This window comes from Mustela erminea, chromosome 6, assembly GCF_009829155.1.
Source record: "Mustela erminea isolate mMusErm1 chromosome 6, mMusErm1.Pri, whole genome shotgun sequence".
Taxonomy (NCBI): Eukaryota; Metazoa; Chordata; class Mammalia; order Carnivora; family Mustelidae; genus Mustela; species Mustela erminea.
Window position 1 is genome coordinate 89981730 of NC_045619.1, and position 72089 is coordinate 90053818.

General features: G+C 37.4%; 3 protein-coding genes and 3 pseudogenes across 3 annotated transcripts; 3 read left to right on the forward strand and 3 right to left on the reverse strand.

The window, feature by feature from the left end:
• The first annotated feature begins 710 nt into the window (after positions 1 to 710).
• LOC116592551 (olfactory receptor 9K2-like) lies at positions 711 to 1652 on the forward strand. Its single transcript, XM_032345714.1, has one exon. The coding sequence runs from the start codon at positions 711 to 713 to the stop codon at positions 1650 to 1652; it is 942 nt and encodes a 313-aa protein (XP_032201605.1).
• A 12766-nt stretch (positions 1653 to 14418) lies between these two features.
• On the reverse strand, positions 14419 to 14831 carry LOC116592442 (annotated as a pseudogene).
• Positions 14832 to 44615: 29784 nt separating this feature from the next.
• LOC116592445 (olfactory receptor 9K2) lies at positions 44616 to 45596 on the forward strand. Its single transcript, XM_032345644.1, has one exon. The coding sequence runs from the start codon at positions 44655 to 44657 to the stop codon at positions 45594 to 45596; it is 942 nt and encodes a 313-aa protein (XP_032201535.1). The 5' UTR covers positions 44616 to 44654.
• An 8155-nt stretch (positions 45597 to 53751) lies between these two features.
• On the reverse strand, positions 53752 to 54729 carry LOC116592444 (olfactory receptor 9K2-like). The gene has a single exon (XM_032345643.1). It carries the CDS (start codon positions 54712 to 54714, stop codon positions 53752 to 53754), a length of 963 nt encoding a protein of 320 aa, XP_032201534.1. The 5' UTR covers positions 54715 to 54729.
• Positions 54730 to 62419: 7690 nt separating this feature from the next.
• LOC116592443 lies at positions 62420 to 63338 on the forward strand (annotated as a pseudogene).
• Positions 63339 to 70747: 7409 nt separating this feature from the next.
• On the reverse strand, positions 70748 to 70926 carry LOC116594527 (annotated as a pseudogene).
• Positions 70927 to 72089: the final 1163 nt, after the last annotated feature.

The following is a 72089-nucleotide window of genomic DNA, read 5'->3' on the forward strand; positions in this document are numbered from 1 at the left end:
CAGAGAAAAACAATATCAACAAACTTTACAGGATACAAATTCTAAAGGCATTGATCACATTTTATTTGCATTTAAATAAAATTAGACTTTTTCTGGAAGTTAAAGTTTGCTTTTATTTTTAAAGATATCAAATAAGACCGTTAACGCCTTAGTAACTTACTTGCTGTTGTAAGAGCTCTTTTTGGTAGAAAGTTCATATTATTTTGAAAAGAACTTTTATCTTTCTTTTGCTAGATTATTATTTTTACTGTTTTGAAGCAAAGTATTATTACAAAAATGAATATAAAATGATAAATGAAATTTAAGGAAGTGTCTTTTTCTTAGTATGAAGAATTAGACGTTAGTACTTTGAAATCACAAATGACATCTTGCAAACCATCTGTGTGACAAGATAGAAAGACATAAGGACGTATCAGACTTTGTTGTGTTGAAATTCGCAGTAAACTTGAATACAAAATATTTCACCTTGAGTTTAAATTCTAATTAGAACTTTAACAGTTGTGTTGCCTTAACCAGTTTTGTTACCCTAGGCACATCAAATATCTCTCATCTTGAATTTTCTCATGTGTGTAAACTTAATGGGACTTAACTTGAAAGTATTCTGTCAACTATAAGTTTTTTTTTAAATGTAAAGTATTATATGTGATGGTAGAGAAATAATGGAAACTTCATCTGTTGACTTTCTATTGTACTTCTAGCAGAAATTTGCCATGGGTGACAAGGGCGGAGACAACCATTCAGAAGTGACTGACTTCATTCTTGTAGGCATCAGGGTCCGTCCAGAGCTCCACAGTCTCCTCTTTCTACTATTCCTGATTGTTTATGGGATGGTTCTTTTGGGGAACCTTAGCATGATTGGCATCATTGTGACTGATCCCCGGCTGAACACACCAATGTATTTCTTCCTAGGCAATCTTTCCATCATTGACCTCTCCTACTCCACTGTGATTGTACCCAAAGCCATGGTCAACATCCTGTCTCAGAAAAAGACCATATCTTTTGCAGGTTGTGTGGCTCAGCTATTTCTTTATGCACTCTTCATGGTCACAGAGGCTTTTGTCCTGGCAGCCATGGCGTATGATCGCTTCATTGCCATCTGCAACCCACTCCTCTACACTGTCCGGATGTCAAGAAGCCTCTGTATGCAGTTGGTGGCTGGTTCCTATCTCTGTGGCTGGGTCAGTTCCATCCTTCAAATCAGTGTAACCTTCTCAATGTCTTTCTGTGCTTCCCGAGTCATTGATCACTTCTACTGTGATTCCAACCCAATTGAGAAGATCTCCTGTTCCAATATCTTTATGAATAAGATGGTGTCATTTAGTCTGGCTGTGCTCATTATTTTGCCCACAATAGTTGTTATTGTGGTATCTTACATGTATATTGTGTCTGCAGTCTTAAAAATCCGCTCCAGTGAAGGGAGGAAGAAAGCCTTCTCCACTTGCAGCTCCCACCTGGGGGTTGTAAGTTTGCTCTATGGGACTGTCTCCTTTGTCTACCTCACACCTCCAAGTAACCCTGAACTTCGTAAAGTGGCTTCTGTATGTTATATTTTGTTCACACCTATGCTGAACCCTTTAATCTACTCTCTAAGAAATAAGGATGTTAAAGATGCCATGAAAAAAGTCCTATGGAAGAAAAAAGTTGTGATTTAAATCTTCTTCCACCTGTTCTACTGTTTCTTGTACCAACTGATTTTGTCTCCTTGATCTTCTAGACTGAGGCATTTTAAAGCTCAGGTTTACTTAAAACATAAAAAAACCCACCCCCTCAAGGAAAAATGCATCTCAACTGTTTTATTCCACAGCATTAATAACATCCTGTAAAGAAAGCTCCAAATAACATATTCACTTTTTCTCAAGGCAATATTAAATCTGAAAATTCTGGACACCATGGAAATCTACTGTATTTCTATAAAGGGTTATTTATTTTTCACTCTGTAGGCAGTAATATGTTATGCAAATGGGGAAGTATAGAATTTTATAGTTTTGCTTCCCTGTGTAAGTAAAATAGAAATGCAGAAATGATTAACTTAGAAACTGATATAATAATTAACTTAGAATATAATGATATAATGATTAACTTAGAAACTGTGTGACCCAGTGCTTTATATGCAAATGGTAGTTAGTATAAATGTTAGTGTTATGCTTTGGTTTCCATGTCAGGCAAAAGATAAGAGAGCATGTGGATATAATGAGGAGGAAAGGGAAAGGTAGAATAACCAGTGATCTTTGTTGAATTAAAGTGGCCAAAGAAGAAACATGTGAAAATTGCATTATTTTATAAATTAAGACATTTTATTTGATTTTCTTTGAATGACACAGTCATCTCTACTTTGCTATTATACAATGAAAACATTTTAGGATGTTTATGATATTTTACAACTCATGCTTTCTATGTTTTGGATAATATGCAGTTAGTGAAAGCATCATATTGAAATGAAATTAGCTTGAGACTCTCAGTTAAAAATATCATAAGGCCTTACAATAACTTTAATGAGTGTGTGCATGCATGTGTTATGTTTTTTGTATGTATGAGTGTGTTTATTAACTTGGTTAAGGAGTAATAAAATTGTTATTAGTGCTAAGCATCAAATGTCAATTGAGAGAAGAGTGGTTAATGCAGCAGCAACCCACAGATTTGACAGGTATCAAGGGAAGCCGAGTTCTAGAGAAAATCATAACAGGTCACTATTTTTACAAGCACTCTAAGTAATAATTCAGGGAAACTGAAATGCTGAATTTCTGATATTTCAGAATATAACTATATTTCAAATAACTGAAGCCAGTTAATACTTAAGTCCAAACAAAATCAAACGTGGAAAAAAGCTAAACCTAAGAAATAAGATATAGTGACCAGTTTTGTCCATGTACTTGGCATTGTGAAAGCCTAAAACATGGGTATCTGATTAGGCCCTTTTTTTTTTTTTTCAATTTTTGTTTAGATAGCAAAGCTTTCTTTGATGAATACACAAGCATTCATGTTGTGGGCTAACGTTCATTAGGGTTAGAGATTTGATTAATAATTATATAAGAAAGAGATCTGCAAAATTATTTTAAAATATGAAGGTTATATTTATCCCCTCCTCCCTAAACCTGTGGATCTACCATTATTTTTGGTACTCCGAGGCAACCATTTAATTGATATTTCAGAAAAACATTATTTGAGAGCAAAATAGGAATCCAAATCAGCTTGGGAAAGTGATCATTGTCCTCGATTATTATTATTCTGGAAAATACCCTTTTTAGGTTTAGGTTTTATATATTTCCATTGGATTCCCATTACTGTTAGAGTATCACTCTGTTGTAGATCTAACAAGTGCAGGTTACTAAGAACTGTTGGGAAAAGGCAATAGAATATTGGATAAAAATACAGCCTAGATTCCTTTGCTTTAGTTTTTGTCTGGTTGATTCATATTTCCTGCTTTGTAACCTTAACAGATAAAAGTATTCCAGTGTATAACCTCACAAGTGGCATCACTGAAACCACTTTAAATGTTTGAAGGAATCTGGGAAAGTTGAAAACCAAGGCAGAATACTTCCAAAGGTGCTCAGTAAGGTCTTTATGATTTTCTTTCCATTGCCATAAACACTTTCTTTGGTAATTTTTTTTCTGGGCCTCCTACGAAAAGTAGTGCCTAATTTATATAATGTATATCTTTCTTGTTACTTGTGCCATCAAGATGCCATTGGAACATCCCAATGTCTTACCAACCTTCTGTTGACTTTCGTTGACAAAGTCTTTTTTTTAAAAAAATGATGCATGGATTGCTTATGAAACACTGCAACATCCAAGAGACTTTGAAGATTACATTCTGCACCATAGACATCACAAGTTGTTATTTAGGGGTGACTTTAAAATTGTACACAAAAATCCACATAGAAAAATCTTTTAATACTGATACCAACTTGAGAGGCTGAAGAGTGAACTCAGTTTCTCAAACACTATTAACTTATTTGTTGTGTTGTACTGCAGGATTCATCTTTCTTGATTACAAGTTTTTGGATATGCATGTATATTAATTGCCCTATTACATCATGTATTGCATTTTGTCTTTAAATTTTATGTATTATTGATGGTTACCTAATATTTCGTGTAATGATGGAGAACTTTGGTGAAGGCATTTATAATAATATTTTCTATTGCCAGGATGTTAACATTCTCTGGCTCTGATAGTTGTAAATGGTAATTAAGCACTGATTTGAAATTCACTAACATAGGTTAGAATGATTACATTAAGCACTGTGGACAAGCGCCCAGAACTTGCTTCAATGTCTTTTCCTTAAGATAATTTCAACTTCTTATTATGAGATTTCACCTTTTTATGGTGATTGGAGAAGCTGAACTGATTAGATATTGTAAAATATGGTAATGTTGAGTTGACATTGGATTGTTTGTTATACTTACTCTCGTATGTTGATTATCAGATGTCATTTTGTCCAGTCCCCTGAAAGCAATGTTGGTCATAAAATCAATAAAAATTTTGAATGTGTGTAAGCTATTATTCTAGAGGTCTAAGTGAGGACAAAGCTACTTACTTGTGAAGCCTAGTGAGGGAGAGGAAGAGGGAAGAGATGGGATAAGAAAAAAACAATGTATGGGGTGCCTGGGTGGTTCAGTGGGTTAAAGCCTCTGCCTTTGGCTTGGGTCATGATCTCAGGATCCTGGGCTCGAGCCCTACATTGGGCTATCTGCTCAGTGGGGAGCCTGCTTCCCTTCCTCTCTCTCTGCCTGCCTCTCTGCCTACTTGTGATCTCTGTCAAATAAATAAATAAAATCATTAAAAAAAGAAAAAAACAATGTATCCTCGAAGTGAACATATGAAAAATGGAATTAGTTTCAAAGTAATTTCTTAATTATTTCAATTTTGTGAAAAAACAAAAAATGAAAACAAGAACTTTAACCAAAGACTGATTTTCCTATTTGTTCATTTTTATGAAATATGGCTTCTAGGTTTTGAAATAGTTTCTTTTACCCTTACCAACATTTAAAAATCATCTATTTATTTACATTGTTTGGCACTAGGACAACTGGCATCAGTTTCTTCAACTGAATATCTTGTACTTAGGTTGCTTTTGTGGCAACTTACATAAATTTACTTTGGATGACTTAGGCAAAACCTAAATAATTAGACATGTAAATTTTGTTTGGTTCTGTCTGCACATCCACAATTGTAAGGCTGGAAAGGGTGAGTTGTTTAGTCAGCATTACAGGAAATTAGAAAGTGCGAAATTGGCAAAAATATTTTTTTAAAGATTTTATTTATTTATTTGACAGAGAGAGATCACAAATAGACAGAGAGGCAGGCAGAGAGAGAGAGAGGGAAGGAGGCTCCCCGCTGAGCAGAGAGCCCAATGTGGGGCTCAATCCCAGGACCCTGAGATCATGACCCGAGCCGAAGGCAGCGGCTTAACCCACTGAGCCACCCAGGCGCCCCTGGCAAAGAATTTCTAAATAGGATCTAAATATGTTTAATCCCATGCTATTGGAAATATTTACTACACAAAGTTCAGTGGTGGAGGGAGCAGCATTTAACTTTAATGTCTCACATCAACATACTTAGAGAGAAGTATCAAGATGTTTTGGAAGCTAAGGGTTGTTGCTCTTGTCACTGAGGAAGGGAAGATTGTCTGATACCTCAGGGGCATCTAACCCAGGTGTATGAGACCAGAACATCAATGGTTAATCCTTCTCAGCATCACTGTCTCCTAAAGAGATTGAATTTAAGTTTTCTCAGTGTTATTTGTGTCCCAACTTCTTTTTTTTTAATTTTTTATTTTTATAAGCATATAATATATTTTTATCCCCAGGGGTACAGGTCTGTGAATCGCCAGGTTTACACACTTCACAGCACTCACCAAAACACATACCCTCCCCAATGTCCATAACCTCACCCCCCCCTTCTCCCAAGCCCCCTCCCCCCAGCAACCCTGTCCCAACTTCTTTAAAGACATCCATTATTAATTTGTGGGTTGTACTTATCAATCCAGCAAACTGTTAGACTATTTGCATGAATCAGCGCATTAATTTAAAAATCTCTGGTAAGTACAAATTCTACCCAGTATCTATTTCACCACTAAAAGAGCCCTCAAAATTCATTCATTTCAACATACTTTGCATTTTGCCAGGATGTATCCAAAAAACAGTCAAATTTTAAAGCCAGTCTTTTACAAATTCTGCCTCTGCTTTGGAGTACTATTCCTCTCTCAGTGTGCTGGGTTCTGATTCTGGTAACTGCACTCATGAAAATTAGGAATAGGATGGATGTAAAGGGAATTAGTTTCTTCTTTCAAGAAATGTCCTCAAGAGTCCTAGCATCTTAGAGCAGGTAGAAAAGAGCTCCATCAGGAAAATGAGTGGGTTTGTTTCCTATGCAAATGTGGTTGGGGTAGGGTGTCAAAAATATCAGGATATTCAAATTGTTGCAAATAATCTACATACCCAGATGTCCAGAGTTTACTCGTGTAAGAGATGTCAGAGGTATGAATTGAGATATTTTGTAATCAGCAAAACCAAAAAATCATACTCTGGGGTTTAAGTTTTCTGCTATTTTAATCTTTGCAGCTCAAAATATGAGATTATCTTAACGGTGACAGAAATTTCCTATATAAGGGTGTGAATTTATTTATTTATTTATTATTTATTTATTTTTAAATTATATTTATTTATTTATGAGGGAGAGAATGAGAGAGAGAGAGAGAGAGCACAAGAGGGAGAAAGTCAGAGGCAGACACAGACTGCCTGCCGAGCAGGGCACCTGATGCGGGACTCCGTCTCTGCACTCCGGGATCATGATCCAAGCCAAAGACAGCCTCTCAACCAGCTGAGCCACCCAGGTGCCCTAATGGTGTGAATTTAAAAATCTAAACTTAATTTTTATGTTATCAGAAGTACTTACGCATTTAAAAAAAAAAAAAAAGAAGTACTTACGCTATGTTGTAGTCTTTTGATCAATCTTGCCATACTTTTATCTCATGACGCTGACTATAAGGTTTATCACATTCTTGCTTTCATGGGCACATGATTCCATTTAACCATTTAATTAATGTCATAAGTTAAAGGACAGTTTTGCCACAAATGGTGTGAATGTCTAGGTTCTATTCCCAATATAAAATGGAGTTTCTTTTTCTTATAGTTTTGGCTAATTTTACCTGATTCAGTTACAACCATGTACTCTGAAATCAATTTTGGCTATTTGTTTAGAGTTTTGGGTACAAGTCATAAAAACTAAATAACCTAGATAGAAAGTTATTTATTAGAAAGGTAAGAGTATTGGTGACATACAGAATTGATATGCAGAAGAAGAAGATTTAAAATAGGGTAAGACTAAACACACTGCAGAGAATGAAGCAGGACATAGAGGTGTGGTATTGCAGGGACCCTTTGGAAGAGAATGTCACAAGTTAGAAATCATGTTATTATCTTAGTCACTCTGCTGACTTCAAATTCTGGTGAGGAAGACTTCTCTTGGCCTTCATTTGTTATGGGCCCATCCATTCACTAAAGGAAGATGGGATGCCTAGATTGAGTGCAGTAGACTATCAAACTGGAAACTGTTAATGCCTCAAAAATAAATCAGGCATTGTTGAGAAAGAGGAAATGGAAACCAGATAGGAAAAAAATCAATATGTAGCCATGATACAATTTTAATTCTCAATTCTTGGAGGACATTCTAACTGGGTGATGCTTAAATAATAATAATTTTGTCAGAAAATTATTATTATTGGGTTGCCTAGCATTTAAACACCTTGCTCTATTTGGGAAGCTGCCCATGTACATTTATTGGTGGGGATGTACCCTCATTCCTTTTATGGAAGTCTGAAGATTGAAAAGCTTATCTCTCTGTTCCTGGAAGCTAGATCATAGGCATATGACCAGGAGCTAGATAATTTGATGCTTTTGCCTGGGGCTTTTGAATTTGAAAGAATAATGGTAAGAAAACTTAATAGTTTTAAATGAACACTATTGGTAATGATGATAGGATCTAATGAATGAAAATCTTTTCCCTTTTTCTTGTGGTACTATTTCACTGTCCTGTATTATTGATGGTGACACAAGTGTGGTTGCCAATACTGAGCAGCATGCTCAAAATTAGTTTCTACTCATTTTCTGAGTCAGGTTTTTTGCCTTTCTGCAAATTTTGTGAGTTTCCCCTTATTAATTTTTTTAACAGCTTTATTGAGGTCTAATTGATATAGAAACTGCATATATTTAATATATGCAATTTATTTTTTAATTAAAAAAAGATTTTATTTATTTATTTGACAGAGAGAGAGATCACGAGTAGCCATAGAGGCAGGCAGAGAGAGAGGGGGATGCAGGCTCCCTGCTGAGCAGAGAGCCAGATGTGGGGCTTGATCCCAGGACCCTGGGATCATGACCTGAGCCGAAGGCAGAGGTTTTTAACACACTGAGCCACCCAGGCACCCCTAATATATACAATTTAATGAATTTGGAAATATGCATACACTAGTGAAGCCATTGCTGTCATCAAGGTTGCAAACACACCCATTACCTCCAACAGTTTGCTCCTGCCCCATTGTTTTCTTGATTTTTTTTTTAAAGATTTAAAAAAATTTATTTGACAGAGATATAGAGAGCACAATTACAGAGGCAGGCAGAAGGATAGGGAGAAGCAGGGTCTCTGTTTGAGCAGGGAGTCCCACACAGGACTCAATCCCAAGACCCTGGGATCATGACTTGAGTGGAAGGTAGCTGCTTAAACAGACTGAACCACCCAGGTGCCCCTCTTTGGTTTGGTTTTGCTTTACTTGTTTGGTTGTTGTCGTTTTAAGATTTTATATATTTATTTGAGACAGAGAGAAAGAGCAGAATAAAAGGGCAGGCGAGGGGAAGAGGGAGAAGCAGATTCCTCACTGAGCAGGGAGCCTCGCTTGATCCAGGGACCCTAGTTAAGATCTGAGCTGAAGACAGACGCTTAACCAACTGAGCCACCCAGGAGCCTCTTGGTTGTTTGAATGGTGAGAATACTTAAGGATCTACCCTTCAAAAAATCTGGAGTGTACCATATGAGTTGTAAACCATAGGCACTTGCTAAACAAAATAAGAAGAATAAAAGTTTATGATTCCACTTGCTGAGGTATCTAAAATAGTTAAGCTTATAGAAATAGAGTCAAATGGTGGTGGTGGTTAGAGGCTAGGGGAAAAGAAAATGGTGAGTTGTTTCCCAGGTGTCATGCAACAGCTATGCAACATGAGTCAGTTTTAGAGATCTGTACAGCATAGTGCCTATAGTTAACAATTCAGTATTGTGCACTGAAAAATTTGGTAAGAAGCTAGATCTCATGCAGTATATTCTCCCTACTTCTTTAGCCATTCTTTTATTGTTGAATATTCACTTTGTTTATGTTTTTGCTACAATAAACATCTTTCTGCACACATAATTATGTACTGCCTGTATTTTCTGTATGAAATACATTCCCAAAAGCAAAATTGTTAAATCAAAACTTCTATGCATTTCCATTTTGGTAGGTGTTTAGTAGATGTTTCTTAATTGTTTTCTTTAAAAAATATGTATCATATGTCATATTGATGGCATGCGTGCATCTCCTTGTCTTTTATCACCACCAGCACTGGGTGCTAACAATCTTAATTTTGTCAATCAGATGGGCGAAGAATGCATTGTCCACAGTACTGTTGCACTAGGACACTTCCAACATTTTTGCTCTTATTGTTCTAATATTTGAATGTGTAACTTAGACATAAGACATAAATATATTGTTTTATAAATTCAGTTGGAAAATATTTGCCATTTGACTATACTAGTTAGGCAATTAAATTTATTATAGCACTGATTTTTGGATATATTTCTTTGACCAGATTTTTTAATCCCTGTTTCTGTGTGTCTTCCTTTTTCTTTTTCTTTTGAATTGGTTATTTTTAACAGATTATTAGTATTAGTATTATTAGATTATTATTATTACTATTATTAGATTATTAGTATTAGTATTATTCCTAGAAATTTCCACAGGCTCATTTAACCTAACAAGGGGCAATTACTAAATGTTTATCATTTTCCTAAACAATACAAGACATTAGACCTCTTTAATGCTGTCATTTTTTACTCCGTTGCTTTCATTTAATTTTAGTCTTATTTTTGAAATTTATATAACATTACATAATACTATTTATTTACATTTATCTATTTAACCATTTCTTTATTCACCATTCTTTTTTTATTTTTATTTTTTTAAAAGATTTTATTTACTTATTTGAGAGTGAGAGAGAATGAGAATGAGAGATAGAGCATGAGAGGAGAGACATCAGCTGGAGAAGCAGACTCCATGCCGAGCAGGGAACCCCATGTGGGACTTGATCCTGAACTCTAAGATCATGACCTGAGCCAAAGGCAGTCGCTTAACCAACTGAGCCATCCAGGCATCCTATCATTCTTTTTTTAAATTAATGTATTATTTGCTTCAGTGGTACAGATCAGTGAATCATCAGTCTTACGCAATTCACAGCACTCAACATAGCACACATCCTCCCCAATGTCCATAACCGAGTCACCCTATCCCTACCCCCACCTCCCAGCAACCCTCAATTTGTTTCCTGGGATTAAGGTCTCTTATGGTTTGTCTCCCTCCCCAGTCCCCACCTTGTTTCATTTTTTTCCTCCCTACTCCCCAACACCCCCGCCCTGCCTCTCAAATTCCTGGTATCAGAGAGATCATATGATAATTGTCTTTTTCTGATTGACTTATTTCGCTTAGCAAAATACCCTCTAGTTCCATCCACGTCTTTGCAAATGGAAAGATTTCATTTTTTGGATGGCTGCATCGTATTCTATCATGTATATATACCACATCTTCTTTATCCATTCATCTGTTGATGGACATCTAGGTTCTTTCCATAGTTTGGCTATTGTGGACTTTGTTGCTAGAAAGATTTGGGTGCATGTGCCCCCTTGAATCACTACATTTGTATCTTTAGGGTCAACACCCAGTAGTGAGATTGCTGGGTTGTGGGGTAGCTCTATCTTCAACTTTTTGAGGAAACTCCATGCTGTTTTCCAGATTGGCTGCACCAGTTGCAATCCCAACAACAGCGTAGGAGGGTTCCCCTTTCTCGGCATCCTCGCCAGCATCTGTCATTTCCTGACTTGTTAATTTTAGCCATTCTGACTGGTGTGAGGTGGTACATCATTGTGGTTTTATTTGTATTTCCCCAATGCCGAGTGATAAAGAACACTTTTTGTGTGTGTGTGTGTCTGAGGCCATCTGGATGTCTCCTTTGCAAAAATGTCTGTTCATGTCTTCTGTCCATTTCTTGATTGGATTATTTGTTCTTTGGGTGTTGAGTTTGACAAGTTCTTTATAGATTTTGGATACTAGCCCTTTACCTGATATGTCATTTGCAAATATCTTCTTCCATTGTGTCAACTGTCTTTTGGTTTTGTTGACCGTTTGTGGTGCAAAAGATTTTGATCTTAAAGAAGTCCAAATGGTTCATTTTTGCCCTTGTTTCCCTTGTCTTTGGTGATGTTTTTAGGAAGAAGTTGCTGTGGCTGAGGTTGAAGAGATTGTTGCTTGTGTTCTGCTCAAGGATTTTGATGGATTCCTTTCTCATATTGAGGTCCTTCATCTATTTTGGGTCTATTTTTGTGTGTAGTGTAAGGTAATGGTCCAATTTCATTCTTCATGTGGCTGTCCAATTTTTCCAACACCATTTGCTGAAGAGACTGTCTTTTTTCCACTGGACATTATTTTCTGCTTTGTTTAAGTTTAGTTGACCATAAAGTTGGGGGTCTATTTCTGGGCTCTCTATTCTGTTCCATTGATCTGTGTGTCTGTTTTTGTGCCAGTACCATACTGTCTTGATGATGACAGCTTTATAATAGAGCTTGAAGTCTGGCATCGCGATGCCACCAACTTTGGTTTTCTTTTTCAACCTATATCTGGCTATTCAGCGTCTTTTCTAGTTCTACATAAATTTTAGGATTATTTGTTCCATTTATTTGAAAAACAAAAGATGGTATTTTGATAGGGATTGTATTAAATGTGTAGATTGCTTTAGGTAGCATGACTTTTTCACAATATTTTTTCTTCTAATTCATGAACATGAGATGTTTTTCCATTTCTTTGTGTCTTCCTCCATTTCTTTCATTAGTACTTTATAGTTTTGTTAGTGCAGATTCTTTGCCTCTTTGGTTAGGTTTATTCTAGGTATCTCATGGTTTTGGGTGCAACTGTAAATGGTTGTAAATGGGATCAACTCCATAATTTCTCTTTCTTCTGTCTTACTGTTGCTGTATAGAAATGCAACTGATTTCTGTGCATTGATTTTATATCCTGACACTTTACTGAATTCCTATATGAGTTCTAGCAGTTTTGGAGTGCAGTATTTTGGGTTTTCCACAGAAAGTATCATATCATCTGCAAAGAGTGATAGTTTGATTTCTTCCTTGCTGATTCGGATGCCTTTTATTTCTTTTTGTTGTCTGCTTGCTGAGGCTAGGTCTTCTAGTACTATGTTGAGTAGCAGTGGAGATAGTGGACAGCCTTGCTGTGTTTCTGACCTTAGGGGAAAAGCTCTCAGTTTTTCTCCATTAAGAATGATATTTGCTGTGGGTTTTTCATAGATGGCTTTGATGATATTGAGGTATATACCCTCTATGCCTAAACTTTGAATAGTTTTGATCAAGAAAGGATGCTGTACTTTGCCAAATGGTTTTCTAGCATCTATTGAGAGTATTATATGGTTCTTGTTCTTTCTTTTATTAATGTATTGTATCACATTGATTCATTTGTGAATGTTGAGCCAACCTTGCAGCCCTTGAATAAATCCCACTTGATAGTGGTGAGTAATCCTTTTAATGTACTGCTGGATCTTATTGGCTAGTATTTTGGTGAGAATTTTTGCATTCATGTTCATCAAGGATCTTGGTCTATAATTCTTGTTTTTGATTGGGTCTTTTCCTGGTTTTGGAATCTCCGTAATGCTGTCCTAATAAAATGAGTTTGAAAGTTTTCCTTCTATTTCTATTTTTTGGAACAGTTTAGGTGAATATGTATTAATTTTTCTTTGAATGTTTGGTAGAATTCCACTGGGAAGCCATCTGGCCCTGGGCTCTTGATTGTTGGGAGATTTTTGATGACTGCTTCAATCCCCTTACTGGTTATGAATCTGTTCTCTCCAGGTTTCCTATTTCCTTGTGGTTCAGTTTTGATAGTTTCTATGTCTCTAGGAATGCATCCATTTCTTCCTGACTGTCAAATTTGCTGGTGTGGAGTTGCTATAATATGTTCTTATAATTCTATTTCTATGGTGTTGGTTGTGATCTCTCCTCTTTCATTCATGATTTTATTTATTTCGGTCCTTTCTCATTTCTTTTTGATAAATCTGGTCAGGGGTTTGTTACTCTTACTAATTCTTTCAAAGGACCAGCTCCCACTTTCATTGATTGGTTCTAGTGTTCTTTTGGTTTCTATTTCATTGACTTCTGTTCTGATCTTTATTATTTCTCTTCTTCTGCTGGGTTTAGGTTTTCTTTGCTGTTCTGTCTCCAGCTGCTTTAGGTGTAGAGTTAGGTTGTATACTTGAGGCCTTTCTTGTTTCTTGAGTAAGGCTTGTATTGCTATATACTTTTCTCTCAGGACTGCCTACACTGTGTCCCAAAGATTTTGAACAGTTGTGTTTTCATTTGCATTTGTTTCCATAAAGTTTTAAAGTTCTTCTTTAATTTCCTGGCTCACCCATTCATTCTTTAGTAAGCTCTTTAGCCTCCATGTATTTGTTCTTTCCATCTTTCCTCTTGTGATTGACTTCTAGGTTAGGAGAATTTTGGTCTGAAAATATGCATGGAATGATCCTAGTCTTTTGGTACCAATTGAGACCTGATTTGTGACTCAAGACATGATGTATTCTGGGGAATGTTCCATGTGCACTAGAGAAGAATGTGTATTCTGTTGCTTTGAGATGGAATGTTCTGAATATATCTATGATGTCCATCTGGTGCAATGTGTCATTTAAAGCCTTTATTCCCTTGTCAATCTTTTGCTTAGATGATCTGTCTATTTCAGTGAGTGGGGGTGGTAAAGTTTCCTACTATTATTGTATTATTTTGATATTTTCTTCGATTTTGTTCTTAATTGGTTTATATAATTGGCTACTCCCATGTTCGAGGGATAGATACTTAAAATTTTTAGATCTTCTTGTAGGACAGACCCTTTAATTATGATATCATGTCCTTTCTTATCTCTTACCATAGTTTTTGGCTTAAAAATCTAATTGATCTGATATAAGGCTTGCCACCCCAGCTTTCTTTGGATGTCCATTAGCATGGTTAATTTTTCTTCACCCCCTCAGTTTAAATCTGGAGGTGTCTTTGGGTCTAAAGTGAGTTTTTTTGCAGACAGCATATCAAATCTATTCTGATATCCTGTGTCTATTTTTTTATTGTTTGCAGTTTTATACCTTTATTTGACAATCAGCAATTAGTTTTCATCTATGTTAACTGTCGGTAGATTTTTGAAAGTGGTGACTGGTACATAGGTGACCAGTGTGTAGAGCTTGTTTGGAGAATCTTCATCTTCATTATGGTTTCTGGACAACCACACATGGATGTGGAATGGAATGTTCCTTATTCCTTTGACCCAGACAGCTTTGTTGAGCCCTCATGTCAGTTTCACATTTGGAGTTCCCATCTCCTTCATGGAAAATTTCTGGATCTCTTTGAGTGACTGAGGGGCATGTTTCTTGAAAACCACTCCATGGATGCACTTATGAATGTTGATTGTGTATTCTCTGGTCACTACATCATCGACGGCAGAACAGCCCTTCTTACCCTTCTTACCCTTTTTCACAGGAGCCATTCTGCTGGGACTGGGTTGGAAAAGAAGAGTGCAAGGTATTGTGAGAGAGGGAAAGCTATCTTGTGTCTTTTGATGGGGACATTAACCCCATTTACATTCAGGGTAACTATTGAAAGAAGTGATTTTAGTGAAATTGTACTGCCTGTAATTTCACTGCTACTGTATATTTTCTCTGTTCCTTTCTGGTCTGTTACTTTCAGGCTCTGTCTTCGCTTAGAGGACCCCTTTCAATATTTCCTGTAGGGCTGGTTTGGTGTTTGCAAATTCTTCTAGTTTTTGTTTGTCCTGGAAACCTTTTTTCTCTTCTATTTACAATGATAGCCTAGCTGGATATAGTATTCTTGGCTGAATATTTTTCTCATTTACTGCTCTGAATATATCGTACCAGTCCTATCTGGCTTGCCAGGTCTCTCTGAATAGGTCTGCTGCCAATTTGATATTTCTACCATTGTATGCTACAGAACTCTTGTCCCGAGCTCCTTTCAGAATTTTCTCTTTGTCACTGAGACTTGTAAGTTTTACTATTAGATGATGGGGTGTTGACCTATTTTTATTGATTTTGAGGGGTGTTCTCTGCATCTCCTGGATTTTGATGCTTGTTCCCTTTGCCAAATTAGGGAAATTATCTGCTGTAATTTGTTCCAATATACCTTCTGCTACTCTCTCTCTCTTCTTCTTCCGGGATCTGAATTATTCTAGTATTGTTTCATCTTATTGTATCACTTATCTCTCGAATTCTCCTCTCATGGTCCAGTAGTTGTTTATCTCTCTTCTTCTCAGCTTCTTTATTCTCCATCATTTGGTTTTCTCTATCATAATTCTCTCTTCTGCCTCATTTATCCTAGCGGTACAAGCCTGCATTTTTTATTGCATCTCATTAATAGCTTTTTGTTTTCAAATTGGTTAGATTTTAGTTCTTTTAAGTCTCCAGAAAGGGATTTTATTTCTCCCAAGAGGGATTCTCTAGTATCTTCTATGCTTTTTTTTTGATCCCTGCTAGAACTTGATATTTGTCATTCTAAACTCTATTTCTGACATCTTACTAATGTCCGTATTTGATTAGGTCCCTAGGCTGTTGGTACTGCCTCTTGCTCTTTTTTTGAGGTGAGTATATCTACCTTGTCATTTTATCCAGATAAGAATAGATGGATGAGAGAACAAAACACTAAAAGTGTAAAAAAATACAATAAAATAAAAAGTTAGCAATGACCCCAGAAAATAAACACTAACTAAATTGGAAGAGACCTGAAACTGGGGAGAGAAAAAAGGAGAAAAAGAAACAAAAACAGACTATGTATATATATATATGATTGGTGAATAGAATAGAGCCATACACTTGATCCATGTGTATTTTGGTCTGTGAGAAAAAACTACCTACAAAAATTTTATAGAAAGAAAAACATATATATATATATATACACAAAAATAAGGGTAAACACGATTAAGGGATGGAATATGAATGTGAAGATAAAATTTAAAAAGATTCTAAAAAAGGAATTGATAAGAAGTTGGTTGAAAAAAGAATAAAGAGCATTTTTTCTCTCGAAAATTTCAGGCTGGAGACTAGAACCAAACCATGCACTAGATTTAAGGTATATTTTGATCTGTTAGAAGAAACCGTTTCCCAAAATTTTAAAGAACGAAAAACCTATATATACAAAAAATATGGTTAAATACTATGAAGGGGTAGAATATGACAATGAAAATTTTAAAAAGTATTTTTAAAAAGAATTGATGAAATAAAATGATTAAAGTGTCAAAATAGGACATTTTTAAAAAATAGAAAAAGTAAAAAATTAAATTAAAAAAAATTAACTTTGAAAGACTAAAGAATCATGGGGGGGAAAGCCATGAATTCTATGCTGTATTCCTGTAGCTCTGAAGTTTTTTAGTTCTCATTTATCAGGGAACTTGGTCTTGGCTGGATGTCCTTGCTAATTTCTTGGGGAAGAGGCCTGTTGCAGTGATTCTCAAATGAATTGCACTGCCCTTGCAAGTAGCCAGGCTAAGTAAACTGGTTGGTTTTGCTCTTGGTAGCTTTTGTTCCATGAAAGCTTTCTGTACAGCTTTGGAGGATGGGAATGAAAATGATGGCTTCCCAAGCTCTGGCCCCACTCCTCAGTGCATCCTCAGAGAAAAGCAGTCAATCACTTCCATCTCCCTGGTCTCTGGACACACTCTGTGCTCACCCAGCCGGTGACAGTGCATTTCTGTTTCATGCATAGCCCCGTTTGGAGTCTCCAAACCCAGCAGATTTCTGTAGCATTCTCCTGCACTGGTCCTCCCAGCAGAGGAACGTGAGTGAGTCTCCCTGGATCTGCTGCTTGTTGGGTCCTTGCCTGAAGAGCAGTGGCCCAACTGTGTCATGGATCATGGTTTAAGGTAATCCTAAGCTGAGAGCCCACTTCTTGGCTCCATCTTTTCAGCTGGCTTCCCTGCTCTGATATCTAGGTGCTCTGCCACACTCAGACACCCCTCAGGGTCATTTTGTGACCCTGAGCGTCCTATGACTACATTGTCCCAGGGAGGACTCCACCCCCCCACCCCCTTATACTCTAAAGTGACGTCCCTCAGTGAAGCAGACTTTTCAAACCTTACCAGGAGCCAACCCCTCCCCTGCCTGTATACCACCTCGGATTCGCTTCTCTGCATGTCCTACCTTACAGAAAGTGGTCGCATTTCTGTTCCTAGAATTGCTGCTCTTTTTCTCTTTGATCTCCTGCTTAGTTTGAGGTCTTAAGGATGGTTTGATAACTACCTCGCTGAGCTCCTGGGACCCAATGATATTTAGGTCTCCCAATCTTCTGCCATCTTGCTTCTCTCTCTTTATTCATCATTCTTGAGCCTTCACATAGGGTTTTTGGGATCACATTCATTTTCCTGAAGTATGCCTTTAATATTTCTGCCATAAAAGTATTTTTTTAAAGATTTCTTTTATTTATTTGACAGAGAGAGAGAGAGATCACAAGTAGGCAGAGAGGCAGGTGGAGAGAGAGAGAGAGAGAGAGAGAGAGAGGGAAGCAGGCTCCCCACTGAACAGAGAGCCCAATGCAGAGCTTGATGCCAGGACCCTGAGATCATGACCTGAGCCCAAGGCAGAGGATTAACCCTCTGAGCCACCCAGGTGCCCCTGCCATAAAATTATTTTTTTGAAATATTATACACACTCATTAAATTTAAATTTGAGTGGAAGGTAAACCTAATCTAAAACTGTTATGCTATATTAATTTGGAAAAGTAATGAGATGATAGAGAGAATCTTGGTAGAGAACATTAATTGGTATATTTTTTTGAGAAAAAATAATAATAAAATGTAATATTTTATTATATTAATAATAGAAAAAATGTGTTTGCTTTTAAACCATGTTACTCTAAGTATAGTCTAGAAACTCCTGGGAGTTCTGAAAGAAGAAGAACTGAAAATCAAAAGTATTTTATATTAAGAACAAGTTATTATGCCCTTTTCACTTTCACTCCTGTACAAATGTATAGTAGGCCTTCCACAGGCAACATAATGTTTGATACTATAACTGGTTGAATGAAGGAGCATATCAGAGAATCCAGCTCTTTTCTATTAAGAAATAATAGAGAAATTTACAAAAATTAAAAAATCTCAATGTTACTGTTCTTCCTATTTTGTTTGGAAATGCCCATTTTTCATAAATGATTATCGTTTTAGTTACAGAGTTTATCTTTGTGTACAGTGTAAGAGAATGGTCGAGTATCATTCTTCTACATATAGCTGTCCAGTTTCCCAGCACCATTTATTGAAGAGATTGTCTTTTTTCCACTGTAAATTTTTTCCTGTTTTTATTTGCCCATAGAGTTGAGGGTCCATATCTGGGCTCTGTACTCTGTTCCACTGGTCTATGTGTCTGTTTTTATGCCAGTACCATGCTGTCTTGGTGATCACAACTTTGTAGTGGAGCTTGAAATCAGGTAAGGTGATACCCCCAGTTTTATTTTTATTTATTTCTTTATTTATTTTTTAAAATTTTTATTTATTTATTTTTAATTTTTTATTTTTTATAAACATATATTTTTATCCCCAGAGGTACAGGTCTGTGAATCGCCAGGTTTACACACTTCACATCACTCACCTAAGCACATACCCTCCCCAGTGTCCATAACCCCAACCCCCTTCTCCCAAACCCCTCCCCCCTGCAACCCTCAGTTTGTTTTGAGAGATTAAGTCACTTATGGATTGTCTCCCTCCCAATCCCATCTTGTTTCATTTATTCTTATCCTACCCACTTAAGTCCCCATGTTGCATCACCACTTCCTCATATCAGGGAGACTATATGATAGTTGTCTTTCTCTGCTTGACTTATTTCGCTAAGCATGATACACTCTAGTTCCATCCACGTTGTCGCAAATGGCAAGATTTCATTTCTTTTGATGGCTACCTAGTATTCCATTGTGTATATATACCACATCTTCTTGATCCATTCATCTGTTGATGGACATCTAGGTTCTTTCCATAGTTGGGCTATTGTGAACATTGCTGCTATAAACATTTGGGTGCACGTGCCCCTTCGGATCACTACGTTTATATCTTTAGGGTAAATACCCAGTAGTGCAATTGCTGGGTCATAGGCAGTTCTATTTTCAACATTTTGAGGAACCTCCTTGCTGTTTTCCAGAGTGGTTGCACCATCTTGCATTCCCACCAACAGTGTAGGACGGTTCCCCTTTCTCCACATCCTCGCCAGCATCTGTCATTCCTGACTTGTTGATTTTAGCATTCTGACTGGTGTGAGGTGATATCTCATTGTGGTTTTGATATGTATTTCCCTGATGCCGAGTGATATGGAGCACTTTTTCATTCTGAACTCTAGATCTGACATATTACCAATGTCTGTATTGATTAGGTCCCAAGACTTTGGTACTGCCTCTTGTTCTTTTCTTTTGTGGTGAATTTTTCCGCTTTGTCATTTTATCAAGATAAGAGTATATGAAGGAGCAAGTAAAATACTAAAAGGGTGGCAACAACTCCACGAAATATGCTTTAACCAAATCAGAATAGATTCCAAATCGTAAGGGGGGTGAAAGGGGATAAAAAGTGGTTCAAAAAGAAAGAAAGAAAAAGAAAAAAAAAAGAAAAGAATTAAAAATAGAAAACGAATAAAGAAAAGTATAAAAAAGAAAAAATATATATATTAGATAAACTAGTTAAAAAACGTAAAAAAAGAAAAGGGTTAAAGTTAAAAAAATTTTAGCAGAAGAAGTGAAAAAAAATGAAAAAGAAACAAATTAAATTAACTGCAAGTCTAAAGAATCACAGGGATAAAGCCATGAGTTCCGTGCTTTGCTTTCTCCTCCGCTGGAATTCTGCTGCTCTCCTTGGTATTGAGACTGCACTCCATGGTAGGTGAACTTGGTCTTGGCTGGATTTCTTGTTGATCTTCTGGGGGAGGGGCCTGTTGTAGTGATTCTCAAGTGTCTTTGCCCCAGGCGGAATTGCACCACCCTTACCAGGGACAGAGCTGAATAATCCGCTCGCGTTTGCTTTCAGGAACTTTTATTCCCTGAGCGCTTTCCGTAGAGTTCTGGGAGAGGGGAATACAAATGGTGGCCTCCTGGTCTCCAGCCTAGAGGAGCCGAGAACCCGGGGCCCCACTCCTCAGTGCGCCCTCAGAGAACAGCGCCCAGTAACTCCCGTCTGCCTCACCTCCGGCCGCGCTCCAAGCTCACCAAGCCTGTGGCCAGTTCAAGGTAACACCGAGCTGTGAGCTTACTGTCGGCTATGTCTCTGTAGCTGGCTTTCCCGTTCCAATACCCACAAGCTCTGTGACACTCAGACACCCCCGATCCTTCTGTGACCCTGCGGGACCTGAGGCCATGCTGACCCAGCGTGGGCTTCGCCCCGGTTTAGCCACTGGAGCGATGTCCCTCAGTGGAACAGACTTTTAAAAGTCCTGATTTTGTGCTCCGTGTTCTGCTGCTTGCCGGGAGCTGGCCCCTCCCCCTGGGGTCTATCTTCCCGTCGTTTTGGATTCACTTCTCCGCCAGTCCAACCTTTCAGAAAGTGGTTGCTTTTCTGTTTCTAGGATTGCTTTCTTCTCTTCAATCTGCCGATGGATTTTCAGGTGTTTGCAATCTTTAGATAAGCTATCTAGCTGATCTCCTGCTAGCTGAAGTAGTCTCAGCCTGCTACTTCTCTTCCATCTTGACTCCTCGACCCCCCCCCCAATTTTATTTTTGTTTTTCAACATTTCCTTAACAATTCAGGGTCTCTTCTGATTCCATACAAATTTTAGGATTATTTGCTCCAGCTCTTTGAAAAATGCCGGTGGAATTTTGATCGGAATGGCATGAAAAGTATGGATTGTTCTAGGCAGTATAGACATTTTAACAATGTTTATTCATCCGATCCAAGAGCATGGAATGGTCTTCCATCCTTTTGTGTCTTCTTCAATTTCTTTCATGAGTGTTCTGAGGTTCCTTGAGTACAGTTCCTTTACCTCTTTGGTTAGGTTTATTCCCAGGTAATTTATGGTTCTTGGTGCTATAGTAAATGGAATCAATTCTCTAATTTCCCTTTCTGTATTTTCATTATTAGTGTATAAGAAAGCCACTGATTTCTGTACATTGACTTTGTATCCTGCCATGTTGCTGAATTGCTGTATGAGTTCTAGTAGTTTGGGGGTGGAGTCTTTTGGGTTTTCCATATGAAGAATCATGTCATCTGTGAAGAGAGAGAGTTTGACTTCTTCATTGCCAATTTGAATACCTTTTATTTCCCTTTGTTGTCTGATTGCTGTTGCTAGGACTTCTAATACTATGTTGAACAAGAGTGGTGAAAGTGGGCATCCTTGTCTTGTTCCTGATCTCAACGGGAAGGCTGCAAGCTTTTTCCCATTGAGGATGATATTTGCTGTGGGTCTTTCATAGAAAGATTTGATGAAGTTCAGGAATGTTCCCTCTATCCCTATACTTTGAAGCGTTTTAATCAAGAACGGATGCTGGATTTTGTCAAATGCTTTTTCTGCATCGATTGAGAGGACCATGTGGTCCTTCTCTCTTCTCATATTAATTTGTTCTATCACATTGATTGATTTGCGAATGTTGAACCATCCTTGTAGCCCAGGGATGAATCCCACCTGGTCATGGTGGATAATCTTTTTAATGTGCTATTGGATCTTGTTTGCTAGGATCTTGTTGAGAATCTTAGCATCCAGATTCATCAGTGATATTGGTCTGAAATTCTCCTTTTTGGTAGGGCCTTTGCCTGGTTTGGGGATCAGGATAATGCTGGCTTCATAGAAAGAGTCTGGAAGTTTTCCTTCTGCTTCAATTTTTGAAACAACTTCAAGAGAATAGGCTTTATTTCTTCTTTGAAAGTTTGGTAGAATTCCCCAGGGAATCCTTCAGGTCCTGGGCTCTTGTTTTTTGGGAGGTTTTTGATCACTGCTTCAATCTCGTTACTAGATATTGGTCCATTCAGGTTGTCAATTTCTTCCCGGTTCAATTTTGGGAGTTTTTAGTTTTTCAGGAATGCATCCATTTCATCTAAGTTGCTTAGCTTATTGGCATGTAACTGTTGATAATAAATTCTTTTTTTATATGCTTATGACATATCATATTATTTTTTAAAAATTTGTTTTTTTATTTATTTTCAGCATAACAGTATTCATTATTTTTGCACCACACCCAGTGCTCCATGCATCTGTGCCCTCTATAATACCCACCACCTGATACTCCGACCTCCCACCCCCTGCCCTCGATTAGAGAATCGATTCCATTTACTATAGCACCAAGAACCATAAGATACCTGGGAATAAACCTAACCAAAGATGTAAAGGAACTGTGGAGCTATTTGTTATGCTCCACAAATAAGTGAAACCATATGATAATTGATTCTCTCTGCTTGACTTATTTCACTTAGCATAATCTCCTCCAGTCCCGTCCGTGTTGCTACAAAAGTTGGGTATTTGTCCTTTCTGATGGAGGCATAATACTCCATAGTGTATATGGACCACATCTTCCTTATCCATTCGTCCGTTGAAGGGCATCTGGTTCTTTCCACAGTTTGGCGACCGTTGCCATTGCTGCTATAAGCATTGGGGGTACAGAGGGCCTTTTTTTCACTACATATGTATCTTTGGGGTAAATACCCAGGAGTGCAATTGCAGGGTCATAGGGAAGCTCTATTTTTTAATTTCTTGAGGAATCTCCACACTGTTCTCCAAAGAGGTTGCACCAACTTGCATTCCCACTAACCGTGGAAGGGGGTTTCCCTTTCTCCACATCCCTTCCAACATATGTTGTTTTCCTGTCTTGCTAATTTTGGCCATTCTAACTGGTGTAAGGTGGTTCAATGTGGTTTTCATTTGAATCTCCCTGATGGCTAGTGATGATGAACATTTTTTCATGTGTCTGATAGCCAATTGTATGTCTTCATTGGTGAAGTGTCTGTTCATATCTTCTGCCCATTTTTTGATATGATTGTCTGTTTTGTGTGTGTTGAGTTTGAAGAGTTCTTTATAGATCCTGGATATCAACCTTTTGTCTGTACTATCATTTGCAAATATCTTCTCCCATTCCGTGGGTTGCCTCTTTGTTTTCTTGACTGTTTCCTTTGCTGTGCAGAAGCTTTTGATTTTGATGAAGTCCCAAAAGTTCATTTTTGCTTTTGTTTCCTTTGCCTTTGGAGACATATCTTGAAAGAAGTTGCTGTGGCTGATATTGAAGAGATTCCTGCCTATATTCTCCTCTAGGATTCTGATGGATTCCTGTCTCACATTGAGGTCCTTTATACATTTTTAGTTTTTCTTTGTGTATGGTGTAAGAGAATAGTCCAGTTTCATTCTTCTACATATAGCTGTACAGTTTTCCCAGTACCATTTATTGAAGAGACTGTCTTTTTTCCACTGTATCTTTTTTCCTGTTTTGTCGAAGATTAATTGACCATAGAGTTGAGGGTCCATATCTGGGTTCTCTACTCTGTTCCACCGGTCTATGTGTTTGTTTTTATGCCAGTACCATGCTGTCTTGGTGATCACAGCTTTGTGTTAAAGCGTGAAATCAGGTAATGTGATGCCCCCCATTTCATTTTTGTTTTTCAACATTTCCTTAGCGATTTGGGGTCTCTTCTGATTCCATACAAATTTTTGGATTATTTTCTCCAGCTCTTTGAAGAATACTGGTGGAATTTTGATTGGAATGGCATGAAAAGCATAGATTGCCATAGGCAGTATAGACATTTTAACAATGTTTTTACTTGTGATCCAAGAGCATGGAATGGTCTTCCATCTTTTTGTGTCTCCTTCAATTTCCTTCATGAGTGTTCTGTAATTCCTTGAGTACAGATCCTTTACCTCTTTGGCTAGGTTTATTCCCAGCTATCTTATGGTTCTTGGTACTATAGTAAATGGATCGATTCTCTAATTTCCCTTTCTGTATTTTCATTATTAGTGTATAAGAAAGCCACTGATTTCTGTACATTGACTTTGTATCCTGCCATGTTGCTGAATTGCTGTATGAGTTCTAGTAGTTTGGGGTGGAGTCTTTTGGGTTTTCCATATAAAGAATCATGTCATCTGTGAATAGAGAGAGTTTGACTTCTTCATTGCCAATTTGAATACCTTTTATTTCTCTTTGTTGTCTGATTGCTGTTGCTAAGACTTCTAATACTATGTTGAACAAGAGTGGTGAAATTGGGCATCCTTGTCATGTTCCTGATCTCAACGGGAAGGCTGCAAGCTTTTTCCCATTGAGGATGATATTTGCTGTGGGTCTTTCATAGAAAGATTTGATGAAGTTCAGGAATGTTCCTTCTATCCCTATACTTTGAAGCGTTTTAATCAAGAACGGATGCTGGATTTTGTCAAATGCTTTTTCTGCATCGATTGAGAGGACCATGCGGTCCTTCTCTCTTCTCATATTAATTTGTTCTATCACATTGATTGATTTGCGAATGTTGAACCATCCTTGTAGCCCAGGGATGAATCCCACCTGGTCATGGTGGATAATCTTTTTTATGTGCTGTTGGATACTGTTTGCTAGGATCTTGTTGAGAATCTTAGCATCCTTATTCATCAGTGATATTGGTCTCCTTTTGGTAGGTCTTTGCCTGGTTTGGGGATCAGGATAATGATGGCTTCATAGAAAGAGTCTGGAAGTTTTCCTTCTGCTTTAATTTTTTGAAACAGCTTCAGGAGAATAGGTGTTACTTCTTCTTTGAAAGTTTGGTAGAATTCTTCAGGGAATCCATCAGGTCTTGGGCTCTTGTTTTTTGGGAGGCTTTTGATCACTGCTTCAATCTCATTACTAGATATTTTCTATTCAGGTTGTGAGTTTCTTCCTGGTTCAGTATTGGGAGTTTATAGTTCTCCAGGAATGCATCCATTTAATTTAGTTTGCTTAGCTTATTGGCATATAACTGTTGATAACTTCTGATGATTGTTTCTACTTCCTTGGTGTTAGTTGTGATCTTTCCCTTTTCATTCATAATTTTATGAATTTGGGCTTTCTTTCTTTTCTTTTGGATTAGAATGCCCAGTGGTTTATCGATCTTATTGATTCTTTCAAAAAACCAGCTTCTAGTTTCATTGATATGTTCTACTGTATCTGTGGTTTCTACATAATTGATTTCAGCTTCATTCTTGATGATTTCCCTTCTTATGTGTGGTGTTGGTTTGATTTGTTGTTGATTCTCTAGTTCTTTAAGGTGTAGAGATATCTGCTGCATTCTGGATTTTTCAATTTTTTTGAGAGAGGCTTGGATGGGTATGTATTTCCCTCTTAGGACCTCCTTTGCTGTATCCCATAGGTTATTGGACCAAAGTGTCTTCATTCTCATTGGTTTCCATGCATTGTTTTAGTTCTTCTTTGATCTCCTGGTTGATCCAAGCATTCTTAAGCAAGGTGGTCTTTAGTTTCCAGGTGTTTGAGTTCCTTCCGATCCTTTCCTTGTGATTGAGCTCCAGTTTTAAAGCATTGTGATCTGAGAATGTGCAGGGAATAATCTCAGTCTTTTAGTATCGGTTTAGTCCTTATTTGTGACTCAGTATTTGTTCTATTCTGTAGAAGGTTCCATGTGCACTTGAGAAGAATGAGTATTCTGTTGTTTTAGGGTGGAATGTTCTGTATATATCTATGAGGTCCATCTGGTCCAATGTGTCATTCAATGCTCTTGTTTCTTTATAGCAGCTATGGCCACGGTCGCCAAACTGTAGAAAGAACCAAGATGCCCTTCAACGGACAAATGGATAAGGAAGATGTGGTCCATATACACTATGGAGTATTATCCCTCCATCAGAAAAAATGAATATCCAACTTCTGTAGCTACATGGTTGGGACTGGAAGAGATTATACTGAGTGAAATAAGTCAAGCAGAGAGAGTCAATTATCATATGGTTTCACTTATTTGTGGAGCATAACAAATAGCCTGGAGGACTAGGGGAGATGGAGAGAAGGGAGTTGAGGGATATTGGAAGGGGAGGTGAACCATGAGAGACTATGGCCTCTGAGAAACAGTCTGAGGATTTTGAAGTGGTGGGGGGTGGGAGGTTGGGAGAACCAGGTGGTGGGTATTAGAGAGGGCATGGATTGCATGGAGCACTGGGTGTGGTGCAAAAACAAATAATACTGTTAACGCTGAAAAGAAATTAAAACACACACACACACACACACAAATGAAACACACAAATAAAAAAAAAAAGAACTTCTCAAACTCAACACACACCAAGCAGATAATCATGTCAAAAAATGTGCAGAAGACATGAACAGACACTGTTCAAATGAAGACATACAAATGGCTATCAGACACATGAAAAAATGTTCATCATCACTAGCCATCAGGGAGATTCAGTTCAAAACCACATTGACATACCACCTTACATTAGTTAGAAAAGCCAAAATTAACAAAACAGTAAACAACGTGTATTGGAGAGGATGTGGAGAAAGGGGAACCCTCTTATACTGTTGGTGAGAATGCAAGTTGGTGCAGTCACTTTGGAAAAGAGTGTGGAGATTACTTAAGAAATTAAAAATAGAGCTACCCTATGACCCTGCAATTGCACTCCTGGGTATTTACCCCAAAGATGCAGATGTAGGAATATTAGATTTTTAAACAATGGACTATATGCAATTACAGCCCAATATATACATGGTCACTTTGGGGGGTCAGTCTTGGAGGACAGTTTATCATAGGAATCTCTCATATTTATTTAATGTAAGAACATCTTTTTTAAAAAGTTTTTATTTATTTCTACAGTCCTTGGAATGCCTTTCTTTCTTTCTTTCTTTCTCTCTTCTTCTTCTTTTTTTTTTTTAATGTAAGAACATCTGATTCAAACAGACTGACCTATACCAAAGGAAAGAAATGTTTGTAAATATTTAATGAATTAGCGTTAGTTCACTATGCTTGGGAGAACAAAGAGCTCTCCCTTCTATACAAGCCACTCTGATTTATTCTCATCTACGTTAAAGTCTGAATTAATTCCTGAAGAACGTGGGATGGAAAACTTGCAATGTTTGTAAGAATGGTCCTTCTCTCCTGGAAGGTGCTATAATAAAAGCTAAAAACAATGAATGGACCAAACAACATATAGCAGCAACCATAGTAAATTATGCAATTATCTACTATTTGCTTCTCGTAGCCATAAGCCTGTTCTCTTTTTTATTTTTATATGTTTCTTTTTCCTTTTTTAAAGATTTCCCATAAAAGTGAATGTGGTATTTGTTTTCTTTGATTTACTTCACTTAACGCCTTCAAGGTGCATTGATGTTTGTTGCAAATGATAGGATTTCTGCATTATTTTATAGAGGAATAGTATTGTATGTGTGTCAACCTATGCATCTGTCACCTATCTATGTATGTATCTGTCATCATCTATCTATCTATACATCTATAGTCTATCGATCATCTATCTATCTCACAAATTCTTTATCCACTCAACTATCAATAGACACTTAGGTTGTTTTCATGTCTTTGCTTATATGAACAATACTGCTATGTATACAGGGGTGTAGATATGTTTTTGAATTAATGTTTTCATTTCTTTTGGATATATTCCCAATGGAGTTTCTGGATCATATGGTAGTTCTATTTTTATTTTTTTGAGGATTCTTTATACTGTTTTCTATAGTGGCTGTAACAATTTACAAAGTTATCAACAGTGCAAAAGGGTTCCCTTTACTTTATATCCATGGTAACATTTGTTAACTCTTTCTCTTCCTGTTACCATGTAACAGGTATGTGGCGATATCTCCTTGTAGTTTCTCCTTGTAGTTTTAATTTGTATTGTCCTAATGACCAGTGATGTTAAGGATCTTTTCATGTACATATTTCCTTTTTGGGGAAATGATTATTCTGGTCCTTTATCCACTTTAAATTGGGTGATTTACTTTTTTGCTAATGAGTTGCATGATTATGTGATATGTTGTGGATGTTAGCCTCTTATCAGATATATAGATTGCAAATGATTTTCCCCATTTTATAGGTTATCCTTTCACTTCACTGATATTTTCTTTTGCTGTATAAAAGCTTTTTAGGTTGATGTAATCCCATCAGTTTATTTTTGATGTTGCTTTGTGCTTTAGATGCCATATCCAAAAGTTATTATAAAGACCTTTGTTTAGAAGTTTATTCTACATGTTTCATGATTTCATGTGTTACATTTAAGTATTTGATCCATTTCAAGTTAATTTTTGTGAGTGGTGTAAGATACAGGACCAATTCCATTGTTTTACATGTAAATATACAATTGTACTAGCACAATTTATTAAAGAAACTGTCTTTCTCCTTTGAGTGTATTTGGCTCTTTGGTCAAATATTAGTTTGACCACATATGCTTGGATTTATTTCTGGGTGTTCAGTTCTGTTCCATTGGCATATTTGTTGTTTTTTATGCCAGCAACATGCTGTTTTGATAACTTTAGCTTCAATAGTATAGCTTGAAATCAGGAACTGTGACACCTCCTGCTTTTCTGCCCCCTTCAGGGTTTCTTTACTCGTGTGGTTCCATGTAAATTATAACTATGTTTTTCTATTTATGTAAAAGATGGCACTGAAACCTTTTTTTTTAAAGATTTTTATTTATTTGACAGAGAGAGATCACAAGTAGGCTGAGAGGCAGGCAGAGAGAGAGGAGGAAGCAGGCTCCCCACTGAGCAGAGAGCCCAATGCGGGGCTTGATCCCAGGACCCTGAGATCATGACCTGAGCCGAAGGCAGAGGCTAAACCCACTGAGCCACCCAGGTGCCCCTGGCACTGAAATCTTTTTTTTTTATTTTTTATAAACATATAATATATTTTTATCCCCAGGTGTACAGGTCTGTGAATCGCTAGGTTTACACAATTCACAGCACTCACTCTAGCACATACCCTCCCCAATGTCCATAACCCCACCACCTTCTCTCAAACCCCCTCCCCCCAGTAGCCCTCAGCTTGTTTTGTGAGATTAAGAGTCTCTTATGGTTTGTCTGCCTCCCAATCCCATCTTGTTTCATTTATTCTTCTCCTATGCCCCATGTTGCATCTCCACTTCCTCATATCAGGGAGATCATATGGCAGTTGTCTTTCTCCGCTTGACTTATTTCATTAAGCATGATACCCTCTAGTTCCAACCACGTCGTCGCAAATGGCAAGATCTCATTTATTTTGATGGCTGCATAGTATTCCATTGTGTATATATACCACATCTTCTTTATCCATTCATCTGTTGATGGACATCTAGGTTCTTTCCATAGTTGGGCTATTGTGGACATTGCTTCTATAAACATTCGGGTTCTCATGCCCCTTCGGATCACGACGTTTGTATCTTTAGGGTAAATACCCAATAGTGCAATTGCTGGGTCATAGGATAGTTCTATTTTCAACATTTTGAGGAACCTCCATGCTGTTTTCCAGAGTGGTTGCACCATCTTGCATTCCGACCAACAGTGTAGGAGCGTTCCCCTTTCTCCGCATCCTCGCCAGCATCTATCATTTCCTGACTCGTTAATTTTAGCTATTCTGACTGGTGTGAGGTAATAGCTCATTGTGGTTTTGATTTGTATTTCCCTGATGCTGAGTGTTGTGGAGCACTTTTTCATGCGTCTGTTGGCCATCTGGATGTCTTCTTCGCAGAAATGTCTGTTCATGTCTTCTGCCCATTTCTTGATTGGATTATTTGTTCTTTGGGTGATGAGTTTGCTAAGTTCTTTATAGATTTTGGACACTGGCCCTTTATCTGATATGTCATTTGCAAATATCTTCTCCCATTCTGTCACTTGTCTTTTGGTTTTGTTAACTGTTTCCTTTGCTGTGCAAAAGCTTTTGATCTTGATAAAATCCCAATAGTTCATTTTTTCCCTTGCTTTTCTTGCCTTTGGAGATGTTCCTAGGAAGATGTTGCTGTGGCTGAGGTCGAAGAGGTTGCTGCCTGTGTTCTCCTCAAGGATTTTGATGGATTCCTTTCTCACATTGAGGTCCTTCCTCCACTTTGAGTCTATTTTTGTGTGTGGTGTAAGGAAATGGTCCAATTTCATTTTTCTGCATGTGGCTGTCCAATTTTCCCAACACCATTTATTGAAGAGGCTGTCTTTTTCCCATTGGACATTCTTTCCTGCTTTGTCAAAGATTAGTTCACCATAGAGTTGAGGGTCTATTTCTGGGCTCTCTATTCTGTTTTATTGATCTATGTGTCTGCTTTTGTGCCTGTACCATGCTGTCTTGATGACGATAGCTTTGTAATAGAGTTTGAAGTCCAGAATTGTGATGCCACCAACTCTGGCTTTCTTTTTCAATATTCCTTTGGCTATTTGAGGTCTTTTCTGGTTCCATATAAATTTTAGGATTATTTGTTCCATTTCTTTGAAAAAAATGGATGGTACTTTGATAGGAATTGCATTAAATGTGTAGATTGCTTTAGGTAGCATACACATTTTCACAATATTTATTCTTCCAATTCAGGAGCATGGAACATTTTTCCATTTCTTTGTGTCATCCCCTATTTCTTTCACGAGTACTTTATAGTTTTCTGAGTATAGATTCTTAGCCTCTTTGGTTAGGTTTATTCTTAGGTGTCTTATGGCTTTGGGTGCAATTGTAAATGGGATTGGCTCCTTAATTTCTCTTTCTTCTGTCTTTTTGTTGGTGTAGAGAATCTGGCACTGAAATCTTGATAGGGATTGCATTGAATATATGGCTTTTGATTGCTGCTGCCCCTCGGAACAATTTGTTACTTAAGCTGTAACCCCTGGAGGATTTTACTAGTTGCCAAGCACATTTAGACATGGCCTTAAAAAATACTGATACTGACAACAGGTCTTTGGGGAGAAGGACGATGTACGACAGTGAATCTGGGCAGCTGGGGATGCCCGGCTCGCTCAGTGTGGAAGGCCGCCCCTTCACAGAAGCTGGGCAGCCGGAAATGCCTGGCCCGCCCATGGGGGGAACGACGCCTGCTTCAGGGAAGCCAAGCACCCGGGAACCCCCCGGTCAGCTCAGGGTGGAAGGAAAACCGCCTGCTTCCCTTTTTCGTTGTCTCTCCTTTCTCTTCCCAGAAGTGCCCTTTGTTAGTTAGATGAGTCCTTTGAATGTGCTTGGTTAACTATAAACCTTACCCTCCGCCTTGCTTGCCTGCAAGACGTGACTAACGTTTGACCTTCATCAATCCTTATGTTGGCTATTGTTTTCTAATAAAAGTGAGACTGTGGAGCTGCTCGTGGCAGCAGTCCTTTTCGACTGTTGTTCCCTGCTCCCAGTCTTTTGCAGCTGACTTGTTTGTGCCTAATTCTTCTCTCGTCACCAACTGGAAGCAGCAAGTGGTGCCCGAACAGGGACCGGGGCCAGACCAGACCCATTCTGATCAGAAATAAAACAGGAGAAGCCGCCCCAACGTGAGTTTTGCATGGCCGTGCCTTTTTCCCGCTGGTGAGTTGTGGGCAATTATCGCAGGATATGGGTAATCTAGAGAGCACAAATGATTATCGCCCTTACGTGTGTTTATTGAGAAGGCTCCTAAAGGCGGGAGGAGCAAAAGTCAGCGAGGGCCAACTTATGGAGCTTTTAAAGGTAATTAAAGAACATTGCTCCTGGTTCCCTATATTAGGGACTTTAGATTTAAAAACATGGGAAAAAGTAGGTCATGAGTTAAAACTTTTGTAAATGAAAGGAAAGCAAATTCCAGTCACTATATGGCCTACTTGGACCCTCATTCGCTCCGTTTTGGAGCCTTTACAAACCCCTGATTTGGAGAGCAATAATAAATGTTCAGGAGAAACTAAAACAGAGGAGCCTGAACATGCCATCCAGGAAGAGAAAGAAACTATTAAGGCCACCAGAAAGGAATATAGAAAGGAGGAAACTCCTCCTCCTCCTCTTCCGGTAACAGTAAAAGGTGCCCATGTCACTGTTGCCGTCGGCTCCACCAACGTGCCTTCTATAAGAGGGCACCATTTAATGAAAAAGATGGAAAGTACATGCTATCGGCTGTTCAGAAAGGCCTCCTTGAAGCACAGTGAGCGGGAGGCCTAGATGCCTTGCATTTTAATTTCCCAGTTATTATTACAGAACATGTCGCTCCAGGACATGATCCTAACAACCCTAATGGTATCTATGAGGCCAAGCATGAGCAATTTCCCTTCAAATTGTTGAAGGAACTAAAACAGGCAGTACAAAACTATGGAGCTAATTCTCCATTTACAACGGGAATTATTCAAGGCATCGCAGAAGGCAATAGAGTTATTCCGACGTATTGGTCATTGCTAGCAAGAACAGTTCTATCTCCAAGTGAGTTCTTGCAGTTCAAAACATGGTGGCAAGATCATGCAGAAATAGCAGCTGCCCATAATAGAGCTCATAACATTCCTGTTTCCATGGGACAGCTCATGGGTCTTGGACCATGGGTCCAGGTTCAAGACCAGGTGTTAATGAATGATCAAGCTGTTGAGCTCTGGCGTTGCTGTTTGAGAGCATGGGAGAGAATAGACTCTCAGGGAGATAAGTGCTCTTCTTTTCAAAAGGTGGTACAGGGTCCAAGGGAACCCTATACTGATTTTATTGCAAGATTACAAGAGGCTGTCAGAAGACAGATAAATAATATTGAGGCTGTGGATACTTTTATGCAACTGTTGGCTTATGAGAATGCTAATTCTGATTGTAAGAAATTGCTAGCACCCTTTAAAGGCAAGGGAACATTGACAGATTATATTAAGCTATGTCAAGGAGTAGGAACAGAGACCTATAGAGCTGATTTGTTAGCTCAAGCAGTGGCTGCTCTGACCACAGGAAAATTTAAAGGACACTGTTTCAACTGTGGGCAAGCAGGACATACTAAAGCTCAATGTAGGCAAAGAGGACAATTCCCTTTACAAAATGTAAGAAATAAAACACCAGGTCTCTGTCCCAGATGTAAAAAGGGAAACCATTGGGCGAGTCAGTGTCATTCTAGAGTTAGCAAGGATGGATACCCCCTTCAGGGAAACTTATTTCGGGGCAAGCCCTCAGCCCCGAAAAACAAGGGGGTCAATTCTCCCAAAACACCCAGCTTTCAGGCAAATGTACCATTTTAAATTTATTACATGCCACGCCTGGTAGTGCTGGATTGGATCTTCCCATTCCCAGAAATTACCTTTTAATGCCTACCAAACTTGCCATTAAAATTCCAATTAACATTTATGGCCCTCTACCAAGACCACTGGGTTACTTTTGGGAAGATCAAGCCTTACTTTAAAAGGAGTACTAGTTCATACTGGTGTTATTGATTTGGATTATACTGGTGAAATTTCAGTGATGTTAACTTCTGTGGCGCCATATCGTTTTCAAAAAGGAGACTGCATTGCTCAGTTGTTGCTTTTACCCTATCTCCGGGGTCAATCTAAAAATAAAGAAATTCTGATGGGTTTGGGAGTACTGGAAAGGCTGGAACATATTTGACTGAGAAAATTTATCAAGATAGACTGATTTGTCATCTTAAAATACAAGGAAAAGAATTTTCAGGTTTAATTGATACTGGAGCTGATGTCTCTCTATCATAAGCTCATTACATTGGCTTAAGAAATGGCCATGCAATTCCCCTCCTGTTACTATTACAGGATTAGGACAGGCTGGCAATGTGTGTCAAAGCGCCAGTATTCTTCTCTGTGAAGGCCCTGAAGGTCAAAAGGGGTATCTACAGCCATATATTGTAGACTTACCCATTAACCTTTGGGGGAGAGACTTACTAAGTCAATGGGAAGCCTCTCTGGTTATACCTTCCCCTAAGGAGGACTCCCAGATTTTTCACTGAGGGCCACTGCTCCTGAACCCATTAAGTTAAATTGGAAGGATGACAAACCGGTTTGGGTGGAGCAGTGGCCCTTACCACAAGAGAAATTACTTATTTTGCAAGCCTTAGTGGAGGAACAGATAGAAAAAGGACATATTGAAGAATCTCTTAGTCCTTGGAATTCACCAGTTTTTGTTATTAGGAAAAAACCAGGGAAATGGAGACTTTTAACAGACCTACGTGCGGTCAGTTCTGTTATTCAACCCATGGGGTCTCTCCAACCTGGATTGCCTTCACCTAATCTAGTCCCACACAAATGGCCAATAGTTATCATAGATTTACAGGATTGCTTTTATACTATACCACTTGCTAAGGAAGACTGTCCTCGTTTTGCTTTTACTATTCCCAGTGTAAATTTAAAAGAACCAGCCAAACGATATCAGTGGAAGGTTCTTCCACAAGGAATGTTGAATGGCCCCACTATATGTCAGGAGTATGTGGCAAAAGTTATACAGCTAGTTAGGGATCAATTTCCAGAAGTTTATCTTATTCATTATATGGATGATATATTATGTGCAGCCTCTGATAACGTGCAATTGCAGGATGCATTTAGAATGCTTCAAATGCAATTTGAGAAATACAAACTAACTATAGCTCCAGAAAAAATACAAGTTACCACACCTTTCTCGTATTTGGGGTTCATTATGGATAGGACCTCAGTTAAACCCCCAAAAGTTCAAATCCGTAGAGATAAAATTAGAACCTTAAATGATTTGCAGAAGTTAATGGGAGACATTAATTGGATAAGACCTAAAATTGGAATTCCCACATATGCCTTACAGCATCTTTTTGCCTCTTTAAAGGGAGATCCTAATTTAAACAGCCCCAGGACCCTATCCAAAGAGGCTTTAAAAGAATTGCAGTTTGTTGAAAACCAGATTCACTCAATGCAAACGGATAGAGTCCAACCTGGAATACTGTTAGATCTTTCTCATTTTTCATACCCCACATACACCCACTGGATTAATTATCCAGGAGAAATTGATCATAGAATGGATATTTCTCCCAAATAATACTGTTAAAACACTCATTACCTATATAGACCATATTGGCAGTATTACTCAATTAGGAAGGAAAAGAACTCGGCAAATACAGGGGTACGATCCACAGGTTATTGTTCTGCCTTTAAATAAGGCACAAATGGAAACTGCATTCCAGAATAATTTAAACTGGCAAATTGCTCTTAGTGGCTTTACTGGAGACATTTCTTCTCATTATCCCCCTTTACCTATTGTCTCCTTTTTAAAACATAACTGCTTTTGTACTTCCCAAAATTACTTCTAAAAATCCTATAACAGATGCCCCTACTTAGTTTTCAGATGGCTCTGTTAAAGGTAAAGCTTGTTATTATGGTCCTACTTCAAAAGTCATACCTACTACTGGTCTCTCAGCGCAAAAATCAGAATTAATGGCGGTTATTGCATTGTTTCAAGATATTTCTTCCACATTTAATCTGCTGATTCGTTATATACCGTGTATGTTTTGCAGCATATTGAGACTGCTACTATTTCTACTTCTGATGTCTCCCTTCATTCATTATTTTATCATTTGCAATCCCTTATTCATCAGCACTCTGCTCCTTTATATGCTACTCATATCTGAAGTCACACCGGCCTTCCAGGGCCATTAGCTAGAGGTAATGAAATAGCTGATTCTCTCATTTGCTCAGCTTTTCAGGAAGCCTCAGATTTTCACTTTTTAACGCATGTTAATCAAAAAGGACTTCGGCATAAATTCCCTATTACTAAGGAGCAAGTAAATTCTATTGTTCACTCCTGCCCCTCTTGTGCTGCTATTAATTTAACTATGCAGCCAGCAGGTATCAACCCACGAGGCATAACAGCCAATGAGATATGGCAGATGGATGTTACTCACATCCCCTCATTTGGGAGACAGTGTTTTGTTCATGTTACTGTGATACTTATTCTTGCTTCATTTGGGCTATGGCTCAAACTGGAGAAACTGCTGCGCACTTATTCGACATCTCCACTCTGCTTTTGCAGTCATGGGAATGCCTAAAGCCATAAAAACTGATAATGCACCTGCTTATGTTTCTTATAAGTTACAGTCCTCCTTTAAACTATGGAATATTAAACATTCCACTGGCATCCCATATAATCCTCAAGGCCAAGGAATTGTCGAATGGGCTAATCAAATATTAAAATTACAGCTTCATAAACATAAGAATATACATGGACCTCCTCAAGAGGTGTTAGCGCAAGTTTTTTCCAATCCAGGAGCATGGAACATTTTTCATATCTTTGTGTCTTCCCCTATTTCTTTCATGAGTACTTTATAGTTTTCTGAGATAGATTCTTAGCCTCTTTGGTTAGATTTATTCCTAGGTATCTTATGGTTTTGGGTGCAATTGTAAATGGGATTGGCTCCTTAATTTCTCTTTCTTCTGTCTTTTTGTTGGTCTAGAGAACCTGGCACTGAAATCTTGATAGGGATTGCATTGAATATATGGCTTTTGATAGTATCAGTACTTTAACAATATTAATTCTTCCAATCCTGCACATGGGATACCTTTTCATTTATTTGTGCTCCCTTTGCTTTCTGACATAAATGTCTTGGGGTTTTTAGTAAACAGATCTTTTGCTTCCTTAGGTAAATTTATTTCTACATAGTGTATGGCTTTTGATGTTGTTGTAAATTATACCAATTTTTTATTTCTTTTTTAGAAAATTCATTGCCAGCACATAAGAAATGCTCCTGATTTTTTCATGCTAATTTTGTATTCTGTAACTTTACTGAATTGTTTAGATCTAAGGGATTTTTGGTTGAGTGTCTTGGATTTTCTAAAGACAAAATCATGGGGCAATTAGGTAGCTCTGTTGGTCTGATCTGAAGGCAGGTCATGATTTTGGGTCCTGAGCCCCACATTAGGATCTCTGCTCAGTGGGGAATCTGCTTCTCCCTCTGTCTCTCTGCCTGCTTGTGCTCTCTCTCTCAAAAATGAATAAAATCTCTAAAAAAAATATAAAATAATACTACCTCCCAGAAGAAAAAACTGTTACATTTTCCTTTCCAATTCTGATTCCTTGTATTTTTTCTTCTAGCTTTATCACTCTAGTGAGTACCATGTAGAATAAGAGTAGTGAATACTGTTATGCTGGAAATAAAAAAAAAAAAAAATAAAAAAAAAAAAAAGAGTAGTGATAGTGGGCACTCTTGTGTTGCTACCAATCTTAAAGGATTATTTTTCCCTTTTTTTTTGAGGATTAATTTTCAACTTTCATCATTGAGGATGATGTGAGCTTCTGATATATGGCCTTTATTTTGTTGGCATATGTTCCTTCTATGCCTAATCTGGCAAAAGTTTTTATCATGAAACTGTGTTGAGTTTTATCAAATGATTTTTCTGTGTCTATTGAGATGACTGTATGATTCTTTTTTCATTTGGTTAGTGTACTATATCATTTTGTTTGAATAGCCTATGATAAACCATGCTTCCATAAATGAAAACAAATCACTTAATCATGATGGATGATCCTTTTAATACGCTTCTAAATTGAATTTGCTAATATTTTATTGAGAAATTTTGCATCCATATTTATTATGGATATAGGCCTATAGTTTTCTAGTAGTGTCCTTTTGTGGTTTTGGTATCAGGATAATGCCATTCTTACAAATAAATTTGGGAGTGTTCCCTATTCCTTGATTTTAAAAATTTTATACATAGATTTATATTATTTAGTTATTGTTTACATTATATAACATAATATATATAAAATAATTGTATTAGTTATTTATTATTTATGTTATATTATTAATAATAAATATATATAAACTATTTATATATATATACACATAGGAATAAGGAGTGTATATGTAATGAAATAAGAAATCAAATTAAAAACATAAAGGGGGAAAGCAATTATTATTTTAAGATATAACTTTAAGATATAACTTTCTTCTCAATAGGAAATTAATGTATGCATTAATTAATTAGAATCTTCCTAAATTTGTTATTAATATTTGAAATGGTTAGCAAATTTGGGTTTATACCTTCTGTTTTTATGTAGTGAATTTTATAACCTTGAGTTATCCCATTCATTATGAAAGAGTGATATTGTGCCATACATTTATGAGTTGTGTCTTTTAATGTATGTAGTACTTTTATGGAAATGAATAAAAACTAACATTGTGTCAATCTTTGTCCATGACCATATTTCTGTTGATCATGTGTCCTATACAACCAGTGAAATATATTTACATTAAATATGTTTACCTATGCATAATTTTAGGAAGATTGAACTTTCTTTTTGACCTGACAATTAACCATATAGTGGACGTGTGAACAAGTCCACTGAAGTAACTGCAAAAAGCTAATGAATCAGAGGGAGCACAGTAATTACCAATAATTATTTACATCATCACTTCTCACTCATTACTACCATGTCATAATGGATTACAACAAAATGGTCTTTAGAGTACAAAATACTCTTTCAAAGTTAGTTTTCCTTCTGAATTTGGGAAATTCAATGGGGAAAAACAGTACCAAAAATATTATCAAAGTTGGCCGGTCATGAAATGGATATTTAGCATAGATGTTTTGAGATAAGATTGGAATCTTAACATATTAGTTTCTGAGAAAAAAATAAATTGTGCCAAGTTTATGGATGGTGCTTCATGTGATATGAGCACTGGCAGGAAATGGACTGCTATAGCAGCATTCTAGTCCAACACATTTATTTCCTAATGACACTTGTAAGGAAAATATTCTTAATGGACATAATCTCAAACTGCACACTTGTTCTCTTTTCTGAAATACAGTCTGGGACACACATTTGCACTGATTAGGGCCAGTGGGCTAGCCGTTTACTTGGGTAACTAGGAACTTGAAAGCAACAAGATTGAAGGATTACTGACATGATGTTCTGTTTGTAGATGGAGATGGAGTTTACCCCGAGTGGTAAAAGGAATTGAGAATATTAACTTCCCACATGAATACTTGGTAATTCCTATCAGATATGGACCAGTTACCAGTAATCTGGTGAAGGCAATGATCCATTATCTTCCATATTCTTTGCTGTCTACTTCATTGCTCATTCTTTGGGTTGTCATCAATAATATAGCCATGGTAGAAAAGGTAGAACTCACAGCATGGATTGCTAAACATGCCTGACCTAGAAATTACCCATGGTAAGTACACAATTTTCTTATGATGGTTATCAAAAATAATTGGAAAGGGGCATCTGGGTGGCTCAGTGAGTTAAGCCTCTGCCTTTGGTTCAGGTCATGATCTCAGGGTCCTGGGACCAAGCCCTGCATTGGGCTCTCTGCTCAGTGTGGAGCCTTCTTCCCCCCCAACCCTCTGCATACTTGGGATCTTAAAAAAAAAAAAAAACGAGAACATCTGGGGATGATCTCATGGTAAATATTCTTACTACAACAAGAAATGTAAATAAATTCTTGGGCTACCAGCCAGCTGTCATGCTTCCATTTTATTACATTGGTTTTTTCATCAAGAAGAAGTATTGATTCACCCAGGCTCTACTCTAGGTGTTATTTTGCCCATTTTGCTCAATTGCTTCTGTTAACATGACTATATTGGGATTTAACAAATGCCTTATTCACTATTATGCCATATTGCAGTAGAGCTTTGGTGTAATACACTCACTTTGCAAGAACAGAAGTAAGGCAATGCACTCATTCCCATGGAATTCAGTGGAATCATCAGGCACCACATAGAAGAGAATCAAGGGAACTAGTGGAATGGTGGAATCACTTACAAAGACTCAGTCATTAGAACAACTGCTATTAGCCCCTTACAAAATTGGGTTATTGTCTCAAGGATATGGTCTATGCTCTTCATTAGCAAACAATGTATGAGGCTATTTCTTTCATAATCAGACTGTTGGCCCAACTACCTTGGGTCAAAATGGGAATGCCAGTGACCAACCTAATACCTGCTAACCCACCCTCTTTCCCCCATTGCTGTTCCTATGTCATTAGACTTTTCTGAATTGTATACTTATTACTCAATGGAAGGATATTTTATGGGGGGACACAGCAATTGATCCTGTCTCCTGGGTATTCATTTCCAACAGGTAAACAAAATGCTTTGTATTCTTTTGGGTAACTGATAGTGATTAGCAGAAGATATTAATAGAAAGGAGAGGGAGAGGTATATAGAAGTAACCCAGGGAATTTTCCAGAATGCCTTGTAACACCATCGTGTCTGCCAGTAAATGCTAATCAAGTATAGCAATTCAACATGGCAAGACCATAAGGGCCCAGATCCTTCATCAGTGGAGTTTGAATGACACCACCAGGTAAGTAGATTCTGGATTCCGAGTTTATTTTTGAGACCAAGGTGCATATGGAAAGAAATGATCAAATGTTACCCTTGACCCGTGCACATGTGAGGACGTAGGAGCTACCATTGCTTTAGTTTAATTTTTATTATATACAAATGGGATTTTTTGGACTGATACTCTACATTTAAAGAAAATTGAAGTTTATACAGTGACTGTTGGGAAATTACTTACTTAATATATGACACCTGGACAAAACTTTCAAACAAATAGAATTATAAGGTGAATTTAACTGTAAATCCAATGAATCAATATTTAACCTCTACTTAAGGAATTAGAAGGCATTTGGTGGGCTTATTTACTCCACATCATCCCCATGCCATTGTACTTCTAATTATCAATTATCAGTGACAAAATAGAGCTAAGGAATAAATATAGAGAGTTTTAAGTGAAAATGAATGAACTTCATGACTAGGAGAAACATTTCTTTAAAAATATATTTCATGATATAGTATTTTCTTTCATAACGATGTGAGTTAGCCTACCACAAGTTTTGCTGTAATGATGTAATGATAAATTGAAATGCTTCCTTTTCAGTGAAGAAATTAGGAATGAAAGATCCTTTTGGTCCCTCCCAAAGGATTCACACAAGAAGAGAAAAAATGAACTGTTGTTATATATTTTGACTCCTACCAAGTTTAAGCTCTTCTTTTTCCTTTCTTTTCTTCCCTTTATTCCCTTTCTTCCTTTCCTTCCTTCCTTTTTCTTTCCTCTTTTTTTTCCCTTTCCTTTTCTTTTCCTCTCCTCTCCTCTCTTCTTTTGTTCTCTCCCCACCCTCCAAATCTAGCGATTCTGTGGTCCTCATGGATCTTGACTCCCGAGCCTGAGTATCTTAGTAATTATGCTTCCTTCTCTCCCAGGGGCACTATGTCTCAGAAGGTAAGAGAAACCCCAGTGCTGTAATTATTTGAAAAAGTTACATCGTTATGGTAAAATCAAAGCCAGTAGAGATAACTGCTGCTGACATTCTGGTGGATGATCAGAGATTCTGCATGGCTCAGGACCTCTACTTACATATCCAAGATAATCTACTTTGCTTCTTTAAAAGTATTCAGCATCCAAGAATGCAGGACAGAGTATCCTGCAGATTGACTCCTCAGGTTCACTTTGTGTAACTGTAGAATATAATTCCTGGAACTGTTTCAGTATTAGCAAAGCATCATTTGGAAAATTCACCTTGTGTCTCTTCCACAAAGGACTATAGCATTTTTCAGGAAATCGACTACCTAAAGAAAGTACAGTTTTTAATTAGAGCAACAAGGGAAATTAGCTCAATTTCTCTATGGGAAGAAATAAAACTGGGATGATAAACATGGGTTTGGAAGTTTTTTTGGAGGGGGGAGGGATTCATTTTACTTGACATAGAGTTATTTAGAACCTGAGACATTGTCATTAATTAACTTTATGTTTATTCTTTCTAGAATTAAGACAATAACAAGAATTAAAGACCAGGATTCTGCTGCTTCCTTTTAAACAACAAAGGTGAGAATAAATCTTAAAACATGTGAGTTTTGACAAGTGATAAGTCATAAACTGACTAACTGACTACTTGTTTATTGGCTCCTCTAGGAAAGACTCTCTTTGCTAGGTATAAACATTTTTGGGCATAAACTTACTAACATTAGAACAAGTTTGATAGGAATACATCTGGATAATTAAAATGATCTACAATCTTACCCTGGGAGAGGTTAGAAGAAAATAAATAGACCTTATTGAAGAAATATTTCATGACAACTTCAGGCTTTCTTTTCATGTTTTAAGTAAGTATTTTATGCCTTTGTTTTTTAATCTTTAGCATTTTCCTTGATTCCTTTCCTCAACTTAGGATGGTTTATCAAAAAAATAACACCGAAAACATATTATTGATTTTTAACTTAATCAGTGCTGATTATTTTGGTATGCATTGTTGACTGAGCACAGAAAAATATGATAAAATTGTAATAGCTAGTATCTGTCAGGTGCTTATTCTGTCAGGAAGGGTTCTATTTACATGTATTATCTAAGTATCCTTAGGAAAATGTTGGGAGTTAGAGTGTTTTCATCCCTGGTTTATGTGAGGACACCATGGTATAGTCACTTGCCAGAAGTTATGGCAATAACTTAATTGCCACGAGTAGATTATATAGAGGATATAAGCAAGTTACATAAGTCACTTATTCCAAGGTCCCAGTTAGTAAATGTGAGAAGCAGCCTTGGACGTTCTTTCCCGCACTTAAACCTAAACCCATGATAACCATCTGAGTATTTCAATGTCTTCAAGGTTTTCTGATTTTGCATTCTCAATTGTCATTCAACATATATCTGTGTAATAGATATTGATTAATTGAAATCTGCCAGACACAGAACATTGTGCGTACATGCATGAGGACAAATTGAAGTTTTGATCTTAAGGGAGAACTTATTAATATTCAATATGAATATTAAAATATGGTGATAATATGGTGATAATAGCTGCTGGCCTTAGGAACATGATATATGCAGATGTGTTTAAACCGAGGTTGAAAGATTGGAGAATTTACTTTGCAGACAAGAAAATTTAATAAGTTCAAAGTATAAATAGAGATAAATCAGGTAATGGAACTGTAATAGATTAAGGCAGTAATCTGCAGTGATTAAGGATGCATGGATTCTGCAGCCTGGGTTTTTGACTACAAATGTCACGTCTGACCCTAACAGGTGGCTCTCAACAACTTTACTTATCTTTATCTTTTTCCATGTGTAAACTAGAGAATAGAATAGTAATCACCTCATATTATTGTTCTATGGATTAAAATAAGTGGTCAAAATGCATTTAGAAGAGTGGCAGTTGTGTAAAAAGTGCTCCATTATTGTTATTATTATTGTTACTTAGGCAGAACCGTGCATAGAGGGCCCTGAGGAGACAGAAGGACTGACCATATTGTTAACACAACCAGTTCAAATCCTTAGTTGAGCTGTCAAGTAAATGAGGTATGATGGCTGTGAAAGTCATATCCCAGGTAAATAAGAATGCAATCAGCAATTCCTCATATATATTTTTGTTTGGTCTTTCTTTCTTTCTTTCTTCTTTTTTTCCCTTCCTTCCTTCCTTTCCTTATTTCTTTCCTTCTTTCAGTATCATTTTCCAAAGTAACTCTTCCATCTAAACTACCTGTAGGTCTTCTTTTAAAAACAAAACAAACAAACAAACAAAAAACCCCCAAAACATGGATTGCATGAAGCACTGGGTGTGGTGAAAAAATAATGAATACTGTCTTTCTGAAAATAAATAAATTGAAAAAATTAAAAAAAAAAGAATCAGAAAAACAAAACAAAACAATAACAACAACAACAAAAAAACAAATAAAGGAGCATGTGATAGCTCTTAACTTGTATAAAGTAATGCCTAATTGTAATGGCAAATGTGTTTCTTTGAGCCAATGTGTGTGATGGCCAAGGTTTGTTATCAGAAGAACCCTCTTCAGTTTTGAAGGGGCAGGGGTTGGGAGGTTGGGGGAGCCAGGTGGTGGGTATTATGGAGGGCACATACTGCATGGAGTACTGGGTGTGGTACATAAACAATAAATTCTGTTACACTGAAAAGAAATAAATTTTTTTAAAAAGAAAAAAAAACAACAAACTCTGAGCTGCAGGCTGAAGAAATGCAGGGAAATGATCATGGTGAAGGGGCTGCGGAGGCCCACCTGGGAAAGAAATACTAGTATTTGAGTTCTAGTAACATTTGTGTTTTTTTTGTGCAGAACCTTGATCTTAGTGAGTAAATAACTTACAACAGAATTCAGAATTTCCATTGCCCACAATAATTGTACCTCTTATGTCATTTTTAAATTCGATCACTTTCTTTATATCTGCTGCTTTGTAATGTAAAGACCCAAAGTTATGTTTTCTAACAGTATTATTCTATTAAATTATTTGTGCATTCTTCCAATTACTCTAATTTCTTCCAGTTCCAACTAAATCATGATTCAGAAACATACACAGAAGTGATACTTGCATATGCATTTGGGTGGAAAGGAATTGCATTAGATATAGAGGAAAGAAATCTAATTCCACCACTTGTATGAAGAGGGACATAAAACTAACCTTTTGATTCACCATCAGTTGCAAAGGTTTAAATTTAATGGACAGTGATCTTTATAAAGTTAAAATGTATGATCACTATAGAAAAGGTTTGTAAGTCCTAAGTCTGTAATGATTATTTCTAGCTAGAACCAAGGGGTTCATTTGTTTATTTTTCCGTGTGTCTCTCAGCAGGTTTCTGCCATGGGTGACAGGGGAACAAGCAATCACTCAGCAGTGACTGACTTCATTCTCATAGGCTTCAGGGTCCGCCCAGAACTCCACATTCTCCTCTTCCTGCTCTTTCTGCTTGTGTATGCCATGATCCTTCTAGGGAATGTGGGGATGATGACCATTATTATGACTGATCCCCGGCTGAACACACCAATGTATTTCTTCCTAGGCAACCTCTCCTTCATTGATCTCTTCTATTCTTCTGTTATTGCACCCAAAGCTATGATCAACTTCTGGTCTGAGAGCAAGTCCATCTCCTTTGCCGGCTGTCTGATCCAGTTCTTTCTCTTTGCCTTGTTCATTGTGACTGAGGGATTTCTCCTGGCAGCCATGGCTTATGACCGCTTCATTGCCATCTGCAACCCACTCCTCTACTCTGTCCAGATGTCAACTCGCCTCTGCATTCAGTTGGTGGCTGGTTCCTATTTTTGTGGCTGCATCAGCTCAGTTCTTCAAACAGGCATGACATTTACTTTACCCTTTTGTGCTTCCCGGGCCATTGACCACTTTTACTGTGATACTCGTCCACTTCAAAGGATATCTTGTTCTGACCTCTTCATCTATAGGATGGTTTCTTTCTCCTTATCTGGTATCATTATCATGCCTACCATCATAGTTATTATTATTTCTTACATGTATATTGTGTCCACAGTTCTGAAGATACGCTCCTCTGAGGGACGTAAGAAAGCCTTCTCCACTTGCAGCTCTCACTTAGGAGTCGTGGGTGTACTGTATGGTGCCGTCTTTTTTATGTATCTCACTCCAGACAGATTTCCTGAGCTGAGTAAAGTGGCCTCCTTATGTTACACTTTAGTCACTCCCATGTTGAATCCTTTGATTTACTCCCTGAGAAACAAAGATGTCAAAGAAGTGCTAAAGAAACTTCTAGAGAAGAGAAATACAATTGTTTGATTTTTATTTATTTTCCACCATTGATTTTGTGGCAGTTTCTGTCATATGCCTCATGGCCATTACTGAAAATCCTTCTCCATAAAAAAATACCAGAACTTTTTCAAGGTGAGTTACCTGGAACACTGTTAACTCTGAATGTCCTGGATATTGGATATATACTGAATATTAGATCATTTTTCAAGATGAACCTCATACTATCTCAAGTATGACTTTGTTTCACAGAATTGATTTCCTTTATTTTAATGGTTTGTTGTTGAACCTGACTTTTATATGTCATTCTGTTGTGTAAACAATGTTTTGCCTGGTGTTTGTCTAAAAATGCTCCTGGCAATATACACAATCACTAGTGATGGACAGTAATGCCCAACTTCTTTCTTCTTCTTTTTCTTCTACTTCTTGTGCTTTTTTTTTTTTTTTAATTTGAAAATGATAGAAGGAGTGAGAGTGAGAGAGAGAGTTTAGGCAGAAGCATAGAGAGAGAATTTCAAACAAACTCCCCACTGAGCACAGAGCATGACATGGGGCTCAACCTCATGACCCATGAGAACGTGACCTGAGTAGAAACCAAGAGTCAGACACTCAATGACTGAGCCACCCAGGTGCCTGAATGCCCAACTTATTTTTTTAAAAAATAATATTTTCACACTTACTACATTTTTTAGCATGTTAAACTCAATTTTCATTTTAAATGAAGTATGGTAAGTGTATTTTATCAAGAGGAAGAAATAATAAGAAACATATGATAAGTAATCTTTGCTATATGCATTAATTTGAAAAATTTTATACTACGGATGTCAGGTATTTTAGGTTGTTCTGAGATACTGCTAATTGCTAAATCTTACTATAAATACCAAAGTGATAGTGCAAACAGATTTGGGCAATCATTCCCTCAGTTTGGATTTTCATTCATTTTTTCCCGTGTTGATTTTTGTGAGAAATATTGAATAAAGATATGGTGCAAGTTGGTCATTAAAATAGTGTGTAATCTAAAATTCACTCATCTATGCCCCTGGATATTCATTTGTTTCATAATTTTATTGACTGTGTAATACATTTTTTAGTGGGTTCTGGATAAATAACCTTATTCTTCAGGGAGCTTACCATTTAGTGTGAAAATCACAACCTCACACAGACAATTCAAATCCATAGATGTTTATGCCAAACAGAAACATACAGATTTCAAAGTGGGGTGCCTGATTGCATGTGCCCACAATTAGGGAAAGTCTTAGGTAGATGGATGATGTATTTAAAGGGAGTAAGATTGGAGTCAGTATACTGTTATATCAATTCATGTTATTGATGTGGGCTTGAAGGGTAACAATGTAAGTGGAAAAAAAAGGCTGATTTGAAAATTTCTATGTTAGATACAGAGAACTGATTAACTGATTAATATGAGGGGACTAGAGGAAGGAGGTGTGTCTCACGATGTCTGAACTGGTATCATGTTTCTGGTGATGGTACCAACAGATAAAAAGTAAAGGAATTCTTAGCAAAGTAGGAATAGAGGGACCTTTCCTTAGCTTGTAAAAGAATATCTACAAAAACCTACAGCTAAAATCACATTTAATGTTAATGAAATAGAAGCTTTCCCACTAAGATAGGAATCAGGGAAGGATGTCCCCTTCACCGCATCTCTTCAGTGGTGGTTTGGAAGTCTTAAGTGATGCAATAGACAAAAAAGTAAATAAAAGTATTATGGGCTGAATTATGTTTTCCCAACTCATATGTTGAAGGCCTAACCCCTAGTATCTCTGTATGTGACTATAGTTGGAGATAGAACCTTCAAAGCAAGGCGCTGCAGTGGATTTTAATACAGTCTGACCAGTGTCTTTATAAGAAGAGATTAGGACACACAGAGAGATACTGGATATGCATGCGCTCTGAGGGACAACCATGTAAAGAGGAAACCAGTGACAGACATCTGTAAGCCAAGGAGAGAATCCTCAGAATATTTAGTTATGGCACATTGATCATGGACCTCTAGTCTTTAGAACTGGGAGAAAAAAACATTGGTGTTTCAGGCCTCCAGTCTCTGGTGTTTTGCTGTGGCAGCTATACCTAATTACTATAAAAGATTAAAGAGAATGAGAAGGAAGAATAACGTCATCTTTGTTCACAGGTGACATTGTTGTCTCTGTAGAAAATCTGAAAGAATTGACAAAAACACCGTCCTGAAACTAATAGGAAGGGTAGGACGGGACTCGAAGAGATGATGCTGAGTGAAATAAGTCAAGCAGAGAGAGTCAATTATCATATGGTTTCACTTATTTGTGGAGCATAACAAATATCATGGAGGACAAGGGTGTTAGGAGAAGGGAGTTGGGGTCAATTGGAAGGGGAGGTGAATCATGAGAGACTATGGACTCTGAAAAACAATCTGAGGGGTTTGAAGGGGCGGGGGGTGGGAGGTTGGGGTACCAGGTGGTGGGTATTATAGAGGGTACGGATTGCATGGAGCACTGGGTGTGGTGAAAAAATAATGAATACTGTTATGCTGAAAATAAATAAATTAATTAAAAAAAAGAAAGGCGGATTGCAGGATACATGGTTAGTATACAAAAGTTAATTGTTTTCCATATACCATCATTGAGCAAGTAGAATTTCAAATGAAATCACAGTGCTGTTTATATTATCACTTACCCCAATAAAATACTTAGGAATGAACTTCACAAAATATGTACCAGATCTCTAGAAGGAAAAGCATAAAATTCTAATGGAAGAACTCAAGGCAGACTTAGATAAATGGAGAACCACTGAAGGTTCATGGAGAGGAAGATTAACATCAACAAGATGTCATTTCTTATATTTTCATTTTCTTATATTTCAATGCAATCTCAATGAGTTATTTTTTGGTTATTTTTGTTTATTGACAAACTTCAGATAATAAAGTAAAGTTTATATGAAAAAACAAAAGACCAGAAAAGCCAACTGTATGGAAGGAGAAGAACAGAATCAGAGGACTGACACTACACAAAGTCAACTATACATGACCATACAGCTACAATAATCAGGACAACTGGTATTGTGGAAGTATAAACTAATAGAAAAACGGAACAAAACTTAATAAACTGTGGATTCAGGATGACAATGGGTGTCATTGTATTCTCATCAATTGTAATAAACATACCAATCTGGTGGGGCATGTTGACACTGGACAAAGGTATGTGTGTGGGGGGGGGGTGGCAAGGGAAATTGGTATATCTCTATACATTATACTTCTATAAAAATTAACGTCTTAATTAAAAAACAGACAAAAGACAGTGTACTACTACATACCTACTAGAATGACCAAAATAAAAACCAGTGACTATTCCAAATGCTGTCAAGGATGTGGAGGGACAGCCACCCTCACTCATTGCTGCTGTGAATGTAAAGTGGTACAGGCTTTTTGGAAGACAGTTTTTCAGGTTCATGCAAAACTAAACATACTCTTACTACATAATCAGCAATTGCGCTCCTTGATGTTTACTCAAACAAGGTGAAAACTCGTGTCCACATAAGAATCTGCACACAAATGGTGAATGAATAATAAACTATGGAACATCCAGACAACAGAATAATATTCAGCACTAAAAAGAAATGAGCTAAATCTTTCAAGCTGTGAAAGGACATGAGGGAACTATAAATGCACATTACTAAGTGAAAGAAGCCAATTCAAAAAGGGTACATACTGCATGATTCCCACTATATAACATTTTCGATTTATTATCTTTAAACTCCAGAATATGTTTTAGAAATAATTTCTGTATTTTTGTCTTTTGCCTGTTTATTTTTATATCTGTATTATTGAAATCTCTTTGTTCTGAGAGGCATTCTGTGTCACCTCAGAGGCATAACCTTAGGCTTGTGTGTACTCTTGGATGTCAGCAGTTTTTTGGGTTAGCTTTGGCTGTGTCCTCCCCTGATCATTTCATTGAGTGATGTTCCTCTGTAGGTTTTCCACCCAGCAGAGAGACTCCACTAATTCTTCTTCTTCTATTGCTTTGAAGACATTGTGGGACACACACACACACACACACACACACACACACACACACACCACACACATTTTTTTGCTATGTTTCATATCTTAACTATCCAATTAATCCAATTTTGGTCCCCTCTGCAAAGATAGTCTTTAATGCCAGTCTTTGAGGTTTTCTGAAAACCTAGCATAGCTTTCTTTGTTGTCTTTTTCCCTCATTGTCTCTGGTAATCTTCTAGTTGGTTTACAGTTAGCTTTTTGCTTTCGTGGAACTACCAGCCCATTCTTAATTGCTTATTACCTAGTGTGTATTGTGTTTGAGAGTCATTTATGCTAAAACTTTGCTATAGTTCATTCCAAATAAAGCCAGTTCACTTGAGGAGAGCTTTGGAGCCCTCTGTTCTTATGGCCTGCCTTTCATTCTAGGTGAAACCTATGTTCAAGCATGCTAGAACTGGAACAGGAGCAGTGGCCTAGTTCTCTTAGAGTGTCACTTTGGCTTTATGAGCAGGTTTCTGGGTGAGGTCAGTAGTCCATGATCTTTTAAGCTTATCTCTCTTGGCAAAAATTCTCTATCTTTTGAACTGGAGCAAGTGGAATTGGAGGCCTGTAATTTTTGGCCTGTTATGCCTGGGGTAGCTTCTACTCTATGAATAGGCCCTGGGTAGAGGAAGATATTTCTAGACATTTTAGCCACTCTTGCCTTGAATAGAGCTTCTAAATGTGGAGCTGGAAGAAATAAGAAATGTTTTCAGCCCACTCCTCTCAAGGTGATATGGTAGCCCTTGAGTGGGATCTAGGTGAAGAGGAGCCTGTCTGCACTTGCCTGTGCACTTTCTATCACCCTAGGCTGAAAACTGGAGGGAGGGAGTGGGAGTGGGCTCTGGCTCAAATACAGACGTGTGCATATTCCTATTGGCTTTATTCACAATATCCCTGATTTCAGAACCTACACTGTATAGCACAGGCATCCACCTTGAATGAAAAGTAAAATGAGAAGAGTAATTTCTTAACAGGAGTGAGAACAGAATATACATGAATGCAATTCCTGTAGCAATACAGAAATTTCTTGAAACCAGGAAAGAAAAGAAAAAAAGTCAACACTGAAAAATTACTTCGCATATCTTCTGTTGTAAGGTCTATTAGCTTCTAGTTTAGCCTGAGGATTCTTTTAGGAGTCAGTTGGAGGACACGATGTATATTGTTCTAGGGAATGATATATTCAGTGATCTTTCTTGGTGTCCCTCTCAGTGATATCCTGGTGTGTTTGTGTGTGTTTGTGTGTGTGAGATATATATAGAGAGATGGAGAGATAGAAAGAGTGAAAGCATGCTACTGTTTGATTTTATGTGTATATGTGCGTCCAGTGTGGTTTTGGTGGGGGGTACAGCATATGGTGCTTGTGGAGGAATGTTGTTCTCCCTTGACAGTCAATACCATTGTTAGGGTCTTTTTTTTCTTTTCTTCTTTTTTTTCTTTTTAAGGATTTTAGCTTTATTTATTTGTCAGAGAGAGAGTGAGAGAGAGAGAGCAAGTGCACAGGCAGGCAGAGGGGCAGGCAGAGGCAGAGGGAGAAGCAGGCTCCCTGCCGAGCAAGGAATCTGATGTGGGACTGGATCCGAGGACACTCGGATCATGACTCGAGCCGAAGGCAGCCGCTTAACTGAATGAGCTACCCAGGTGTCCCAGGGTCTTTTTTTCTCATTTTCATAAAGGATTACTAATATCCAATGAACAAAGATTTAAAGTGCTAGGAGAATCGCTCATTTCAGGTTTATTACACTATAGGACTCAGGTGTTGTCTGAGGTGTCTGCATTTTATTCCCAAGGGAGGATTGGTAAAATATGCCTCTTTCAACCCACACATGTTTGTCCTTCATTTCAGGAAAGAAACAAGACACAACCTTAGCAAGTGAGCATTTTTTTGGAAATCTTCATGAAGTTTTTCTACTTAATGGGCCCCCTGTTTTCCCCAGTAATCTGTGTTTTTAGAAATGTGAAAGAAAGTGATGACATTTTGTTAACGTATAAGAGAGGATTCTTAGAGAAAGACATTAGTAAAGAGATGAATAGATACCACATCTGATGATAAGATACTATTTTGTATTTAATTGGAGGCTCTATTACCTTTTTGGTCATTTTACAAACTTTTCCATTAGTTGTCACCAGAGGGAAAGGTTTAAAGATTGAAATGATAATGTAGTAGGCAGTTTCTCAAGCTCCTATGGAAATGAAAGCAGACACTTGGAGACTTGAGGATGCGTCATGGCAGAGAGTGAAGGGAAAGGGGCAGAGAAAGTTTCTGTTTTCCTCTCTCAGATTTAACATCAATTGTGTAGAAAGCAGGAAGAATGGTCAAATCTGACAGCTCTGAAATAATGTGGATTAAACAATTTTATGTGAAATTTATATAATCTAATCATTCAAGTAACTCTGAGATCTAGATACTGTTATGCACCCCATTTTACAGGAGGAAATAACAACACGGAGATAATATGTAACTTGCGTAAAGTCACATTGGCAAACCCAGAATTTGAAAGCTCTGTCTGGCACCTGAGCCTATTTTCTTAACTCTGAAGTTAACCATGAACTGTTATTACCCTTATGCTTTCTACCTCATTTATTAGGTGACATTGAGTAGGAGATGCTCAAACATTAGAAGTCATTATTTTTCTACCTCATTCTCTTTTTATCAACCATCCTGGTCAATATTCAGGTTACATTACTTGCCATTCTAAAAATAGTCTCTTCTTTACTCTCCCTAATAATTCTGCCCTTGGTAAAGCCATCATAACCTCTTACTTGGACAATCACACACATTACCATCTTCTCCTTGTGAACATTTATCTTCCACAAAGCTACCAGTATGGTTTTTGTAAAATGCCAATTTGAACACAGCACTATCTTCCTAAAAATCTCCAATACCTAACCTCTGTCTACAGAATTAAGATCAGTTGCCTTGGCTTGACATAGAGGTTTGAATGATTTCCATGTTTCCTTTTAAAAAGCTCATCCTTCACTCATTGTCTTGTGCATAACAAACTTCATGAAGTTCACCATATAGTTATTTCTCCCTTTGTATAGAAGCCTATTTATTTCATGTTGCTTAATGTTATTTATTTATTTATTTATTTATTTTAAAAGATTTTTATTTATTTCTTTGACAAAGATCACAACTAGGCAGTGAGGCAGGCAGAGAGAGAGGAAGGGAAGCCGGCTCCCTGCTGAGCAGAGAGCCCAGCTCAGGGCTCAACCCCAGGATTCTGGGACCATGACCGGAGCCAAAGGAAGAGGTCCCAGCCCACTGAGCCACCCAGGTGCGGTCAATGCTATTTGTTTTTTAAAATGTGCTTTGGACAAGTTCCCTGATCATTAGGACCAGTCCCCTTAAGAGGTTGCACTCTTTCTGTGTTTACAAATGTCTTTTGCAGTGGATTTCCATATGGTATTTTAATTCTCTAGTTAGCTATTTCCCTCTTATTTCATGGTGAGCTAAGTACTGAAATTATTTATATGTAGGGAATGTTATAGGGCAAGTAGTACACCAAAATTCAATAATTATCAATGTGATGAATTAATTCTCACTAAGCCATATATAACAAAAATGAATTACATTTATTTTTTGTTCATTTTCATTACAGTTTTCTTGTGAAGAGAGAGGATTTGCAAGAATTGATCTAAGCCAGAGAAAACATTAAAGAAGTGTGTCAATCATTCAGCTTCTGGATAATTGAGCAACTAATGTGTGACCCTTAGGATTTTGTATGCTCTAGAGCATATGTTTCTCTCATCCAGTACTCAAAAATATTTCTTGGATCAATCTTATATTTTGTTCTGTCTTATTATATCAGATTTTGTTATATCACCAATTATATACCTTATATAACATTTGTTCCTAATTCAAGATAAACAATATATCTCAACATCATCCTCTGAGTGCCAGTAGCAAACTTGGAATATATTTTCCCTAAAATCAAATTACGTGGCAATCATGACCTTTACCCAAATGAAGATGAAGTACAGAGAAAGCCATTTCACTCTAAAATCAACAGGAAAAATCCACCCAAATGTGCTCTTCAGCTTTAAGTACATGGGATTCAAAGGAATAAACTTTCTAAAATATTTCAAAATTGTGAGTGCTTTAAGTGCATCAATGCCTTCCAAAATTGTCATAATGTTCAGGCCTTTCAGTTATATCATTGTTAAGATAGAATTAAATAAAAATATTTTTTTCCCCAGAATCTTTCTCAGAGCTTCTTTGACATCTTTGTTTCTCAGGGAGTAAATCAAAGGATTCAACATAGGAGTGACTAAGGTATAACATAAGGAAGCCACTTTACTCAGCTCAGGAAATCTGTCAGGGATGAAATACATAAAAATGATGGCACCATACAGTACACTCACGACTCCTAGGTGAGAGCTGCAAGTAGAGAAGGCTTTCTTACGTCCCTCAGTGGATCTTATCTTTAGAACCGTGGACACAATATACATATAGGACACAATAATGACAATTATGGTAGGCAAAATAATAATGCTGCATAAGAAAAAGGAAACTATCTTATGAAGGTAGAGATCAGAACAAGAAATCCTTTGAAGTGGACGGTAATCACAGTAGAAGTGGTCGATAGCTCGGGAAGCACAAAAGGACAAAGTGAACGTCACACTGGTCAAAAGAATCGAGCTGATGCAGCCACAAAAATAAGAACCAGCTACCAACTGAATGCAGAGATGAGTTGACATCTGGACAGAGTAGAGGAGTGGGTTGCAGATGGCAATGAAGCGGTCATAAGCCATGGCTGCCAGGAGAAATCCCTCAGCAACAATGAACAAGGCAAAGAGGAAGAGCTGGGTCACACAGCCGGCAAAGGAGATGGACTTGCTCTCAGACCAGAAGTTGATCATAGCTTTGGGTGCAATAACAGAAGAATAGAAGAGATCAATGAAGGAGAGGTTGCCTAGGAAGAAATACATTGGTGTGTTCAGCCGGGGATCAGTCATAATAATGGTCATCATCCCCACATTCCCTAGAAGGATCATGGCATACACAAGCAGAAAGAGCAGGAAGAGGAGAATGTGGAGTTCTGGGCGGACCCTGAAGCCTACAAGAATGAAGTCAGTCACTTCTGAGTGATTGCTTGTTCCCCTGTCACCCATGGCAGAAACCTGCTGAGAGGTACAAGGTAAAATGAACAAATGAAATCTGGGCTTTGTTTATAGTGACATAAATATTTTCTTTAATTTAGAATAAATTATTTACATCTTAATTAAATATTGCGTATAAAATAATTTTAATATCATGAAGAATCAGGAATTTGGATTAGCTAATACTAGTTCTATGAGGTGGTTATTCTATGAAGCAGTGAAAGATGTTATTGGGTTACTGTTTTTAAATCATAATTTGGGGGACTCTTGGTGGCTCAGTTGGTTAAATGTGTCTTTGGCTCAGGTCATCATCTCAGGGTCCCAGGAGACCCTCACTGGTCTCTGCTCAGTGGAGATCTTGCCTTTCCCATTCCCTCTGCTCTTCCCTCCAAAAATAAAGAAATAAAATCTTAAAAAAATAAAAATAACAGCAATGTCAACAATAGCCGAACTGTGTAAAGAGTGGAGATGCCCTTCAACAGATGAATGGTTAAACATGTGGTCCATATACATAATGGAATATTCCTCAGCCAGAAGAAAGGATGAATACCTAGCTTTTGCATCAACATGGATGGGACTGGAGAAGATTATGCTAAGTGAAATAAGCAGAGAAAGTGAATTATCATATGGTTTCACTTCTTTGTGGAACATAAGGAATAGCACGAAGGACATTAGGAGAAGGAAGGGAAAAATGAAGGGGGGGAATTAGAAGGGGAGATGAATCATGAGAGACTATTGACTTGGAGAAACAAATTGAAGGTTTTAAAGGGGAAGTGGGTGGGGGAATGGGCTAGTCCAGTGCTGGGTATTAAGGAAGGCATATACTGCATGGAGGACTGGGTGTTACACACAGACAATGAATCTTGGAACACTACATCAAAACCAATGATGTACTGTGTGGTGACAGAAAGTAATAAAAAAAGTTAAAAAATAGAAAAAGTAAAAAAAGAAAAAATAAAATAAAATAAAAAGAAAAAATAAATGAGGGGCACCTGGGTGACTCAGTTGTTAAGCGTCTGCCTTCGGCTCAGGTCATGATCCCAGGGTTCTGGGATCGAGCCCCGCATCGGGCTCCCTGCTCAGCAGGAACTTGCTTCTCCCTTTCCCACTCCCTCTGCTTGTGTTCCCTCTCTCGCGGTGTCTTTTTCTATCAAATAAATAAATAAAATCTTTAAAAAAAAATAAAAAAATTAAAAAACCAAAATTTGGCTGAATATATACCAAGTTGTAACATATTATTTTGTCTAATTTTAGTCACATTTTGAATATCTATTCTCAATATATTAAAGTTAAATAATCATCTTTACTTAAAATAAGAGTATTACATAGACCTAAAATATGAGCAATACATTTAATGAGTATGATAGTGCTGTAACCATTATGATTGCCTCTCTGTGTTTGAATCATTAAACAACAGTAACAAATATATAAGAAAATATTTTTACCTTTTTTGCCTCCATCTATTTAGTTTCCATTATCACACTGCCATTTTTGAAAATAGAATAAAAAATGAGACGTTATTCTTAGGTTAAAATTAATAACATCAAAAAAATCACTAAGCCTATATCACAGTTTCTAAAGCTCCTTCCAAATATATTTTCATTTACTCAAGTCATTGCTATTCCTCCCAAATAAATTAACTGTTATTGCTCCATTAGATATCTATATCTATATCTGTATCTATAGATATATCTACAGATACATATATATATATCCATTAGTAGTTATGTAGTTTAATATATTCCATATTTGGTTAGCCTTTTTCTTTGAAGCAGAGATAGAAGCTGATGAATATTCCAATCCTTACATGACAATGAATGACTTTTTATCAAAGCTGCATCAGTTTGAGGACTTTCACTCTTTAGTCAAGGCAAGTAAACTTAAGGAATATATATATATATATATATATATAGAGAGAGAGAGAGAGAGAGAGAGAGAGAGGGAGAGAGTTCCTTTCTTGAATTCTATTATGCCTTACATATCTTAAAGTAAGGATAATGGGATAACCATGGATATTTAAGGACCATAACAACCTTGGGTCTCCAGAGTCCATGCTCACTTGGTAGAGTAGCAGCAGTGATTGTGATGGTCTTACTCATTTTACTTCTGACACTTTTCTTCAGGATTTTGTAATATTGAGGTTTTGCTCATCCACTGTGATGGATTCCACTGGGAGAGGAGTAATCATAAAGGCAATTATGGAGACATAAGTGCAAGCTCAAGGGCTGTTGTCCATGAGGACTGCAGTAAGTTCAGATATAAGCAAATAATCTAATAATGGTCCAAATACAAGGGACTTTCCTTCTCTGGTTTTGCCTATCCTTTGGGAAATTTATCTGGACTTTATTTTCTGTATTGATAAGGAAAAACTTCTTGATAATTATCATAGCATACATAAGCGTCATATCATATCACATACATACATATCATAGCATACATAGCATACATTATCATAGCATACATAGCATACATACAGCTTTAAATGCTTGTGCTACACGAGATAAGTTTTAGATGAATGAATATACTAAATCATGTAATAAATTATGTTTGTTAGGCTTTGAAAAAAGATAGACGTTAACTTCAAATTATGAGTTACCTGTATTCCTGATACAGACATATTTCATGATGTGCAAATGCCCTTTAAGTCGCAAAGTCAGCTAATTTTTTTAAATTTTATTTATTTGTTTGACAGACAGATTACAAGTAGGCAGAGAGGCAGGCAGAGAGAGAGAGAGGAGGAAGCAGGCTCCCTGCTGAGCGGGGAGCCTGACGCGGGGCTCGATCCCAGGCCCCCGGGACCATGGCCTGAGCAGAAGTTAGAGGCTTTAACCCACTGAGCCACCCAGGTGCCCCACAAAGTCAGTTAATTTTTGCTAATTCTATGCTTTCTTATGTTTACATTCTAAGTAGAAAATAAAAGGGAAGAAATTATAATATTCAAAAATCATTTTAAAAACCCTTAAGAATATTTATGAAAGATCATGATCTGTATTTAAAAATTCTCAATAACTATGTGTGACTAAAAGACTACAGTAAAACCAGAAACACATTACTTTAATGAAATTAATATTATAAGGATGCCATTTCCCCTAAATATATTCATAACTTAATTTTAATTCTATTTTTAGAAAATCCATTTTTTTCATTTATTTATTTTCAGAATAACAGTATCATTATATTTTCACCACACCCAGTGCTCCATGCAATCCGTGCCCTCTATAATACCCACCACCTGGTACCCATTTTTAATTAAAAATTATTCCTAGAATTAAATGGATTTTTAAAATTTGTAGATAGCAGAGTATATGGAACCAAAGCCTTTCCTTATTGTAATGCAGTATTAGTAAAAGATTGGTAAGTATAGGAAGAGTAACACAGTTTAAGTATTTTAAACAGGAAAATACCAATCAGGGTGAATTGATGGCTATCTTATTTGGAAAGGCTGGAGGAACTTCTGAGTGACACTCTTACAATGACCCTTAGAGCAATATAGTAAAATTCAGAAAGGCTACCAGTGGATACAATTTAAAAAATGGAGCATCTTAATTGTGGTCTAAGGATCAGACACGTGGAAGCAAAGAGATGTCACTCCTTCCTCAACCATCAACATAGCTTCTCTGTGAGGTTGGGAAATCAACGATACTCTGGCAAATAGCTCATATGTTTGCACAACCTTCCTAAGGTGACATTTCCCTGGTAGAAAATATCAAAAAGAATAGAAAATTGATGTCCAACTCACTGTGCCCTTTAAAATTCCGAGTTTGTGTGGATCATATTGGTAGAGCAAAATTTGTGCCAAGAATACTAGTGGCAGGAAACATTTGAACTTCCAACAACTCCAATTTAGAAAGTACATGCAATAGCGTTTGGTTATCCAATCTCCAAAATGTGCCAGAATCCAATATATTTTTTTCTTACCCTTAAACTTCCCACAACGGCATTAGCAATAAAAATATTCTAGTACTTAAAATGCACAAGAACACTTATTATCATTCACCATAGATGGGGCAGAAAGAAACCCTCAACAGATTCAATGATTGAAATCATTCAGTATATGTTCTTTGATAATGGTTAGCTTAATAGAGGAAACAGTAACAACTAAATAATGGATTGAGAAACTCTATGAGCATGGACATTAAAATTACTTCCCAAAACTCAATGGATCAAAAGGAAATAAAATTAAATGTTGACTTTGTTACAAGTAGAGAGAGTCAATTATCATATGGTTTCACTTATTTGTGGAGCATAACAAATAACATGGAGGACATGGGGGGGATGGAGAGGAGAAGGGAGTTGAGGGAGATTGGAAGAGGGGGTGAACCATGAGAGACTATGGACTCTGAAAAACAATCTGAGGGTTTTGAAAGGGCGGGGGGTGGGAGGTCAGGGGAAAAAGGTGGTGGTTATTAGGGAGGGCACGTATTGCATGGAGCACTGGGTGTGGTGCAAAAACAATGAATACTGTTAAGGTGAAAAGAAATAAAAGAAAGAAAAAATGTTGACTTTTAGCTAAAAAATTATATCTAAACTTTTGCAGTATAGAAAAATAAGCACTTAGAGGGATATATACAAAGCATTGTAGGTAAATATTATAAACAGGTAAAACAGAAACATTGATATTGATCTTCTATTTTAATATTGAAATAGAAAAGAGCAAGTCAAAACAAAAAAATGAAAGAAAGTAAATGTTATACATAAAAATTCATGAAAAAGGACAAATTTGGATAAGATATTCACATGACTTACCTTTTTTTTCTATTGGCCATTCTTGTATTTTTTATTAAGTTCTTAATTTTAATTCCAGCACAGTTAATGTACAGTGTTATATTGGTTTCAGGTGTACAATATAGTGATTCCTCAATTATTGTATACCTTACTCAATGTTTATCATGATTACTATATTCTTTAATCTCTATCATTTATTTCCCCCATCCTCCTATCCACCTCCCCTCTGGTAAACATCAGTTTGTTCTCTATAGTTAAGAGTCTGTTTCTTGGTTTCTCTCTCCCTTTTTGTCTTTGCTTATTAGCATTGTTTCTTAAATTCCACGTATGAGTGAAATCATAGTGTATTTGTCTTTCTCTGACTGACTTCACTTGGAATTATGCTCTCTAGCTCCATCCATGTCATTGAAAATGGCAAGATTTCATTCTTTTTGAAGTGGTTGAGTAATATTCTATTGTGTATATAGACCATGTCTTCTTTATCCATTCATCTATTGATGGGCACTTGGACTACTCTCCCATAATTTGGCTATTGTAAATAATGTGCAATAAACTTGGGGGTGCATGTATCCCTTAAAACCAGTGTTTTTGTATTTTTGGTTAAATAGCTAGTTGTGCAATTACTGGGTTATAGGGTAGTTCTATTTTTAACTTTCTGCGGAATCTCCATACTGAATTCCACAGTGGCACCAGTTTGCATTCCTACCAACAGTACATGGGGGGTCTTTTTTCTCCACATCCTCATCAACACTTGTTTCTTGTTTTTGATTTTAGCCATTCTGACAGGTATGAGGTGATCACATAGCTTACCATTGATTCTTGGAAAGACCAGTAAGATGTACAAAACTCTGGCAAATGTAACAATGGAAAAACAGCAAAATTAAATGACAAGCATCAGGAATGAAAAAAGGATGGCAGTAGAGATACTCCTGACATTTAAAAAATATATATAGCTGAATCTTGAACAATATGGGTTTGAGCGGCATGGGTCCACTTCAATGCAATTTTTTTTTTTGTTCAATGAATACAGTACGATGCTGTAAGTGCCTCTTCCTTATGATTTTCTTAATAATGTTTTCTTTTCCCCAGCTTATTTTAGTGCAAAAGCAGCATATAATACATATAACAGACAAATGTTAACAAACTATGTTATCAGTAAGGCTTCTGGTCAACAGCAAGTTTTTAGTAGTAGTTACAATTTTACAGAATCAAGAATTTTATGCAGATTTAAACTATATGGGAATTCTATGTTCCTAACCTGTGCCCAGGAGTTCAGGCATATAATGATTTTTTTTAACAAAAAATAGATGATTTTTTAAAATAAAAATATTTTAAATAAGGGCGCCTGGGTGTGTCAGTGGGCTAAACCTCTGCCTTCGGCTCAAGTCATGATCTCAGGGTCCTAGGATCAAGCCCCACATCGGGCTTTCTGCTCAGGCGGGAGCCTGTTTCCCCCTCTCTCTCTTCCTGCCTCTCTGCCTAGTTGTGATCTCTCTCTCTCTGTCAAATAAATAAATTGTAAAAATCTAAAAAAAAATATTTTAAATAGATAAAGATGATGTATAAAGGAGAAATATAATTTTAAAATATCATCTATAGAAATTAAGTTTTAATAATAATATTCCAATGAAGAAGGATTCTTTTCTAATTCACTTCACTAATGTTTACTATCAAACATCAATGAAGAAACAAGATTGGGGAACCTAAATGACTCAGTTGCTTAAGCATCTAACTCTTGATTTCCACTCAGGTCATGATCTCAGGTTTATAGATTGAACCTCACATAGGGCTCTGTGCTCAGCAGGGAGTCTGTTTGAGATCTCTTTCCTTCCCCCACCCATGAGCATGCTCTCTCTCTAAAATAGATTAACAAATCTTAAGAAAAGATCATTCTTATATAAATAAGAATCATCATAAAGTCAGTATCTCCTAGCTGTATTTATGAGTCTGTCATTAGTCTCATATAGGAATTAAAACAAAAATTATAGTTAAATCTGTCTCATAAGTTTAACTTCAAAAGTTTTAAAGTTTAGAAGCTGGATATGACATGGATTTCTTGACAAATTTAAGAAAACAGTATCAACAAACTTTACAGGATACAAATTATAAAGGCATCAATCACATTTTAGTTTTGCATTTAAATAAAATTAGATTTTTTCCAGAAGTTGAAGTCTGCTTTTATTTTTAAAGATCTCAAAAAAGACAGTTAACTCCTTAGTAACTTACTTGCTGTTGTAAAAGCTCTTTTTGGTAGAAAGTTCATATTATCTTGAAAAGAACTTGCATCTTTCTTTTGAGATTAATTAATTTTACTGTTTTGAAGCAAAGTATTATTATAAAAATGAATATAAAATGATAAATGAAACTTAAGGAAGTGTCTTTTTCTTAATATGAAGAGTTAGACTTTAGTACTTTGAAATCACAAATGACATCTTGCAAACCATCTGTATGACAAGATAGAAAGGCATAAGGACGTATCAGACTTTGTTGTATTGAAATTCACAGTAAACTTTAATATAAAATATTTCACCTTGAGTTAAAATTCCAGTTTGAACCCTATCCAGTTGTGTTACCTTAACCAGTTGTGTTACCTTAGGCACGTCAAATCCCTCTCATCTTGAATTTTTTCATGTGTGTAAACTTAATGGGATTTAACTTGAAAGTATTATGTCAACTATAAGGTTTTTTTTTTAATATAAAGTATTATATGTGATGGTAGAGAAATAGTGGAAACTTTATCTGTTGACTTTCTATTGTACTTTATTTTATTTATTTATTTATTTATTTATTTTTTATTTTCAGCATAACAGTATTCATTATTTTTGCACCACATCCACTGCTCCATGCAATCCATGCCCTCTATAATACCCACCACCTGGTACCCCGACATCCCACCCCCCTCCCCTTCAAAACCCTCAGATTGTTTTTCAGAGTCCATAGTCTCTCATGGTTCACCTCCCCTTCCAATTACACTTTAAAGCAGAAATTTGCCATGGGTGACGAGGGCAGAGACAACCACTTAGAAGTGACTGACTTCATTCTTGTAGGCATCAGGTCCGTCCAGAGCTCCACAGTCTCCTCTTCCTACTATTCCTGATTGTTTATGGGATGGTCCTTCTGGGGAACCTTAGCATGATTGGCATCATTGTGACTGATCCCTGGCTGAACACACCAATGTATTTATTCCTAGGCAATCTCTCCATCATTGACCTCTCCTACTCCAAGGTTATTGTACCCAAAGCCATGGTCAACATCCTGTCTCAAAAAAAGTCCATATCTTTTGCAGATTGTGTGGGTCAGCTATTTCTTTATGCACTCCTTATGGCCTCAGAGGCTTTTGTCCTGGCAGCCATGGCCTATGACCACTTCATCACCATGTGCAACCCACTCCTCTACACTGTTTTGTATCCAGTTGGTGGCTGGTTGCTATCTCTGTGGCTGTCAGTTCCATCCTTCAAATCGGTGTAACCTCAATGTCTTTCTGTGCTTCCCGAGTCATTGATCACTTCTACTGTGGTTCCAACTCAATTGAGAAGATCTCCTGTTCCAATATCTTTATGAATAAGATGGTGTCATTTAGTCTGGCTGTGCTCATTATTTTGCCCACAGTAGTCATTATTGTGGTATCTTATATGCATATTGTGTCTGCAGTCTTAAAAATCCACTCCAGGGAAGGGAGGAAGAAAGCCTTCTCCACTTGCAGCTCCCACCTAGGGGTTGTAAGTTTGCTCTATGGGACTGTCTCTTTTGTCTACCTCAAACCTCCAAGTAACCCTGAACTTTGTAAAGTGACTTCAGAATGTTACATTTTGTTCAGACCTATGCTGAACCCCTGAATCTACTCTCTAAGAAACAAGGATATTAAAGATGCCATGAAAAAAGTCCTATGGAAGAAAAAAGTTGTACTTTAAATCTGCTTCCACATGTTCTGTTCTTGTACCAGCTGATTTTATCTTCTTGATCTTTTAGACTCAGGCATTTTAAAGCTCAGGTTTATTTAAAAATGAAAACCCCGGGAGGAGTCAAGATGGTGGAGAAGTAGCAGGCTGAGACTACTTCAGCTAGCCGGAGATCAGCTAGATAGCTTATCTAAAGATTGCAAACACCTGAAAATCCATCGGCAGATCGAAGAGAAGAAGAACAGCAATTCTGGAAACAGAAAAACAACCACTTTCTGAAAGGTAGGACCAGCGGAGAAGTGAATCCAAAGCGACGGGAAGATAGACCCCGGGGGGAGGGGCCGGCTCCCGGCAAGCGGCGGAACAACCGCGCACAAAATCAGGACTTTTAAAAGTCTGTTCCGCTGAGGGACATCGCTCCAGAGGCTAAAACTGGGGCGAAGCCCACGCAGGGTCAGCGTGGCCTCAGGTCCCGCAGGGTCACAGAAGGATCGGGGGTGTCTGAGTGTCGCAGACCTTGCGGGTATTGGAACGGGAAAGCCGGCTACAGAGACAGAGCCGACAGTAAGCTCACAGCTCGGTGTTACCTTGAACCGGTCGCAGGCTCGGTGAGCTCAGAGCGCTGCCGGAGGTCAGGCAGACGGGAGTGACTGGCGCTGTTCTCTGAGGGCGCACTGAGGAGTGCGGCCGTGGGCTCTCGGCTCCTCCGGGCCGGAGACCAGGAGGCCAGGAGGCCGCCATTTGTATTCCCGTCCTCCGGAACTCTACGGAAAGCGCTCAGGGAACAAAAGCTCCTGAAAGCAAACCTGAACGGATTACTCACCCCGGCCCCGGGTAAGGGCGGTGTCATTCCGCCTGGGGCAAAGACACTTGAGAATCACTACAACAGGCCCCTCCCCCAGAAGATCAACAAGAAATCCAGCCGAGACCAAGTTCACCTACCAAGGAGTGCGGTTTCAATACCAAGGAGAGCAGCAGAATTCCAGAGGAGGAGAAAGCAAAGCACGGAACTCATGGCTTTTTCCCTGTGATTTTTTTTTAGTCTTGCAGTTAATTTAATTTTTTTTCTTTTTCATTTTTTGTTTTTTTTTCTCGCCTTCGGGTAAAATTTTTTTTTTAACTGTTACCTTTTTCTTTTTTTAACGATTTTTTACTAGTTTATCTAATATATATATTTTTTCTTTTTTACATTTTTCTTAGGTGTTTTCTTTTTTTTAATTCTTTTCTTTTCTTTTTTTTTCTTTTTTCTTTTTTTTTTCTTTCTTCCTTTTTGAACCTCTTTTTATCCCCTTTCTCCCCCCTTACGATTTTGGATCTCTTCTAATTTGGTTAAAGCATTTTTTCCTGGGGTTGTTGCCACCCTTTTAGCATTTTAATTGCTCCTTCATATACTCTTATCTGGACAAAATGACAAGACGGAAAAATTCAACACAAAAAAAAGAACAAGAGGCAGTACCAAAGGCTAGGGACCTAATCAATACAGACATTGGTAATATGTCAGATCTAGAGTTCAGAATGACAATTCTCAAGGTTCTAGCCGGGCTCGAAAAAGGCATGGAAGATATTAGAGAAACCCTCTCGAGAGATATAAAAGCCCTTTCTGGAGAAATAAAAGAACTAAAATCTAACCAAGTTGAAATCAAAAAAGCTATTAATGAGGTGCAATCAAAAATGGAGGCTCTCACTGCTAGGATAAATGAGGCAGAAGAAAGAATTAGTGATATAGAAGACCAAATGACAGAGAATAAAGAAGATGAGCAAAAGAGGGACAAACAGCTACTGGACCACGAGGGGAGAATTCGAAAGATAAGTGACACCATAAGACGAAACAACATTAGAATAATTGGGATTCCAGAAGAAGAAGAAAGAGAGAGGGGAGCAGAAGGTATACTGGAGAGAATTATTGGGGAGAATTTCCCCAATATGGCAAAGGGAACGAGCATCAAAATTCAGGAGGCTCAGAGAACGCCCCTCAAAATCAATAAGAATAGGCCCACACCCCGTCACCTAATAGTAAAATTACAAGTCTCAGTGACAAAGAGAAAATCCTGAAAGCAGCCTGGGAAAAGAAGTGTGTAACATACAATGGTAAAAATATTAGATTGGCAGCTGACTTATCCACAGAGACCTGGCAGGCCAGAAAGAGCTGGCATGATATTTTCAGAGCACTAAACGAGAAAAACATGCAGCCAAGAATACTATATCCAGCTAGACTATCATTGAAAATAGAAGGAGAGATTAAAAGCTTCCAGGACAAACAAAAACTGAAAGAATTTGCAAACACCCAACCAGCTCTACAGGAAATATTGAAAGGGGTCCTCTAAGCAAAGAGAGAGCCTACAAGTGGTAGATCAGAAAGGAACAGAGACCATATACAGTAACAGTCACCTTACAGGCAATACAATGGCACTAAATTCATATCTCTCAATAGTTACCCTGAATGTTAATGGGCTAAATGCCCCTGTCAAAAGACACAGGGTATCAGAATGGATAAAAAAACAAAACCCACCTATATGTTGCCTCCAAGAAACTCATTTTAAGCCCGAAGACACCTCCAGATTTAAAGTGAGGGGGTGAAGAATTTACCATGCTAATGGACATCAGAAGAAAGCAGGAGTGGCAATCCTTATATCAGATCAATTAGATTTTAAGCCAAAGACTATAATAAGAGATGAGGAAGGACACTATATCATACTCAAAGGGTCTGTCCAACAAGAAGATTTAACAATTTTAAATATCTATGCCCCCAACGTGGGAGCAGCCAACTATATAAACCAATTAATAACAAAATCAAAGAAACACATCAACAATAATACAATAATAGTAGGGGACTTTAACACTCCCCTCACTGAAATGGACAGATCATCCAAGCAAAAGATCAGCAAGGAAATAAAGGCCTTAAACGACACACTGGACCAGATGGACATCACAGATATATTCAGAATATTTCATCCCAAAGGAACAGAATACACATTCTTCTCTAGTGCACATGGAACATTCTCCAGAATAGATCACATCCTCGGTCCTAAATCAGGACTCAACCGGTATCAAAAGATTGGGATCATTCCCTGCATATTTTCAGACCACAATGCTCTAAAGCTAGAACTCAACCACAAAAGGAAGTTTGGAAAGAACCCAAATACATGGAGACTAAACAGCATCCTTCTAAAGAATGAATGGGTCAACCGGGAAATTAAAGAAGAATTGAAAAAAATCATGGAAACAAATGATAATGAAAACACAACGGTTCAAAATCTGTGGGAAACAACAAAGGCAGTCCTGAGAGGAAAATATATAGCGGTACAAGCCTTTCTCAAGAAACAAGAAAGGTCTCAGGTACACAACCTAACCCTACACCTAAACGAGCTGGAGAAAGAACAAGAAAGAAACCCTAAGCCCAGCAGGAGAAGAGAAATCATAAAGATCAGAGCAGAAATCAATGAAATAGAAACCAAAAAAACAATAGAACAAATCAACGAAACTAGGAGCTGGTTCTTTGAAAGAGTTAATAAAATTGATAAACCCCTGGCCCGACTTATCAAAAAGAAAAGAGAAAGGACCCAAATAAATAAAATCATGAATGAAATAGGAGAGATCACAACTAACACCAAAGAAATACAAACTATTATAAGAACATACTATGAGCAACTCTACGCCAATAAATTTGACAATCTGGAAGAAATGGATGCATTCCTAGAAACATATAAACTACCACAACTGAACCAGGAAGAAATAGAAAGCCTGAACAGACCCATAACCAGTAAGGAGATTGAAACAGTCATTAAAAATCTCCAAACAAACAAAAGCCCAGGGCCAGACGGCTTCCCGGGGGAATTCTACCAAACATTTAAAGAAGAACTAATTCCTATTCTCCTGAAACTGTTCCAAAGAATAGAAATGGAAGGAAAACTTCCAAACTCATTTTATGAGGCCAGCATCACCTTGATCCCAAAACCAGACAAGGATCCCACCAAAAAAGAGAGCTATAGACCGATATCCTTGATGAACACAGATGCAAAAATACTCAACAAAATACTAGCCAATAGGATTCAACAGTACATTAAAAAGATTATTCACCACGACCAAGTGGGATTTATTCCAGGGCTGCAAGGTTGGTTCAACATCCGCAAATCAGTCAATGTGATACAACACATCAATTAAAGAAAGAACAAGAACCATATGATACGCTCAATAGATGCTGAAAAAGCATTTGACAAAGTACAGCATCCCTTCCTGATCAAAGCTCTTCAAAGTGTAGGGATAGAGGGCACATACCTCAATATCATCAAAGCCATCTATGAAAAACCCACCGCAAATATCATTCTCAATGGAGAAAAACTGAAAGCTTTTCCGCTAAGGTCAGGAACACGGCAGGGATGTCCATTATCACCACTGCTATTCAACATAGTACTTGAGGTCCTAGCCTCAGCAATCAGACAACAAAAGGAAATTAAAGGCATCCAAATCGGCAAAGAAGAAGTCAAATTATCACTCTTCGCAGATGATATGATACTATATGTGGAAAACCCAAAAGACTCCACTCCAAAACTGCTAGAACTTATACAGGAATTCAGTAAAGTGTCAGGATATAAAATCAATGCACAGAAATCAGTTGCATTTCTCTACACCAACAACAAGACAGAAGAAAGAGAAATTAAGGAGTCAATCCCATTTACAATTGCACCCAAAACCATAAGATACCTAGGAATAAACCTAACCAAAGAGACACAGAATCTATACTCAGAAAACTATAAAGTACTCATGAAAGAAATTGAGGAAGACACAAAGAAATGGAAAAATGTTCCATGCTCCTGGATTGGAAGAATAAATATTGTGAAAATGTCTATGCTACCTAAAGCAATCTACACATTTAATGCAATTCCTATCAAAGTACCATCCATCTTTTTCAAAGAAATGGAACAAATAATGCTAAAATTTATATGGAACCAGAAAAGACCTCGAATAGCCAAAGGGATATTGAAAAAGAAAGCCAACGTTGGTGACATCACAATTCCGGACTTCAAGCTCTATTACAAAGCTGTCGTCATCAAGACAGCATGGTACTGGCACAAAACCAGACACATAGATCAATGGAACAGAATAGAGAGCCCAGAAATAGACCCTTAACTCTATGGTCAACTAATCTTCGACAAAGCAGGAAAGAATGTCCAATGGAAAAAGGACAGCCTCTTCAATAAATGGTGCTGGGAAAATTGGACAGCCACATGCAGAAAAATGAAATTGGACCATTTCCTTACACCACACACAAAAATAGACTCAAAATGGATGAAGGACCTCAATGTGCGAAAGGAATCCATCAAAATCCTTGAGGAGAACACAGGCAGCAACCTCTTTGACCTCTGCTGCAGCAACATCTTCCTAGGAACAACGCAAAAGGCAAGGGAAGCAAGGGCAAAAATGAACTATTGTGATTTCATCAAGATCAAAAGCTTTTGCACAACAAAGGAAACAGTGAACAAAATCAAAAGACAACTGACAGAATGGGAGAAGATTTGCAAACGACATATCAGATAAAGGACTAGTGTCCAGAATCTATAAAGATCTTAGCAAACTCAACACCCAAAAAACAAATAATCCAATCAAGAAATGGGCAGAGGACATGAACAGACATTTCTGCAAAGAAGACATCCAGATGGCCAACAGACACATGAAAAAGTGCTCCATATCACTGGGCATCAGGGAAATACAAATCAAAACCACAATGAGATATCACCTCACACCAGTCAGAATAGCTAAAATCAACAAGTCAGGAAATGACAGATGCTGGCGAGGATGCGGAGAAAGGGGAACCCTCCTACACTGTTGGTGGGAATGCAAGCTGGTGCAGCCACTCTGCAAAACAGCATGGAGGTTCCTCAAAATGTTGAAAATAGAACTGCCCTATGACCCAGCAATTGCACTACTGGGTATTTACCCTAAGGATACAAACGTAGTGATCCAAAGGGGCACATGCACCCGAATGTTTATAGCAGCAATGTCCACAATAGCCAAACTATGGAAAGAACCTAGGTGTCCATCAACAGATGAATGGATCAAGAAGATGTGGTATATATACACAATGGAATACTATGCAGCCATCAAAAGAAATGAAATCTTGCCATTTGCGACAACATGGATGGAACTAGAGCGTATCATGCTTAGCGAAATAAGTCAAGCAGAGAAAGACAACTATCATATGATCTCCCTGATATGAGGAAGTGGTGATGCAACATGGGGGCTTAAGTGGGTAGGAGAAGAATCAATGAAACAAGATGGGATTGGGAGGGAGACAAACCATAAGTGACTCTTAATCTCCCAAAACAAACTGAGGGTTGCTGGGGGGAGGGGATTTGGGAGAAGGGGGTGGGATTATGGACATTGGGGAGGGTATGTGCTTTGGTGAGTGCTGTGAAGTGTGTAAACCTGGTGATTCACAGACCTGTACCCCTGGGGATAAAAATATATGTTTATAAAAAATAAAAAATTAATTAAAAAAACAAAAAGAAATCCCTGGGAATTAAGACTGACCTAAATCACAAATATATACCAAAATCTCCAAAAATAAAATCACGTGGACATATAAGACTACAATCTTAACATAAAAGATAGGATAAAACTTAATTGGTGGTTTTAGAGAAAAGCATTACACCAACCTAAAAGTTACACAGGTAGTAATGTATAAAAAATATAGCTCAGCTAGAGTATTTTATAAATTATAAATCTATATTTAAATCTATCAAAAGAGATTGCATTGTTGGGGAACTTCGCAATTTGGCTTATGTGTTCTATGATGAGATTATTAAGCACTTCTCTCCAAAATAAAACCATGATAATGTTAAAAAAAAAAAAAAAAGAAAACCCCACCCCTTCAAAGAAAAATGCTCCTTAATAGTTTTATTCTACAGCATTAATAACATCCCGTAAAGAAAGCTCCAAATAACATATTCACTTTTTCGCAAGGCAATGTTAAACCTGAAAATTCTGGACACCATGAAAATCTGCTGCATTTCTATAAAGGGTTATGTATTTCTTACTCTGCAGGCAATAATACGTTTTGCAAATGGGGAATTATAGACTTTTACAGTTTTTCTTCCCTTTGTAAGTAAAATAGAGATGCAGAAAATACCTAGCATAATTGGGTCGCCTGGGTGGCTCAGTGGTTAAAGCCTCTGCATTCAGCTCAAGTAATGATTTCAGGGTTCTGGGATTGAGTCCTGAATCGGGCTCTTTGCTCAGCGGGGAGCCTGCCTCCTCCTCCTGTCTCTCTCTGCCTGCCTCTCTGCCTACTTGTGATCTGTCTGTCAAATAAATTAAAAAAAAATCTTTAAAAAAAAAAAAGAAAATACCTAGCATAATTATTAACTTAGAAACTGTGTAACCCAATTGTTTGTATGCAAATGATAGTATAAATTTAGTGGTGTACTTTGTTTCCATGTCAGGCAAAAGATAAGGGAACATGTGGATATACACAACACCCAGGATCAGCTTCACGCTGAGGAAGGAATACTACACCTCCTCCTCGTGGTCTTGGGTACACTACAAGTTCAGAGAAACTTCTCTAGTAACAAACTATAGAAATGATCCCTGAAAGTATAGTCTTCAGAACATGTGGATATAATGAGGAGAAAAGGGAAAGGTAGAATAACCAGTGATCTTTGTTGAATTAATAGGCCAAAAAAGAAATGTGGAAATTGCATTGATTTTGTAAGATATTTTATTCAAATTTCTTTGAATGACAGAGTCATGCCTACTTTGCTGTCATACCATGAAAATAATTTAGGATATTTACAATATTTTACAACACATGCTCTCTATGTTTTGGATGACACAAATTATTTGTAGTGAATATGCAGTTAGTGAAGGCACCATATTAAAATGAAGAGAGCTTGAGAATCTCAGTGAAAAATATCACAAGGCCTTACAATAACCTTCATGAATAGTTGGATTATATATATGTGCAAGCATGTGTTATATTTATGTGTGTATGAGTGTGTTTATTAGTTTGGTTAAGGAGTAATAAAATTGTTATTAGTGCTAAGCATAAAATGCCAATTGAGAGAAAAGTGGTTAATGCAGCAGCAACCCACAGATTTGACAGGTATCAAGGGAAGCCAAGTTCTAGAGAAAGTTATAACAAATCACTGTTTTTACAAGTGCTCTAAGTGCAAAAATGAAACAGGGCTTCAGTGAAACAGTTAATGCTTAAGTCCAAACAAAATCAAATGTGGAAAAAGCGAAATCTAAGAAATAAGGTACAATGATCAGTTTTTGTCGATGTATTGGCATTGTGAAAACCCCAAACATGGGTATCTGACTAAGCCTTTCTTTTTTCAGTTTTTGTTTAGATAGCAAAGCTTTCTTTGATGAATGCACAAGTCATTCATTTTGTGGGTTAATGTTTATTAGGGTTCAAGATTTGATTAATGATTATTTAAGAGATAAAGAGATCAGCAAAATGATTTTTTTTAAAAAATTAAAGTTATATTTATCCCCTCCTCCCTAAACCTGTGGATCTACCATTATAGTTGATACTCAGAGGTAACCATTTAATTATACTTGAGAAAAACATTATTCGAGAGCAAAATAAATATCCTATTTGGCTTGGGAAAGTGATCATTGTCCTGTATTATTATTAGTCTGGAAAATACCCTTTTAAGTTTAGGTTTGACATATTTGCATTGGATGCCCATTTCTGTTAGAGCGTCACTCTGTTGTAGAGCTAACAAGTGCAGGTTACTAAGAACTGTTGGGAAAAGGCAATAG

Excerpts from the sequence above, each read along its gene's own strand:
- LOC116592551 (XM_032345714.1), top strand. The coding sequence starts at position 711 with ATGGGTGACAAGGGCGGAGACAACCATTCAGAAGTGACTGACTTCATT.
- LOC116592445 (XM_032345644.1), top strand. The coding sequence starts at position 44,655 with ATGGGTGACAGGGGAACAAGCAATCACTCAGCAGTGACTGACTTCATT.
- LOC116592444 (XM_032345643.1), bottom strand. The coding sequence starts at position 54,714 with ATGGGTGACAGGGGAACAAGCAATCACTCAGAAGTGACTGACTTCATT.